Source organism: Rhopalosiphum padi, chromosome 1 (genome assembly GCF_020882245.1).
Source record: "Rhopalosiphum padi isolate XX-2018 chromosome 1, ASM2088224v1, whole genome shotgun sequence".
NCBI lineage: Eukaryota > Metazoa > Arthropoda > Insecta > Hemiptera > Aphididae > Rhopalosiphum > Rhopalosiphum padi.
Genome location: NC_083597.1, coordinates 36,037,353 through 36,109,441, shown reverse-complemented (window position 1 = coordinate 36,109,441; position 72,089 = coordinate 36,037,353). Strand labels below are relative to the sequence as shown.

Here is a 72,089-nt window from a genome sequence, read left to right as displayed (position 1 = left end):
GCCGATAGAAGAACTGTGGGAGGGCCACTGAGAGGGGATCTTGACAAAGAAGACGTGCACCCATCGAATTAGAACTATATTAAAAAATAAAAGAAAAACACGTGTCAAACAATAGCTGGTTAGTATTATAATACGCGCGTATTACGTTTTTATGAATATTATACGATAAATTAATGTATTACATTTACAATTTCGTACGACTCAGTTATCAGCAGGTCGAAGTTTTCATAAACATTACTCAGTACTCACAATAATTGTGATAATTATTATCAGTCAGTCCAGCAGCGTATTATAACAAATATTTATACGGGTAAAAAGATGTTAAAATAATAACTATATGACAGATAGAGAAAACAGTAAATTTTGAATCTATAAACAGATGTTTTAAAATCGATGATGGTGGAAAAATAAACTATAGAAACCGAAAAGAAACTTTAAGACTAATAAACAATTTATATAATATACATATAGCAGTCGTGTAGTCACAATTACATGGATATTTATTATGAACGAAATATATATCGTATATTTGTAACAGGTTATAATTTATTAATCGACACGTACTTATAGTATGCAAAAAACAGATTCAATATCAAGCGTTTTCTAGGCATTGCAAAATTCTTGGACGCTCTGCCATCACCATATAAAATATATATTATACTATATACCTATGTTATATCTAATTAACGATTATTTATATTTATTTCTGATTTTTATTTTTACGTGTTTTTGTAGTCCGAAAATTGTGTGCCCGAAGATGGTATCGGAGCAGTCGGTGGCGTATACAATTTGGTCGGTTGCCAAATCTACAACGGGTTTACTTTCTACGAGACTAACGATAGCGAGCCCGCTCGTTCGCGCCACCGTCGCTGCCACAACGTTTGTATATTATACGTATGGGTATAGCCCGAACGACCGATGGGTCGGACATGTGGCGTGCGCGCGTGTGTGTGAGAGAGAAAGATTATAATATAATACATATTATAATAATATACATATACGTGCGTTTTGCTATCGATTTCGGGCGACAAATCCAGTTTTTGGAACCAGATCCGTTTCCGAAAATATCGCGAGTTTGTGTGTGTGTGTATTTAGAAGAGGAAAATTATTCATGGACCGCGCGGTTCTCTGACGGCTTATAAATGAGTTTCGTCTGCACACATACACACACAACTGGCGCGTAATATCACATCTCGGAATATTCTCTTGTACATACCTATTATATGTGTATGTGTGTGTGTCCTATATATTATATCGTATATGTAAAGTCGCCCGCAGAGAGAAGAAGATCCAGTATACGCGTACACGCACACACACACACACACACACACACACACACACGCACACACAAACGTGCGATTCGGTTTGGGTGTTGTCCACATTTATCAAGGCGCTCCCTTTCCCGAAAACCTAATGCGTTGTTTATAACGCCGCCGCGTGACCCATCGAGGTGGCGAATAATATAATAATAATCTGTGTGCTGCGTGTTAAACAATTTTTTTTCTCCCCCGAAATATAGAAGACGTTCGTCTTCTTATATATATTATTCTCACCGTCGTCCGTTTTTTCCCACTGTACATATTCTTATATTATTGTTATTATATATTATCATACACCTGCGTAAAGACGTGTATAATATATATTATATATATTATATGGTTAAGCGTGTGTGCGGAGTTTTTTTTTTTACAACACTGTGTTTTATTGTGCCGGGAGCCGGGCGCTAAATGACATACGACCGCAATAAAATATCATATTAGAACGGATTTATGTTTTACGACTCGTTGTGCGATTGTTCTACAAAGGCCACCCAGCGGCCTCGCGCGCGCGCGCTCGCTCGCGCCCATATCATAATAATAATATACGCGTATATCAAACCGCCGCATAATATTATATATTACTAATAACTATATAGATATATGTTATACACTGCTGTTATACGCAACACGCTGCTGCCGTTGTATAAGCCTGCACGACAGACGAGCAAGACACCTCTAATTATGCATATATTATATATTATTATACAACGACGTGTATAATATAGCCGATACGATAATAATTAATCGTCGTGTATATATACGCGGGATGTATACCATCTATATATATATCTTCGGAAACGAATAGAAGAATAAAATAAATAACATAATATGCGTGCAACATTTATATATATATATATATGTATATATAGGCACACTTTCTCCAATCATCGTCGGAACACCCACACACTCACTCGTCTGATCGCGATGACGGCGACAAACGACGACGCGTACTTACAATAATAATATCAGTTATACTATGCGTGCCTGTCTGCAAACGAAAGATTCCGACAAAAACTTGTATTTATATACAATACGTAATTATTATAATGACGTGGCATGAAGAACAATTTTTTCCAGAAATCTGAAAGAGAAGACTTTTTAAGTCCAGATATCGTCTATAGTATGGACACTATAAGATCAAATAAGCTGCAGTACTATTATTTTAGTTTCAATTATTTACTATTTTACTGAAATTATCATTAAATTAAGTTGATATACGAGTAACTAAACATTTTTGTATACTTTGAATAGGTCCACTTCATTAGAACTAGTCGAATAATAGTACAGCAATTATAGACTTATTTTAATACTCCATTTCACTCAACCACTCTCATTTGGAATAAAGAAATTGTATAATTAGCTAAAACCTAAACATACTAAAAACGTCAAAAATATCATGCTTCAAATATTATTAAGTCATAGAATTAAGTCTAATTAAATAGTTTATGTGTTATAGTTATATTATCATTGTTTATTAGTTATATTTTGTGCAGTCATGATTAGAAGGCCTAGCTGTAGACCGTAACCTATACTTTCATAAATAGTACGGAATGTTAGATTAAATACATTTTAATTCATGTTCATCGATCTTCAGTTTTACGCACCTGGACCCGCCCACCAATTTTGATTCAGGCATAGCTAGGTTTAAAAAATAGCCTTCACAAATTCATAGAATTATAATGTATCATAGATATAGAGCATATGTAATTTATGTATAATGTATATGCATGGCCGGGCCGGGAAGGTGATGTTGAAAACAACGATCGCTACGAAATAATATAATCTGCATCGGTGCTGTCACTGTCCTATAGTAGATATATATTATAATACCTATATAGATTATACTAAACATTCTGTACATTGAAACGATCGAGCGAATAATTATGATGGTATTATACTGAATATACTGTAATACAAAAAGATAACATACATCTGAAATCCGAGTGTTGTTCGACGGAATCGGTGGCGGCGACGACGACGAACAGGTTGACTATTATTTATCGATCTCGATCCCGAAAAGAAGCTTTAGAGAAATCAGCTCTTACGAAATCCGGTTGTTAGGTGACAAATTTTCGGGTCACTCTTGTTTCACGGCCCACTCGCGGCGGCGGCGACCGGTTTTTCAATTAGGATCATCTTCAGGGTTTATCGCGATCTCGATTCGCCCCAAAATCCTGTTTTGTACTTTTGAAATTATTTCCAGTTCTAGTTTTTTTTCTTATTCTCTCGTCTTCACCAAACAACCTGTCTTAATGCGACGAAAATTTCATATGAATAAAAAATATAAAATAAAATACATATACACAGACATATACATACACACGCACAAACACACGAACACATATTACAATGTGGAACTATTAAAAATCAGTCCGAAGACGCGTACAATTTAAAGTTCAATGACATCGATCGGCCGGCTGGCTGGCTGGCCGGCAAAATGCGTCGGCGCGACATGAATATGATATTTCACATTTTAATTATGTTTTATCAATACAGCAGTACTGTAGTACTGTGTGTCGTAATATGATTTGGGGAGTACCTATGTCATAGTATAATATTATAAAATACGATTGTGTTATGTATATACACTATAGTGACATGAAACGAATTACTGAATATTCGAAAAAAAAAATTACAATAACATATTTTTATTATTATGAACTGATCTAAATGATTTGATTTTTTATTACATAATTCATATCATGATTATCATCGCACTCGCCGTAGGTATACGTATTTCAACTATACACATATTAATAATCAATTTCTATTTGGAATCTAGAAATTATATTATACCTTTATTGTATATTTCAGGAACTCGACGCCACGAATAATCATTTATAAACAACTAATATAACTTACAAGTCAATAAAATTGTAATGGATACGTGTATACAATGCAAATACGCTTGAATCATATCATCAAATTCTAATTGGACTCACAAAAATTAGATGGCGCCAATACGTAGCCTGATAAGTATTTTGTTAAATTTTATTGAAGTTAAACACGAACAAATGAACATGTTTATTTTCGAGAATATATTCCGTCTAAAACGTTTTATGTAACAAATTAACATTTTAATATTTGTCGCACTCGGAATTATTTTTATGTTTTTTATAGTGCATATTGATTATAAGACGGCAGTTAAACGGCGAATCTACCTATAAAGTAATTTAGTGACAAAAAATGGTAATATTTTCAATTATTTTATTGGAAAAATACATGTAAATTACAAATCAGAGAAATTGAAAATTCTGTTTAATTCGTCAGACAGTCGTAAAAATGAGAAAAAAAATTCTTAAATATTCAAGTTTCTTCGTTAAATTTAAAATATATAATATATATATATATATAGTTCCTATTATTTGATATTATTTTACCTACTGCAGTGACCATTAATAAACATTGTGCATCTCATTCAAACCAAGTCATAAAATTAATTTAATCGTAACATCTTATCATCTATAACGATTAATGAGTGTTATAATAAGTATGTATATTTTATTAATTCCGTCAGTTCTTTTTAAATATTATAATGATTAATCAACCAAAAAGTATCAAAGTTCACGAACGCCATCGCTGTATACTAGTAACATATTACAACATTTACAACATTTTTGTTGCAGCACTTTAAGACGAATAATGCCGAAATCATGTATTTCCATAATAATATTATAATTATATATTTACAGCGTTTAATTATAACGATCAGCATTAATCGAGCCGGTAAATAAGTTAATGGAAGTTTACTATGCGATATATTATTTAAAATATAGATAATACGAGTAACTGTCGTGTTTTTGCGAATAATACGAGTACAATAACGCAAAACGTTCAGTTTAAACAAATGAACGGTACACGTGAACCTGTAATATATATATATATATTTAATGATGTGAATATAATATATTATATTCGAAAAAGAAAAAACAAAAAAAGGATTTATGCGGAATTAGACGTGACTGTGGTATTATAATATATATGTATACGAATAACGAGTCGCGATAATGATATATATATTCCGTCTCTTCGTCATCTGTTTTCTCACCAAATATCCCGCATGCAGAAGATCGGCTGCGATACGTCTTCAATATATTCTTGCGTGTTTAAGTGTTTTTTCTTTTTAGATTAATATTTTATACGAGTATACAGAGTGATTTACTAAGTATAAAGATGCTCTTTTTTCTTTTTCAATAATACAATTATTCAAAATCAGAATTTTAGAAATTTTAAATATACTTAAAGATCGTATTTTTAAATTATTGAGATATTTTGTACTACTAATAGAGAATTCTATACTCTTGTGGACATAAAAGCTTTTGTTTTTAAAATTACAACCCTTATTTTCTAATACACTATACCATTTATTGGACAATTTGATTATCAAAATCAAAACTGGAAAAAGTAGTTTTTTTATTTATATATCACCAAATAATAAGAAATAAGAATTATATGTCTACGATAAAGGATCAGAAAATATGGGAGACATAATTTATAAAAATAGTGGAAGTATTATTAATACTATATAGACCCGCGATATTATACTTCATTTTATATTTTTGTTGAACCATTTTTAAGGACTAGGTAATACTACATAACATAACAGAATAGGTACAATAAATCTCAAAAATTTTAAAATATTGTAAAATTTAAAAAAAATCAGAATTTGAATAAATTCATTATTAAACAAAAAAAAAAATGGGGATGAGTATGCTTGGTGAATCACACTGTATATATTGTTCACATTATCGTCTTAGATTTCAGGACGACCGTGATGCTGCACCTGCAGCTACAACGCCCGTACAGACGTGCATTTGGAGATTTTATCGACTAAATACCGTCGAATTCCATTTTGCGTTTAAATATTAAATCGGGCGATTTATAAATACGTAATACGTTTGACGTCTGTACGAAACTTGTATTTTTCCATTATATATATTAGGTATAAAAATTGTTAAAAATATTATTGCTGTTCATATATACATATATAAAGAAAAAACCAAGTGATTGTATGACACGACAGACGTATGACATTTCGTAGGTTTATATACCGCGGGCGTGCCGCTCATCATAATCATACCAATATACCTACTACCTATATTATTATATGTACAGCAGGCACATGCGCATGCGTATGAAAGAATATTATTGATACTTCGCGCGTATAGGTCGTAGGGGCGTATGTAAAAACACTAAAAACAAGCCTTATCAACAGAAAAGGGTTATCGACGTGCCACGGACGAATAAGAAAGTATACACTCGCGGACGGCGATTAAACAAAAATAACTGTAGAAAAAATACGCATACGCCATTTTTCGTATTTAGGAGAAAGCCTTCTCACTTGAGCTTATAAAAATCGATATAATATAAGGTCGCAGCCAATTTAGAAATCACACAGCATCCCGCAAAACACTAATAACGAACGTTTGTAAACAAATATAATGTGTGTTGTACTCGAGGGTAGACTTGGAAACCTACCTATAATACACACATAAACCTCCATATACATTTACGTATATTTGTTTGGTATTTAATATAATATGTATATTGTATATATTATAGATTCATATCCATACAGCTGTGGTGACTGAGATGCGACGATCAATATACATTATAAATAGTTGATAATATTATAAGCATATTCATCTCTTGACCGCTGCCGGCGATATTATATTATTATATTAATCCCGAGGGGGCATTGGTGGATGGTGTGGGTGAGTGGGTGGGTGAGGAAGGTGAATCCGAAGTAATGGAACGAACGCGGGGAAATCGTGAGCGGGACGTTAAAACTGGACCCTGTGCGGAGCGGATAGGTGAAAAAGGTTAAGCGCCGCCGCCGTCGCCGCCGTTGTCGTCACCGGTCTTCGTCTTATTTTTATTTTTTTTTTTATTTTAATTATCGTCCGCGAACATCGTTTGCGTTTATTTTATTTCCCCGCCGGGTCATAATGCGAACGCGCGGGGCATGGCTATAACTGTTGGTAAGTCTATTGTACACGTGTGTGTATGTATATATACATATATGTGCTTATACACATGTCTATATGTGTGTTTATATTAATATCTCGAAAAGTGTCATATATATATATGTCTATGTGTATATATGTCTAGCTGGCAGAGTATATATAATATTAATAATATTCTATAATATACATATATATAAATATATACTTTCTTTCATGTGGTTAAGAATGTCACGACGTTTGGCCCGAGTTCGATTTTTATAGCCCCGTATTATTATTACATTATATAGTCGCTTCTTCGCGATAGCGCACCAACGGCGATGTACGCCGCCGGCAAAGGTCACGTGAGCCAAGAAATCCGGCCGCTGTTTTAGCGATGCGCTTTTTTTCCACATATTATGTATATAAGTGTATTGTAACTATCATCCCGGGGGGCGTCACACGTATACCTATGTATATATAGTATATACATATTATAATAATATGTCGGAATATACAGAGAAATCACCGTCAACCGAATAAATCTATACTCATCTGGTACAGTGGTACGTCACCGCCGTGCATCTTATTACGTTCCGTCCCACGATATAATATATACCCTTGGGTGAGAAATAAAGACCGATCTGAATTTTGCAATATTATATCATATATTTTATCGGAGACTTGAACGCCCGCTCGCTTATTCCGTTTTATTCTTATAATAAATGCATCACGTAGGTACGTTCGATTTTTTCCATACTGTCGAAAAGAATCGATAGAGTATAATTATTAAGTAAAAATTATTAATTAAGTATAATATACTCGTGACCCATATATATATATATATATACATATATCATAAGTATAATTATCTGCCTAAAAATCTCTAATGATAATTGGAAGAGCAAAGAATATTTGTATTCACTGTAATAAAGTGTAATAGTAAAATCGTAATTATTACGAAATACTCTTAAATCGTAATCGAAATCTTTTTTTTTTTTTGGTAAAATTTACGAGTTAAATGCTTTAAAAAAACCTTAAATCATTGAATTACTAAAATCTTTTGTTAAACATGTGCAAACACAATCGCTGTGTATAACATGTGCCAAATACGTTAATCTAAATATTCCTGTACGTGTCAACACAAACAGACATACCTACACGGATTACTTCGTTATTATTATTATAACTGCAGTATATGCTGATAATAAAAAAAGCCATCGTTTAAATTTAGTTGTTTTCACCACACCTCTTTTTGTATTTTTGGCTACGCTACAATGATACAAATATATTGCACACCGGTTTTATTTTTATTATTTTTTTTATTAACCAGAGGTCGATAATTATTATTTTTTGTTGCCAAAAAAAAAAACGTGATAATATCAGATCAGCTATGGTAAGAAAAATACATTCATATCATTAATTGAATACCTATAGTGAATTAAAAATAGAGTTGCATAATTAATTAATGTGTTACAGGGTCAATGTTACATAATAATCACAATGTGGAAAAATATAACAATACAATAAACAAATAAGTAAAGTGCGCGTCACGCAAAGTAGAAAATAATACCATGTGTCTTATTTTTACTTCATATACGCATAAATATATAAGTACTATATATACTATACGTATTACGTACTATGTGTATTTATTTTTTGTATAAACGCGCATATAATACACGAAACGTAAATTGTTTCATAATTTTTATTTGACATTTTCTGAATATATTATCAAATATACCAGGACTTTTAAATTACTTTAATTTGCATAGTCAACGCGCGTTTGGCTATAAGTACGTAGTCATTAACATTCAAACTGTAATTGTCGCTTGTTTTAATACGAATCCAACATGTTTAATGGATAATACTATATATTTATGACAATATTATAATCTGTTTCAGTGTAAAATCCATTTCCATGATATCAGATCCAAATAAACATATCAAGAACGACAACATTTTGGCAGACACCGTATAATAGATATATAGTTATAAATTACAAATCGTCTAAACACGAATGTGTTAAAAATAATCTACGATGATATTCGATTAAATCAAAGTAATATTAGGTTTATTTAGTCTTCAAGAATATGCAATATTTAAAAAAAACTATACTATTTTTTATGGACACTACAACCATAAAAAAAGCCAAAATTTATTTCATATCTAGAAAATATTAGTACAGATATTTAGTGAAAAATCCAAGCCTTTACAATTATTTATTTTTGAACTACCTATATATTACCTACAAAAAAAATGTTGAAAATAAAACGTTTTTGTATATAGATTGTTATTATATTCTAGGTAATTTTAATTCGATCAGTAAGTTCTGGCAGTTAAAAGTTCAATTTATTTACGATATCTGACAACTTAATATGGGCAAAACGAATTATAAAAAAAAAAATTATCGTAACCAACACTTATTTATTTACTTAGTAGACGCATAGGTGCAGTGTAGCATTAATTAGAAAGATTACAAAATATGAAAATAAATAATACACACGCACACACATATATATTTATGTTATATATAAGTGAATAGTGCATACAGAAAATCACGTACTTACTATAACATACGACGTACAAGAAATACAAATAATATTATTGAAAAATAAAAAGAAGAGGGGTTTTCAATACACACGCAGCTTATATATATATATATTATATTATATTTATATATACATATGACAAACTAACGGTTTATTGCATTCGTATGATAACTTGTAGAGCATATACGTATTATAGGTACAGAATACCATTTATATCGGACTCAAAGTAAATTTGGCACATATATGACGAAACTTAAAGGGGAATCTAAGCGGGAAAATAGTTCAAAATTTGATAATATATGTATATATATATAATACATACGCAGTTCTTATTTAAGTATTGAAAATCAATAATTATTATTTTAGTGGAATTACCTGTATATATATATATATATGTGTGTGTTCATTATACTCTATATAGGTACTCACTGATGCGCTGAATACTTTGCAAGTATTATAACTAAAATATGTAAACTTTCGCCTAAGCAATATTGTTATGTTTTTGAAAGAGTTCCAAGAAAACATATTATATAATGAGATGTACGTATGATTTGTTGAACAAATAATTATTACACCTTGTATAAAAGCCCATTTTACGATGTATTTACGTATCAAGTGCAATTATTAATTATAGTCAAAGTATTATATAACTGTATTAGTTTTTTTAAACATGAATTTAGAACCCCTTATACCAGTTATACCCCCGTTGTTTCAGTTCATCTGTGTTAGTTATAGTACCTAGACATACATAGAGAATGTATCACAATAATCAAAATATTCAAAATATGACATTTTAATGTAAAATTTTCATATCTCCAAGATGCACCTTGTATAGTTACAATTGTTCATATTAATTTTCCATTTAAATATTATTATTATACATTCATAATATTTAAAATTCAAAACAAGATACTAGAAATACATTTGTATAGAGTCTTATTAATATAAATATTTTAATACTACGCAGTTGAATAAATAATTAAACATTTATAGCGGTTCTATTCGACACTAGACAGTATTAAAAATAGATACCAAAATATAAATGTTACGAAATTATTTTTAAATTGTATACGGAGTTATATAGCTTACCCAAATAAAATTATTATAAATATTGCTTATATATTATATACAATATACATAATATTATATTATAATTATTTTATAGACTTGCGTATTTTTGAAAATAATAAACATCTAAATAGAGGATTGAATGAGCTATCTCATGATGACTATATATGCACCTAAAGAAAGATTGGTGACGAATTCGAATATGTTCCACTGTGCTAGTGAAAAAATATAACAAAAGAAAATGTATTAGTCATACTGCATAAATATTATATTATTATGATGTACATTATGATATTATATGGTCCGCCGAGTGCGGGTCCATACCAGCTCGCTAAACAGGTACCCCTCGACTCTCATACCTATTTTGCATATATAATAATATAATATATACATAATATATAGGTGCTATATATAAACACGAATCCGTCATTTAACATATTTAAAATCGCGCCGTTATAATCTATATATACAAATACGTATTTCAACCATAGTTTGTGTGTGTGTGTGTGTGTGTGTGTGTGTGTGTGTGTGTGTGTGTGTGTGTGTGTGTGTGTGTGTGTGAAATATATATTATATACATATATTGTGTTGTATATGAGATAACCAGTTGGCGTATGGCGTTAGTCAAAGCAAAACGACGTGTCGCCGAGCAAATTGATATCGTTCGTTATTTATCGGCGATGCGCGTTATTCCGAACGGGCAAAAAAAAATATGTGTATAAAAAGAAAAAAAATCAATAAATAATATATATAAAGAAGAGTGACCCGCATCGACGGCGGCGCGAAGGAATTCGTATCGCGACGTTTACGCCAGGCAGATGGTTCTTTAATATCTCTTCGTCTCTCATAGGTTATTGCAATCACGTCATAAACGCGCGCGAGCGCGCGCGCATACACACACACACATTTATATTATTTCTTCTTCTTTTTCATCTTCTATTTCGCGTTATTATATTACACACACACACACATATATTATTATAGATACTGTACTCGTATACAATATATACACGCTACTCATATAGTCATATATGTATATATCGATCAAATCGATCCAGTTTTGGTATATATATGCGCACGTAAAGAGATATTACCGTTGAGAGACGCGACCGTTCTGTGTCCGAGATTGATTTATGCCGTGTTTTATTTATTTTTTTATTTCATTTATTTATTATTATTATTATTATTATCATCATCGTTATATATATATATATATATATATATATATTATTATTTTTACCCCGCACGCCGCTGTCGGGTATCCGCTCACGTCGCCGTCGCCGTCGTTTTGCACGCGGACTATTTGTCTCCATCAACAAATTGCGAGCATGTCCACTATATATACTGCTGCTACTGCTGTTGCTACACAGCAGTGCCGACTTTGAGGGAATGATCTAGTTTTGCACGGCTGCCGTCGCCGTCTTTCTCAAACCAGTTCATAAATTATTATCGTTCGTACATAAAAAATGAAGAGAACATATAACGATACACGAAGGGGAAAAAATACGGTTTTCTTATAGTGACTGTTCTCACGAAGGTTTATTTTTACGCCCTACATATAGATACAATATTATGCATTCGTATCCATACCCATCTATACTGTCCATACTGCGCAGTGTGTTTGAGCTAAGAGGTACAACTAGACATTTCAGCAGGATGAAATTGGGTTTCACGAGATGTCAAAGGATGAATAGGTTCAAAAATGCAAATGTTGAAGATAATTTAAAATTTCTAACTCGTTCGGTACATGTATATGCACTATATAATTATTTTTTTTTAAAAAACACTTTTTTTTTTACAAATTTACGAATTAATCAAACCAATGTATTATCTGTTTTCGAAACTTCTATATGCTTTCATAATTTATTCTAATTGTACCTGTAAAATAAAATAAAAAATAATTTAAAGTACCTCTTATATGTATTGAAAACTAATAGATTACAAAATTATTAGTTTAGATTCTTCAGCTCTATGTACCAATAGTCATTTAACAATATCGGAAATAACTCGAATATAATAAGCATGTTGGTTACTATTTTGTTAAAAACAGGAATTATTATTCGTAAACTTTAACTTATCTATTTGTTTAATACAAATAGTCGTTTAAAATAGTAATTTGTACAACGTACGAACGTACCAAAAGGGTTAGACATTTTTAATTGTTCCAAAAAGTGTATTTCGTTACTCCCTTCCACCTCCCAAAAACTAACTCCAAGGTTATCCTCCAATAAAATATTTAGTGATATCTATTAACGTAAACACACTCTAGGTATATATTAATATTTTAGATGTGGATATTCGAAATTGATAGTGTATGTATGTCGAAAATTTGAGTAAATCATGGGAACGACTGCGTGAAATACTGAAATATAGTACTATATTATTTATAATGAGAACCATGATGACCTGTTTATTATATATTTAATCGTCGGTACACTATACTATATTATGATCCAAGAGAGCATTGAGAGCAATATAGTAATAATAGGTGCATATTATATAGCTTATGATACCTTGCAAAAGATGTATAAGACGGTATAATTTAGCGTCACTGCGGATAACGTAGTCGAACACACCCGATTCGCTCGGTTGTCTGCTCGAGTTATTGAAAATCGGTTAAGAAAAGAATATAGTCAAGCGATCAAACGAGTATTTTCCGTACGGCTATAGGAGTACGGAAATCGTACACTACATATGGTCGAAAAGCTTATATTCTAGACTATAACACTTGGCAATTATCTTGATATGCCCGAATGAAATTTTTTTTTTATTATTATTACATTTTTGATCATATGTTTTGTAAGGCAAAAAAAAATTATTATTTTTATAAGAAATAATTGTGTCCCAAAATCTGTGTTCAGTACAGGTACGGCTTAACCCCTTAACATTATATTTTGATTGATCACGTAACAAATCATTGACATATTACACTCGTATTAGTTGTATTATATTCATCCATTTATATTATAATATTTATTTTACCTTAAACTTTATATGTATATAGTGTTATTATATATATACACATAATAAAGGTTGGTAATTTTATGTTATTGGTAAAGATAAACGGTTCATTGTATGGTACGGTTTATCTAACGAAATTGAATCTTATTGGTTTTCGACCTAAAAAATTAAACGGTTTGAATTCAGTTTTTTTTTTTGTCATAGGTGCCCTAATAGATATTAGATGTATATAAGTATCTACGGAATTTTTTGGTTAATACTAGGCAATAGTCTCTCATTTAGTTTTATTGCAGAAAACATGTAAGTAATATACAATCTAATTTTATAACAATTGTATGAAATTTAAATGTTCAAAATATTATCTCAAATTGTCACAATATGGATATTTGATACATGTACACCTTTAGATTTTAAGATAATTACAGCAAACGTTGGTTTTTTTTTTTTTAATTTTAAGCCTGTCGTAGCTGGTTAAGCTAAATCGAAATCTTTTAAAACCCTGCACTTAATTTAATGTCGTATACGTATATATACCGGTATATGTTACCTGTATACGTTAAAAACCCATTGGGTGTATTTTTTTTTTAATTAGGTCATATTTGTTATTCTATTATATACGTCTGAGTTGCAATTGAATGGCACTTAAGAGAGTTGAACATTTTTACGCGATGCCACGGAGGACAGTTTATAGTAAACACTTTAACCTACACGCACTCGCATCTTCAAGTTGTCAACATCGTACATTGTGATTAATTAATGTATTGATTTTTCTTTTTAGTATTTATTCAAACGGCTTTGGTTCAATATCGGCTTGTGTAATTTTTACAATTGCGAAAATCCGTCAATGTGTCTATTCAGAAGTAATAAGTTATCGCATCAATAATTTCTTACTAAATGTTATTTTAAATCAAGTATGAAGGATATACAGAAATATTGTGTAACGCTTAATGAATAAACATTGAAACTATACACCGTAACATAATTAATTCAGACCATACACAAATTAGTTTAATATTTCTACACACACACTGACACTCATAGACCCATAATATGGGTATATGTATACGTTCTGATTTAATTCAATTATATAGGCATAATATTTAATAAAAACAAAATGGAAATATAATTTATCGTAGCTGAAAACGTTACGGTAAATTTCGAAATATTCACGCGGATTTTATAAATAATAATCAGCCTGCAGGTAGCCTTTCTGGGTTGATACACGAATGTATAATAATCATACTGTTTTCATCGCCGTCGAGTGCAGCAGTGTAATAATGTATACAACAATTATAATATTATAAACTACACGGATATATGGAAATAATGATATTATTATTAATAGCATAATAACTCGTGTAAGGATTTTACAGATTTTAAACGGAAACGAATAGCGTGATGTGGTATATTAAATCACACACTAATGTTATAGACCGTCGTAAAAAACCGTAAAATATTGAACATTTTAGCAAAAACGATTTATGAAAAATACAAGGAACGCGCGTGTGCAGTATATTATAATATAGCCGTGTGAATCAAATATAAAAACTGATTAGATATGGTAAATAAAGTTTTGGCTTACAAATTGTTTTGCTTCTATAAATAATATATTATAACGAAAAAAACGACAATAATAATTTATTTGAAATACAAATAAAAAAAATTATAAATAATAAATAAACAATGTTTCATAGCTAATGAACTGCGTTAATAGGATAATGTAATATTGTTACAAAATAAAAATTTTCGAGCATGTGATAAGCGTAAGTAACAATATTATCTATTTCCTCGAAGTAATTATATTTAGACCACCATGATGTCTATATTATATAACGATTATCCATTGTTTTGTATGATATATTTTCATGTATACGTTTTTTAAAAATTAAAATAGTAATGGAACATTTTTATTTTCGCTGAATACGGAAATCGTTCTTCGAACTTATGTAATAATCTATGAGAATTCATATCAAGTACATTTTAACGTCAAATGCATTGAATTTGAACAATTGTTAACCTTGCTAGACTATTAAGAATTTAAATAAGAATAAAATCCACAATCTATAATGTCACAATTGTCACAATTCACATAATGTCTTTGTCGCGTCAAAAACTTTTTCTCAGCTCATTCTTTTCAAGTATAGGTTTTAAAAATTATTTTTATTTTAATTATTATTATTGGGTGGACACATTTTTTATGAATTTTCGTGTACGTGCTAAAACGTTAAAATATATAATAAGTCCAAAAAAATGTTTATTATTTATTATTTATATTTACATCTATAAGTACCTATACATGCATATTGCATTTTATACAAAAATGTAAAATTTAATATTTTTATGTATTTTTTATATTTTTATATTATTATGTTCAATGAAGAGTTTTAATGAATAGATAAATGATACAATTGTAACTTTAAATTTTTAAGTTTTACCATAAAATTGCCAATATAAATTTAAAATAACGTAAAATCCATCATTAAAAAAAAATAACCTTTAGTAAATTTTAAATAATCTAACATTTTTAGTGAGGGGCATGGACCATGGGATATCCTAGTTATTATTCGTAAATACAATTAACGTGATTTAATAACATACTCATATCTTACGCAATTGTGCGATATATATGGTACGATAATGGTATAAAATGATTACTTCGGTCACCAATATTTAGCGTTTTACACGGATAATTACAAATATGCGCGCCGCTGAGAACGGTCATAACTCATAATATAATATAATAATTAATAGTGTAAATGAATAAATTATATTATAATTTATAATAATCGAATCTATCAATTCGGTTTGTCGTATAAGCCGATTATATAGGTAATAAGCCAAACGCTGCTGCAATTACTCCGCACGGAACGAGTACGTAAATGTAATAATATGTAAATCAGTATAATTGTAGGTTTGTTGCGGTGATTACACATAATATATAGGTTTATTTTAGAAAATTAATTCAAGCTGTACTACGATCGAAGGTGGAAAATGAACATCGAATTCGGCGGGTAGATATCGCCGGACTGCTGTATGGAGGCGTTCAGGCGTATGTATGTTATATTATATATATAAAACCATTATATATATATATATCTAAAAATAATAATTAGGGAGATTTGACACCGAAACGCGTGCAAACGTAAATAGGAATATAAACATTATATATGTACACAGATTTCATGTTTAACGCGTATTCGTATGATGTAATTTATATGTTCAAACACGGTTGCGGCAGCGTGGGTGATATTGAAAAAAAATATTGTGGGAAATGTCTACGGAAATAATAATATCCAAAATCACAAAAATAAAATAAAATTAAAAACCTGTTGATCTTTACGCACCGCAGAGACCCGTCATCGTCTGCGTGCCCGTTTCCATATATAATAATGTGGCATAAATAATATCTGATCGATCGTGTACAGCAACACACATAATGTAATATGCGAATGTATTAACTTGAGAAAAAAATCGTTGTTGAATATAAAGTAAGTATTATAAGTATTATAGTGTTTTTATACGATATATTATAAGCGGACGTCATAGTTACTACACCCTATTGTATAAAAAGTCTTAAGTATAGACAGTACCTATAGCACTATAGCCGTATAGGCAACTAATGAGAACTTTTTGCTAAATAATACTGTATTTGAAATTTATATGATGTGTTAAATGTAAGTTTGCTAATATTGTGTCTTTATCATCATCAGTGCATCAGTCGTTTATCGGTTATAACGCAACTTTATTATTATATATTATATATTACGACCGCTCTGCTACTTACGCCACTGCCGAGCCCAAATTTCCTTTTGCTAGTAGACATTTTCCGTAGACAACAACGAACATTTACAGCTAATATTCCTAATTAGTAATATTATTATATTTAATTTGGGGACCGCTCAATAGTACCTACGGGTCGTTGGTAGGAGATGCATGTAAATAAACAATAATCGGTCGACTGACTGATTATTCTCTTTTGAGGCAAGGTATAGATCATCTACGTTACTAGTGAATTTATGCGTGCTTAAATTCCGTTAAATGTAAACCACATAGATTCTTAACAGTTTTTACTAGGGTTGTTTTAATCAAATATTATAAAATATAGATCTAAATTATTGATATCCAACCATAATTATTCGTAGTAACTATTTTATTTATTGTGACTAATATACTCGTAAATAATATATAGGTAAATATAAAATTATATTTTTTTGTGAACTGACAAATCTTTGAGTCTCTTTAATTAGATGAATTTGCAGTGTACATCTTCGTGTATAGAATTTTATCTATATATATATCAAATTTCTGTACCATAAGTGCGATAGACTTGACTATAACATTTGGCTGTGTATCGCTTATACACACTACACATACAAACATGCACATATTTTACATAGACGTTTCTTTTATTAAATTTAAATGAATTCAATTAAATGCATTTATAATATACAGGATGATTCACATTGTATAAACCTAACCCAATCTTAAGTAGTAGAAAAATTTCAAGAATATGAAAATACAGTTTTCAAGTAGATAATATGTATAGAGTAATATCATTGATTATAAATATAGTAGTATTTATAATCAATAGTAATATATCAGTGGATATTTTCTCTCATTGTGTGAACTCATGCTAAAAATTCTTGTTATCTAATTTACTCATTGTAATATTAAATATAGATTATAAATAAAAATAAAAATATAATAATTAAAAAAAAATTAGGTATATAAAATATCCAAAAATAATAATAGATTAATATTAAATGAACCATAGGGGTCAAGGGATGAGTACCTATACTGGATGAATCACTCTATATGTAAATAATAAAAAAATAAAATCTTGACTATTATATAATTGATAAATGCAGTTATTATTAAATTATATTAAAAAAAATATATATAAATATAAATATTTGTTTTTGGAGTCATCTACATTTGCAGTATATTTTTGACGCACAGAACTTATAAAACACAGAAAAAAAAATATATGATAATGTAAAATGTTTCTTTTGGGGGCTGTACAATACGTCATGACAGATAATAATTTAAGTCGTTAAAAATGCAATGTTCCTTTCGGTAGTTACTTCAGTCCAGAATCTATAGATACCCCACCAATATAATATATATATGCAGTTTGGACGCTCCGCGCTCCCGATGAATCAGCCACCGCAGCAGCCCATCATAAAGGTATAGGAGAAAGGAAACGGTCACGTATACTCATGGCATTTAAGTGTGTACATAAATACATGGGACGGAGATATGTATCGTCGTCATCGACGTTAGCCTTTGGCGTTTTGATCTCGTGCCTGCGTGTGACGTGCGCTTACCCTACGATAGTGCGCGTTTACATTATTATATTATATAGTATTGTCTGAGTCTATTTTCTCTCCACAGTCCACACCGTATACATCATATGTACTTATATATGTGTGCGATGTGTGTATAGTTTACACACACATACATACTCAGTTGTATTTATACACACGCTCGTGTGTATGTATAAACATAAGTTCAGAGACACGCGTTTAACGACGTGCATGTCCACGACGACAGATGATCGTCTTCACGCATTTATTCTCATATTTTCGCGGTTTGTTAGTCCACGCGTGTGAAAGTACGTACGACGGTATTCGTGTGTGCTATAGAACGACGACCCATACGCTCCACTTACGACACCTTACAAGTTACAAACCCCCGACCAAATGCGACATTATAATAATTCATAAATGTGGACATTGAATATTCGTGAATACCGTCGATACAATAAAATATTGTAAATATATTATGCATATGTGTAGCCGAACCTAAGTTAATAATCGTTAGCGATATCATATAGTTATTATTTTCAGTGGAACTCGAAACTAAGACCTAAAATATTTATACAAATTCGAAATTTATGTTACAAATTTTTTTTATATAAATATTCAAAATAAAGAAAAGTGTTTGATACAAGTTTTTTTTTATTTAGATATCTAAAATTATTTTTAAATTTTACGTTTTCTTAAATTATTTTAGGGATTATTATAACATCCGCTACTTGGTGATGTGCAATTAAAATTAAAAATTAAATTCATAAAAACTTCAAATTTATCTCGAGCATAAAAATTTGCATTAGTTAAATGTATCATATATTTTTTTTCTTATAAATTTAAAAAATTGCAATTGTAATGTAAAAAAATAAATAAAAAATAATACATTTACATTATAAATAATTAATATTTTAAGTAAAATATAATACACACAACTGTAATGCCTCATCAAAGAAAATATTTTTAATTCATTCATCTTCACGTTGGTGCTCAATAAAAACCACGCATTCTTCAGCTTATATATGAAGCCCCTTCTATACGAAAAAACTAATACTAATTGCAATATAGTAATTAATTGATGAAACTATTTTTAAAACTGTTGTTTATTTGAAAGATACATGACATAATGTGTCATACATATTAATGCCTGGAAGTTTCTATTTTGACTAGGATAAGTATAAGACCAATACCAAGACGGCACTAACACTTGCAAGTCCAAGACCAAGACCAAGACCGAGTCTGCAAATGTAAAATAAGACCAAAAAAAAGAAACACTAAAACTGTAACATCCAAATGGCCTTTATATGTTTCTTTTTACTTCACAAAAACACATTAATAATATATTTAGATTTAATTTTTCTTATTTATAAGAAATGTATATTCCATTGATATTTTGATCGGAGTTCAATGAAATAACGAATTATTGGAAATACAAATAAAAATAATTGGAAACAGTGTTACCAAATATAGTTATTTTATAAGTATTTGCAGATATTAGTAACTTCGAATTTATTTATTTTCCCGAAATCGACACACGTTGAAAATTACTAATACGATTAATTATGTCCTTAAATACATTTTTAAACCTTTGAGGCTTTAAATAGTATATATTAATAACAAAAAGTCATTATGATGTATATCATTTGACTATTATGTTTTTATTTCTTGCAATAATTGTTCGGCGTTATTACTGTTGTAGTCTATTCTAATACACCTCAAAAGCTTAAGAGATTAACGATGTTATCTGCTTATATTAAAATTTTATATTTAACTTTAAAATTAATGAAAAAAATAAAACCGATTTGCCGGGTTTATATCAATGTGTTAGGTTTATAGAGATTAAACTATTAAAGATATATATAAATTAAAATGGTCTAATGATAATTACCAATATTTATTATTAACATAATAATCAATAGAAATTTACAAATTTTATTATTTGGCACGTAATTCTCGAAAAATAGGTACCTAACTTATTTCATCAGAATATTGTGGCTCTAATCACTCTTCTGCACAATATTAACTATATGTCTATGTTACATAACACACACTCGTAGACATCGACGAAAAACCGTTTTTTTTTTTTTTTGAAATTCATTAATAATTTAACACTGAGGGAGCCAATAATAGCTAAAATAAAATATTGCTGTTATACGTGGTATGGTCTCTAGAGGTTACCGCGCAGTCACAACGGTAATACACATCTTAATTCCCGTTGCCACTAAACCGGGACGTGTTAAATATAGGTATATTCTATATGTAGGTAATAAAATGTCGGAAATATGTAACCACTAACCTTTAAGTTGTATATAATATTCAATTCTTCAGCACGACACTGTAAAACGAAAACCTAATGCTGGTGGATAATGCATTTCGTCATCGACAAGTTCTAGATTTAACGACAGCCGCTAGCCGATGGGAATGGTTTACGAAAACATTTTGTCAGATCCGAGATCGGTCGAAACCGAAATGTCGTCGTCACACAGACACAGTACAATATACTATTATAAATCATAAGAATACACACTCAGAACAACAAAGTGAAAACGATCGATCGCGATTGAGACGCGACGGCAGGCCGTGTTCGTATTATAACTTTATAAGACTGTCCAATAGAAAATATCGGGATTACTCGATACCGAGTTTCACGGAATATATAGCATTAACGCTATTACCACGGTATGTGTTGTTGAGTTTACTATAGATTTATAACTTCATCGGAATTTACGATAATGGAATCGTTGATAATAGTATAAGTGAATTAAAAATTAAAATTGCTTATTTTATTTATTTTAAGATTATAAAATGTTTCAACATTCAGCGCACCATGGTGCTGTTAAAAGTATTTATGTTTTACAGTTATTAAATAATTGTAAATATTAAAACATGGATTGGTAATGATAATAATGAACATTTGTTAATCATAGCAATATTTTTAGTATGAAAAAATTTAGTTAATTAATAATTTATAATGATCTTCTGATGGTGAATCTTTGGTATCCGTTATAAGAATTTCCTGAGGAAGTCGAAGCTACAAACATCTATAGAGTATTTTTTCATATAATATAGCCATATAGGTTGTAACGATGGGCTTCATCCGAGTCTTCTAGCTTAACGTGAGAGTTTTTGAATTGGGTGTTGATCCATTATAATAAATTGAAATATTAAATAGTAATAAACTAATAATATTCCCAAAAGCATAAATGATTGAAAAAATGAAATAAACCTAATAATAATGTAAATTAAATGACAACATTTCCATATAAGTCTTAGTAACAAATAGGTAAGTTATCGGAAAATCGTGATATTATTATTATTCGGTGATGTAAATCGCAATACTATTAAACTAATAATTATATTTTTTAATTGAGTTATTTTATGAAAATAAAACTTATAAATTATTATTATTATAAATTTATACTCTAGTTTGATCATCAAATATACACTTGAAAACCGACATATTGATGACAGCTCCTTAATCTTATACATATAACTGGTCGGTAATTTGTTTTTGTTTTTAATATTTAGCATGTATTTTCATGCCAACTTTTATATAACTTGCATAACTTAGGTTTTTCCATTACCTATATCAAAAATAAAGTGGCGGTACTGTAGACTGTAGAATGTAAACACAAGTCTTCATAATATGACAATAATTTCATCATTGCAACACAATAATGTAAGTAAAATGAATACAACAATTATGCTGACCACACATCAAAAATACTTCTATCCAAAATTTTTCTTAAGCCAATATTTATCATGTAATTAACTATTGGCATTTGCACGATTAGTTCTAAAATTATATCATTATCCATTAGTTTTAAAATTACATGCTAAATATTGACCATGTAAAGCCAACCCCTAATTTTTGATTTTCATCACGCTTAAACCAAAAGTACACATACACACTATGCACAATCATCAGCACTCAAATACGTACTGAATATTTGCCGAACAATATTCACGTACATTGTTGTAAGGTCAAGTAGGATTTAATTCACTGTGTTATCATAATACATTTTACTTTCTCAGCGTACATATTATTATACAGTGGTATATGAGTTATGAGTAAATAATATATACATACCTTAAGGTTTATATTTTAATATATAGTATATACATAAAGGTGATGCTTTATAATATTTTACACAAATCACTCGTATTTATGCGTAAGTCTGTGCATTCGATATATACACCTATATATAATACTTAATGATTCCGTAATTATAGACGAGCAAAAGGAATCGTTTTTTAACTACTTGCGAATCAAGAACGTACACTTGTCAAAATATTATATTATATATTTAAATTATTAGCATATAGCTATAAAAGGAATTTATTATCTTCAGCGTACCTATAACCAGAAAATTATACATATATATATTCATATTATGCTCGCATCTCTTAATGTCAAGTCAAAAAAGACATATTAAATATTATATGTATCAGGCATATTGCGTGTACCTGTAACTTATATATAAGCCACTGTGGTGGTGGATCTACGATTTTTTTATGCCCCCCCCCCGGGTTGCTAAGTTTATAGTCTCGTATTCTGTACACTCCATCCTGAAGGCATGACATTTTTTAGTCTTTATAATTAATGTGCTTTAGTGCTTAATATTTAAAAGGATAAACATAAACAGTAACTTTAAAAACACATCTAAAATAAATTCCTTTATTTAAAAAAATTAAATTCTAACACATACTATATTCATTATAATTTAAGTAAATAATAAAGACATATCAAATCTGGTTATCAATTATCAGTATTACTTATGAATTTTATTTATTTTTTTGTTCTAATTTTGTGTAAAAATGTAACCAGCCTACTAAAAAATACATGTTGTGTAAAGTATTTGTTTTCTAGGAAGCAATATGTCAAGGAGGTACTATAGCACCCTATTACCTCCCTTTGGATCCGCGTCTGCAAACCAGTAAGTATATTAATGTGGTTTCTGCAAATAATACTACCGATATAATATGAGTAATGTGACGTGTTTACATGTTGTGGGGTATATAATATATACCTATATGAAACTACCGAGGCACCCACACTGCATCCATTCCCGGCCACCGTTTGGTTATACACTTATACATAATATTATAATGTGTGTAATTAATATTTTAATGTTTAATAATAATAATATGTACCAAAACGCACACGGCCAATCGCGCATATAATAATTACCGTCATTTAACCGTATTATAATATAATGTGTAATAATATTACATATTATATTGTTGCGTTAGGATGCGATTACAACGACCCGCATGGCCGCATCGGAAACAAAAATCGAAAAAAAAATCACGGCATTATTATAAAATCCACCCACAAATATCACGAATTTTGAACGTTGCGCAAAATTAATTAACGTCGTAGCCGACGGTTTTACTGCCAAATTTAAATGCACACGCGCGTAGATACATATATATATATATAATAGGTACCTAGCGTTTATGCGGAGGAATAAATTATGGTTTCGCCGTTCGCGGTGGTTATTATGGTTATATAAAACAAAAAGGTATAATATAATATACAAGTACTCGAGTATATGTAAGCGTATAAATATAATAATAATAAAACAATATAACACTCGTTCGAATTTTGCCACCGCAATCTGCGTCCCGTAATATTTACTCATGCACACACAATAATTATATATACATATACTTACACCTATGATATCGCGTATGGTTTCACAAGATTGTGCGAAAGATTTTATCACTGCGCGTATTTATATAGGTCTAATATGCGCTGCAGTTTTATGGATATAGGTACCTTGCTTTATTGTATTTATAAATAACATAATATATAGGTAGGTACCTATGAATATATTGTGCGTCCTACGTCATCGTCGTCATCGCGTCTATGGTCTATACCATAATTCTATATTCACGTGATAATATAAATTTATATGAAAACAATTTTATCTACTGTAAATATTCAAATAGTAATGACATTGAACGTGTTGTAATGATCGTTAAAACTGTCGATTGAAAGTTATGCTAGGCCGCGTCCGTCGTCGCCGTCGTGCGTGTAGGATAAACTTAATCCTACGGAAAGTATATTATCGTACCTATAGATATTGTAATAATACATAATATAATGTAAACTCTAATAGCGACTGATAATATATATATTTGAGTAATAGCGTTATACGCGTCGTGCGATAATATTATACATTTGTATATATACTCACCCGCCAGCCAATCCATGTATTATTATTATTATTCAGTTGTAATGGATAACACGTAAACGAGGTAAATAAAAAAAGACTTAAAGCGCTATTTATTAATCACGAGATTTAATAAAATTGATTTTCAGTTAACTGCAAAGTCCTTGTGTTATACTACTGAAATTTATTATACTGACAACGCAATAGAAAAATAAACCGTTTGCGATTAAATATAATTTAATTAAAATAAATTTCGAATAAAAACTATTATAATATTATATATAGGTAGTCACGATAGAAAGAAATTCATTAACGACTTAAATACATTTGTAAATTTACAACCAAACGATTTATAGAAGTGAATTAAAACTACAAAAAGGTATAATTTTTACCTTCGATGGATAGTCGGATTTGTGTAATACTATAGGCATAATATACTTATGGTTATAATACTATAACTTATAAGTAATAACCTAACTAGGTATTTACTATTATCTATTAATTATAGTTAAGGACGTGACGTTCACATATGTGTTGTCACCGACTTATAACTGGACAACATAAGAGACCTTTAAAATTAGAGAATTTAATTTGATATTATTAGATTTAAAAATAAGAACTTTTTCTGTGCTCTTTTATTGAATTTTCACAATATTTTAGTTTTTAAACGAGTGATACTGATTTTTAAATGTGGATGTTTTAGATATTCATAAAGTCATAACTCATAAGCATAACAAGCAACAAGAGAACACATAGATAATGTTCTTACTTACCTTTAAGTTTGATAGCATTCAGACTATAATCACCAACATTTGAGTTATTATAATAAAAGTCAAAATAACTACACGAAGTAGAATTCATATTTACATCCACTTACAATTACTGTATGTATAATATTATACTGTTGCACCCACGTCATGACATAGCTTAAGTAATAACTAATAATATTTAATTAGGTTCATAATAAGTTACCCATATTTTATTATTATATCAAATCTCATGTTTTAAATAAGAACACAATTTAAATACCATTGCAAATTTAAAAACCTTTACTAAATCCAATTGTTTTTTTTTTTAAACTGTGATAACGGTATAATATATGATTTTTATGAAAAATTGCATATTGAACATATAACATGATTTTAACAAATATCATTGGGCGCTTTATTTATTAAGTCAATGTGTGTACTGTGTACTCGATCAAGACACGGAAAACCTAATAATATATAAAACAAAAGTAACTCGTTAAGCTGTAATACAAGTTAAAAATAACTCAACTTTAACTTATTAACTCGTCAATGCCCTTGGGCATATTACACACGTATTATACATATTATTATAACATTAGTACCTATACAAATGAGACTTCTCGTGCGGCGTGTATTATATATTGGCAAACCGAATGCGCCGCCCGCCAATCGCGTTCTTAGTCTTTAAAGAGTTTACGGTTTTCAGTATATTGTAGGTTTACTATACGTGTATTAAATATATACGCAAGAGCACAAAACGTTTCAAATAACACGCCTGTTAAGGGGCTCATCAATATTCTTTTTCAATATTTGTTTATAAATGGAAGGCCGCCGCCGCTGACTGCACCCATTAATATTAGGTATATATAAATGCGTTTAGGTAGTATACCTACTTGTACTCACACACAATATTATGCATACGTACGTATATTTATGTGTATAATATGTAAGTATGGTGTGCGTATGTGTCTGTGTGTGTGTGTGCTTGTATTTGCTCTTTGCTGCTCGTGCAACGTTTAGTATATACCGGCGCGCGTTTACGTGTTTTCCGCCGACCCATTACGCGCGTATTACTTATATATAATATGTATTATACACACGTAGGTAAATTTAAATACATATATGTATATAGTATCATATGACTATATTGTTTTCGACCGCCCACAACGGACGACTTACCGCACACACGATATAATATACTTTATTATATAGGTACGTCATACAATATTATAATAGTATTGCGTTGTACCACCATTCATTTCCTTGGATTTTTTTTTCAAATAATATATTTTATTCTTTTCCTATTTATTATAATTTATAATAATATACGCACAAAATAGTGTGTATTTTCCGTCATTTATTATTTTTAACATACGAGTACGCCGCATCGCTCGCGATGCCGTTGTTAAATCGAAAATCCGTCGACCGATTAAAATGACTCTATGCTAACGATCGGACGATATTATATTAAAATATATCTAAACCTATAATATATATAATAATAGTTATAAGGTATACATAAATATTCCATTAATACGATGTTATATGCTCTCAAACAAAATAATATAAACGTGGAAATTTCTCTTAATTCTCCACACCCCATAGACAATTCGGATAGAGTATTAGACTATTTTCGATTTACCTGTATTTACTATATAATACCTATATATTAACTATTGACTTGTTTAGACTACCGCGTATAGAATACATTAGAACCGTTATCAATATTTTTAGTGAAATAGCAATAATTGTGTTATGATAAATAATGAATTATTACATTAATATACTAATTTTACTTCTGGATACAGGAAAACTGTCATTTAAACTTGAAATAAAATCAAAGTATTGTTTATTATAAAAGACTATCTCATTTTTATCATTTAAAGATATATTATTTCTGATTGTCTTTTTGAGTTGTTAAAGATTTTCTTTAGTATAATTTAAAAATGAAACATTAAACATAAATTTAAAGTTGTTAAGTACCTCATTCAATTTTTATAAGTTTAGGACTTCTAATTAGTTATAGAAATGAAAAATAGAAATACATTTATATAGGTAATTTATATACATTTTTATATTAAGTTAATAAACAATTATATACCTAATACGTTTGTTTTATTATTATTAATAAATATGAAATAATTTTTTTATTGTACAAACATTTTTTTAAATAATTAAATATTTAAATTAAAAATTGTATCTATTAAATAAAATTGTTTTTTTATTTAATATTCAAAAAATAAATTAAATAATTAAATAACTTATGAATCATGACCAACGATTGGTTTTTTTTCTGATGATCGACATTTTACGAAATTGAACGATTTTTATTGCTGTTGAGATTATTGAAATAATTTAAAAACAAAATGAAAGAAGGTTCATATAAACAACTGCGCACATTCATACAAAATCAGTTATTCAAGTATCACAAATTATATACAATTTGTTGTATTTATTATACAATTTATTACAGCTCATAAGTACATATGGCTATAATATTATACTGTCAAACACACGGTTTTTCAAATTATCTGACACTTGTAAGTAAAAATAATAAATTATCACAAATTGTCATTTTATAAAGTAATAAAATTTAATTTATCAAATTCAAAATAGAAAATGATGAAGTAGACAACAGTATATAAATCATAATAGCAATTCGTTTATCGCAGATTATTTTTCACTTAATCATACTCATCCTTAATTCAAAACTTGGCTTATAAATACCTAGTTTAATAGCATATCATCTTTAATGAAAATTCTTACAATTTAATGTGCCAACACAGTTTTTAGATGAGTACAATTGAATGTATAATAGTGATATTAAACAACATATTTTTAGAACTATTTATTTAATACATCTAATTTATAAATTTCATCAAGTGTTTACATATAACTTATTTTATGTTATATTTGGATAATGTTCGATATTCAAATTTTATAGAACAAAACGAGTTTGAAAATCTATAGGTACAGCTAAAATATAATATTTTTGTCGTTAACATAAATAAAACGACTTCTTATTTTGGTGTTTAGTACACGAAATAATAATGTGTATAGTGCACAACAAGCTAAACGTAAATGTATATACAAGTTTATGTATATGAGTATAAATCGACTGTAATAATATACATATTATTATGTACGTCTGTACCGTTTTATGTTAAAATGTGTTCTGTTTGCTTCATTATTAAGGGTAAATACCATTAGAGGAATATATATATATATAAATTATATTATTATTGTATATACTTAATCTCAAAACAGAAGAGTTTTGGGAAAAAAATAACGAAAACCGGAATTAAGTAGGTAGGTATACATTGCTTTATAACATGTTCACACTTACATTGTATTGCATCAGTTAAATTTACCAAAAATTGATTAAAATCCATTGACCGCATTATAATATTATATACTTTATATTATTATTATATATGCAGGTACCATAGGTATACATTGCTGTTTCTACTGTAGTATTTACACTAACACGACATGTATAATAATAAGAGTGTTGCAGTGTCTTAAACACGTTCGACCTAATTAAATGTTGAACATCACGAAATAAATCAGACAGATTTTATCGTATATTTATATGTATATATAGCTATATAGGACATAGGTACCCATCTATACGGTTAATCCAGTAAACCTATATACAGGATGATTTTATACGGTATACCACTTAGTTGACTTTATGGTACGAGTATAAGATTATTGATTTTTTTTTTTTAAACTGTTACTTTATTCCATAAAAAATATTTTTTTTATAATAAATTGTTAAATAAGATATTCATTTTTTTTTTTATTAATTTATTAACATTTCAACTTTACATATTATATGTAAATTGTAAAGTGACAAATAAAATCTTGTAAAATGTGTAGTCTATCACTCCAATTATCTAAAAACTAATAAATAATTATTAATAAAAACAAGTATTTGGATAATTTTTTTTTTTAGTATTCTGCTCCAGATGAATAAATACGGTTATTGATATTATATAAACTTAAAAAATCATTGTTATTAAAAAATGAAAATATTTATTCAAGGCGTAGAGCTCAAATAACTTTAAATTATATATGTCAAGACATTTTTTTTTCCGAGATAATGAGTATTTCGTGTTAAAACACTGTATATTATTGTATATACTGATATAAACCTACTGCCACCATACAATTCTCGATATATTTTTTATTAGTTAATTACAAATACAACATATCCCTGAAAACGAAATAATGGTTTGTTATGTATATATATATATATATATTATAAGTAGGTTTATCTTAATGACAGGACATTTTCATACTGGTAAGTAATAATAATGTTTCACAGATATGGAAAGACATTTTTTTAACTCACTGTGATAAATTTTGTTATATATTTATACCTACATTTTACTATTGCTAAGATATAGGTGATATAGTAACCACATAGGTATTACAATATTCATGTTGGTAAATAATATAATATATAAGACCTATAAATTTCACGACGAGAGACCGATATTAGGACCTGACTTAACAACGTATAAACGTCATGTGCATATTATAAAAAAAAAAAGGTTCGTGAGATGGGTGGGCCACGATAGCCGGTATCTTTTATAAATTTGAAAGCAGTGATAAATCGTCGTCGACGTAAAAAAATAGTTCAAACTGAGTTCAGTTTATATCCAAAAATGGTAAAGATTTTGATAAAAACAGGTTTACAGAAAACTATTATAATATACAAAGTACAATTCTGTTAACAGACATGTTTTTATTCGATTTCCATTATTTAGAAAAATGTTGTACCATAAAAAAATCTTTTCGAAAACAATTATTTTTAATAATAAACAGTAATTAGATAATGTATATACGCATATATCCTTTTATAATATAAGTTAAAACAAGATACAAGGTTAAGTTTGATAAAATTACATGTGTACCTATATTTTTATATAGGAAGTTGTTGTGTGTGATTACATTATTATACGATCTGTATAATTGATCATATTATTATAACATCGATTTCGATTAAATAATATTTAATACGAACGCTGCAACGATTATTGGACGTGTTTTTCAACGGACAAGGTCCGTGTTATGATCTAAATATAATTATGTTATTAAGTAGTTATAATAAAGACGCGCGAATTAAGATATAATTACTATTACTTTCATATAGTTAATAATATAAATCAATAAAATATAATATCGATTGTGTCCAAGGTTCTAATAAGTGTAAATCGGATCAACGGTAGATGAATGATAGTAAAACTATATTAAATTTATCACAACGCACGCTTTCGACGTCATTATAACGTTAAATGTTAAACAGTTATTGACTGCAAAAGCATTTTTCTAATCGACCATTTAAATTTATTGTCATTGATGGTTTTTTTTTTATTTAAGCCGCTATATATCACATAAAGTATTTAAATAAGTCAACACCGGTGTACAAACCAGCATCGTAACCAGGTGTCGAGTGTACATATATTATATTATAATACTGCATTTCTGTGTGACATATATATAATCATATTTTAATTTATTCCAAACAAAACTTTTTGCTTTGAGTTAACCAACTACCTGTGAGTCGGCTATGGCAAAGATAATTCTTCATTTGATATTTTAGCACAAAATGTTACTTCGGGTCAGATATTCTTGTAAATGTATAATATTATAATTTACTTACTTATATATTTTAATTTTTTAATTTTTTTAAATACAATTTATCTATCTTCACGTATACTAAATAACGAAATAATAGCCGTTGCAGTTTATACATTATATAAATTAGGTGACATTTGACTCTCAGTTGCAACTTTCTGCAGATTTGAATATTTATAAATGTATCGTATATTAGTAAGTATTATAATATATACATGTATTTAAACTTCAAACGAGGATGAGAAAACGAATGACTACAATTATTATAGCGCATAATAATATATAGTGGTTTGAATAATATTTCATCGCGATGTTACCCACGATATTCTTGAACGACCGCGACTAACGGGCAGGCGCGTATATTTTATAATGCAAATATACAACGATGTTTTGTCACTAAAAATATGAGATCCAAAAACAGAAGAGACATTATAATTATGGGTCACATGTAAATATGTAATATAATATACCTTGGCATTTGCTCGATGCAGCCATCACATGTCGTCGTAAACTACATATTGTGTTGTAATGTCACGTCAGGTTGCTGAAACTGCGTCAACTATATAACAACTTTGAATTCATAGGTATACCTACTTACAACAAGCCTACGAATATTAAATGCGTATTAAAACAAAAATGATGACGAACAACGGTGATAAAATATAATATCAAATTAAAGTTGTCATTTAGCTATTTTTTAACCAGAATAAATTTATAGAAATTATTAAAAGATAATATTAGTCGGTGGCATTGGATGAACTAATTTTACAGGTTCAACTGAAGTCACAATTCACCAGCTGTTCAGATATTAGTGAATGTTTGAATAGAAGGTATATCTAAGTAGCAACAAGAAAACTAAAAAGTGGGAAAGTATAGCTAACCACCGCTCAGCTGTACAGTAAGACTCGAGTACTTGAGTGTAAGTACCTCGTAATTGATAGACACTAGTTGTGATGGGCGTGTTAAACTTTAATTCAATAATAAATCGTAGTATATTATGAAAAAGGTTTCTGAGCAAAGACAATACTTATAACAATTAATTTAAAATTATAGCAAATGTTTTTAATTGTTTATTTTTTATCGGGAATTTTTAATTTTTATTTTTTACCCCTCAAAAGTATCAACTAGAACCAATTTCCCCATCGAAATTGATGATCAAAGCATTTTATCTACCTAAAATTAATTATTCAAATACACGCACAAAAAAAAAATCTAATCAATTAAAAAAATAATCATCATTATAAAATCATACATTCATTGTTACGCTCATAATTTAAAAAATAGACAATAGTTAATGTATCGATTTTTTAATAAACAATTACTAATAAAATTTACCTAATTCGGAAATCATGCAGATAATTTAGATATTTACATTTTTTTTAATAACTATAATGCATAATATAATAGCATACATTTACACAAGATATATTTTAATGAAATCTATTACATATTATAGAAATATAGACATATAGTTTCTATGGTACATTGGAGTAAATGCGCGTTTTCTTCGTTCATCACGAATTTATAATAAATATATGTATGACGCTGTACCTATATATAGATATTTATCTTCAAAGCGCGTCGTCGACAATATTATACAAATTAAACGCGTAATTATAATAATTTATAACATTTATAACAAAAGTGCGGTTTTAATAATTACTATATTAGATAAGATTTATGTACATTTTAACGCGATTCATAATATATATTAAAACATATATTATAAGAACACTCCTTCGCTCAAGCAGTCTCGCTATAACAGTATAACATTAATACAGAAACAATACGCCACACTCTAATGCATAAAACATAAACCTATAACGTCTCGCTTATGTGTATAAACTACTTCAACCGTTGCAGACCGAATACGGTTTGTACCACATACATCACGAAAAAAAGGTAGGAAATGTATTATTCCAAAACGTTCACTTTTCTGATGTGAATGAAATCATCTGATGTGCGTGCAGATGCCATTTTACACGGTCCGAATTCTTATTGTTTTACCCTTCATCCGACAAATCGAAAGCGGAAATGCCGGAAATAACACCTTTATTCCACGGGTATGGGTAAAATACACTCATTTACTGGGGCAGGGTTAATTACCAATAACCCGGTATTTTTAGTATTCGAGAACACTATAGATATTCCGTGATTCATTATAAGTACCGTGATTTAATGTAGTTACCGAAAAAAAACTATTATTATCGTATTATCGAATACACTGTATATAGATAAATGGTATAAATTATAAATTCCGGATTCCGGTATATCATTATAATTGATACGGTCAGTCGCCAGCATTAACATAATATATTAAGATCAATCCACTTTAAACTCAACTGGATCAAATATAATGCTCACTTTATATATAGTGACTTTTTATGCTCAGAAATTGATATTAGCGTCCATTTCATGTTTAAGTAAAATATTGTCTTATTATTATTATTTGATGCGAACACTATAATGTATAAAATATTTTACAAGACCTATGGCCCACAGTAGGAATATATTTACGAATTAATAATACCGTGCATGCATGTAAGTGATTAAAAACTACAAAAAAATATTTGTGATGATAAAAAATGAACTGCGGGCGCGCGCACATTTGTCACGTCGTTGACGTGCCTATATCATAATATAAGAAAAACTAGTAGCCGCCGTGCGTATAAATACGTTGTAATCGGCGTATTAACGTCGTCGACTGTAAAAAAAGGGTTTTGCATGCGCGCAAGAGAGATGGTGAAAACTGCGCAATTATAAATTAAAATACGACGATGATACATTTGAGCGATACAAGTGTCTAAAAAAAACAAAAACAACAAACCTGTTTATCAGGACCGTTTATCACACGATGATGGTATCGCAAAAACCGGTGGCAATCCCCGTGCCCGCGCGGCTTACGAATAATATGTAATAACAATAAAATAGGTAATAATATTATTATATATGTACATATCATGTGTTCGTATGTAATATGATTATAGGTAAGTTACCAAGACGCGTTGTAAACTTTTGCTTGTATACATACCTTATACCTATAAATGTGTTTTAATGTACATATTATCTAGAAAACAAATTTTAAGACAGGATGGAATCTTGAATCCCTAGTCAAAATATGACGTATAATGCATTTATCTAAAAATAATTAGTATCACTACCAATTAAATGTAGAATGGGGAAACGTGGCAAAGGAAAAAAAGTTGATTATATTATATACCCACCTACATGTCGTATGCTTTGGTATAGTGTTACACACAGAATAAAATATAGATTATATTACTATATAGATTACTATGTAAGGTTAACTGTATTAACAGTCCGATACCTACATTTATACAGATACCAAATTGTAATTCCAATATTACTCTTAGCATTTAGTATTAAATGCAATATGGATAAGATATAGCGGCTATCGTACAAAAAAATCTTTTAATAAATAACGTTATCGTCATAGAATGTAGATGTTGAATGTATTAGTTTTCACTTTTCTAAGTCATCCAACAAATTTCTCTTCTCAAAATCGAGAAAAAATTTTAAAATGTTCGATAACTCAGTTATACGTGTCTAATGTTAAACGCATCACTCAATATGTGTCACGTAGCGATACTATGTCATACACATATACTATTTTTAATATAGATTTAATTATAATAAACCATCAAACTCGTAATCTTGATTCCCTGGAACCAGTGGAAACTGAGAGATCAAAGAACTCGATGGGACAGTCCGACAGTCGTGCTCACCGTTGTTTTTAATTTGGTAATCGTATACAATACAACATACGTATTTTATAACCCCGTTTGCTCCGTCACGTATGTCTAGTTTGTGTTCTTCTACACAACTATATAGGTGTAAGCGTAGCGATTTTCACCTACATGCGCGTGCAAGTAATAATATTCACTCCACCCCGCCGCCGTCAAATTATTGTGGTGTACGGTTTTAAAAAATCGTTTTCCAAATCGATTACCGTCGCCGGGGAGCGCGCGCGACCGACCGGTTGACCATCATCCATCAAAGGCGGCGGTTCAGGTGAGATATGTTGTTGTTGTTGCTATTATTATAAATAGATTAGATTATAATATGCGCGCGAGGTAAGAATATAATAATAATAATAATATAAAACGCATCCCGCACACTATTAAACACACACACTACACACACACACACACACACACACACATCTCGAACCCGTGTTTCGAATTATGATTAATTATTGTCTTGGGAAAAAAAAGGGTTTTTTTTGTATATAGACGCGCGCACAGAGAAAGACGCGACGCGAACGTTTCATTAATAATGATGATCGGGAAACGGATGTATATTAATATAATTATATTATATAGGTACATGTACAGTACGCGCGGGACGTCTTGGCGGCGGTTTTATTAATGCTTATCGCTAAAACTGTATATAATTATAATTATTATAATCGGACCGCGGTGCGAAGAGAGGCGTTCGAAAATAAAACCACACCAGACGCGTAAAAAAAAACTGGTCTTTTGCCGCGTACCACGCGCGACGGACCGAATTTCCACCGTCGTTGCCGTCGTCTGATAGCCAGCGGTAAATCGAAATCCAAGACCACCGAAATAGTATCTCACTTGCGGGTTGCAAAATATTGATTGAATACCAGACCACTACCAATATTCACTGCGGTCTGCGATACGTTATTATTGTGTACTTATGTGAATTCGGAATTCTCGCATTCCCGTATTTTTCATAGTGTTTGCCACCCTAATCTGTATCAATAATCAGAGTTAGTAGTATGAAATGGCCGGTTCTGGCCCCTCTCCGCTTCACCATCCCGCCCTCCTCTGTGAACCCTAAACCCCGCTCTGTGAACCCTAAACGTTCCCCCTCCCCCAAGTTCCCGGCCTATGCGCGTCACAGAACCCCAGTCCCCTCCCCCAAGTCCCCGGCCTGTTTACGTCACCGAACCCACCCCCTCCCCCAAGTCCCAGCCTGTGTACGTCACTGAACCCCCAAGTTCCCGGCCTGTGCGCGTCACAGAACCCCAGTCCCCTCCCCCAAGTCCCCGGCCTGTGTACGTCACTGAACCCCCAAGTTCCCGGCCTGTGCGCGTCACCGAACCCACCCCCTCCCCCAAGTCCCAGCCTGTGTACGTCACTGAACCCCCAAGTTCCCGGCCTGTGCGCGTCACAGAACCCCAGTCCCCTCCCCCAAGTCCCCGGCCTGTGTACGTCACTGAACCCCCAAGTTCCCGGCCTATGCGCGTCACAGAACCCCAGAACACCAAGTTCCCGGCCAGTGTGCGTCACAGAACCCCAGAACGTACGTCACGCGGATGTCCCCGGCCTCGGACCGCCTGCGGCCGGCCGCCGCCGCCGGACCGCCCACCCATTATATATATATACTCTTTATAGTATAGTATATACTATTCATATACTATGTATATATATATATATATATATACCTATATAGTATAGTATAGTATATACTTTGCATATACTATGTATATACCCTATATAGTATAGTATATACTTTTCATATACTATGTATATACCCTATATAGTATAGTATATACTTTTCATATACTATGTATATACCCTATATAGTATAGTATATACTTTTCATATACTATGTATATATACCCTATATAGTATAGTATATACTTTTCATATACTATGTATATACCCTATATAGTATAGTATATACTTTTCATATACTATGTATATACCCTATATAGTATAGTATATACTTTTCATATACTATGTATATACACTTATTATATATACGCGTCATCATCATGGCGGGCCAGTTGTATATGGTATAGTATATACTATGTATATACTCTATATAGTATAGTATATATACTATGTATATACCCTATATATATAGTATAGTATAGTATATACTTTTCGTATACGCGGCATACGCCTACTCATAATATATATCTTTATTAATTTTGTCATTCGTCATTGAAATGGAATGTGTTTATCAGGGTGAACAGATTTTATTGATAACACATGGTATATACTTCCTATATACTATATATATATATATTGCATCCCTCACTCACATATATTATCGATAATATTGATTATGCTTCAATATACAGAAATCGGTTAACAGCTACATAACGTGTACATTTTTTCGAATCAGACGATTTTCAGAGCTCTATAGTGTTTGACGTCCATGTCGTATTTTCTTAAATTTATTTTTTAAACTCTACGTTCGTTAAATTTTAAAAATGTTCAGCTGCGTTACGTGCGGTAAAGTGTACGCCCGTAAGAACGTGCTGATCAGACACGCTAAAACCCATGGCGGTCCGGTGAATTCGTGCGGGATATGTCGCAAGGTATTAAGTCGGATGGATAAACTCATCGCCCATATACAAAATTGCCACAGTAAGTACATTGAATATTATTTGCTATAACGTTATTAATAATTTTATTTTTAAAATAGAGATTGCTAAAAATAGTCCTGAATTTCATAATGCCGTGCGGATAGGAGGCACAATGGGTAAATAATAAATTATTTTCTATTATAAAATATAATAATAATAATAATAATAACGACAATATTAATTAATAAATCGTAATCTTATAATAATTCGTGATAGGTCGCGCTTCAGTTATAAGATGGGCACCCCCTACTACAACGTCGCACGTTCGGTCAGCTGTTCCGACGGCCATCTCAGTCACATCTACCCCGCCTCAGGTCTCGCCATCCGCCCGCCCGCCGGTCATCTCTAGCCGACCCGTCGCCGCCGAAACACCACCCACTGCCACTGCGGCTCCATCGAGACCGACTTCGCCGCCGCCGCCGGTGCAGCACTGTGCTCCTTATACGGAAAATACTCGAAAAAATATCAAAAGAAAAAAGGCGCGTATGCAATCGGTGAATACGCCCGGCTTTGTTGAAATCGAGTCGTCACTTAAACGTACGACCGTGTGGTACTTCAGAAAAAACGTTGATAACATCGTCAGTTATCGCGCTTTTCTCCACTCTCTGGAGCCGGAATTGATCGACAAATTACGCGAATGCGTGCGTATTCAGCCGATTAAATACAACCTCAAATTGGAGGCCACTTATGTCGTACCTAACCAAGACGAATCTGCCCAGAATCGCGCGTTTAAAACGTGCGCGAGGGAATTGTTTGCGTATAGCGACGTTGCGGGTTTGATCGATCGCGATTTAACCGCTCTTCTCGCCGAAGAAGACGCTTACGCGGGCAAGGGTAGTGGGTTCACCTTATCGTGTATCGACGGGCTGCTCTTGGGCGTGTACGAGTTCACACCGATGGGTGGTTCGTCGTACTTGCCGTTACCGGAAAGTATTTTACATCGCAAGGCCGTCGTAAACCCACAAAACGTTGATAGTCAGTGTTTCAAGTGGGCGATTCTGGTGAAACACGTAGCAGTCGAACATCGTGAACGAGTAGGCGCGAATTATTTGAACGAGGAGTGCCGTTACGACTTTTCCGCGCTATCAGTCCCAACGCCCGTGTCGGAGATAAAATTATTCGAGCGAGCTAATCCCGGTACGTCGGTTAACGTATACGGTGTGAAAAATTGTAAAAAAAATAAAAAAAATAAATCTTCGACGCAATCGGCGGCGTACCCGCTGCGGGTGGTCGACGACGAGCAGCCGAATCATTTCGACTTGTTGTTGATCGCCGGTTCGGAGAAAAATAACCATTACACGTATATTTCGAATTTTTCGCGCCTAGTTAGTTTGCAAAAAAATAATCGCGAGCACCGTTTATTTTTTTGTAAAAAGTGTTTCACCAGTTTTGACGACCGACCTTTGAGGTATAAATTACACGGTGAGGAGGCGCTCGCGCAGCATCGTCTGGTATGCGGTACGCACAAACCAATCTTACCCGTAATGCCGGCAGAAGGGACAACACTCGAGTTCGACGCGCTACGCAAAACGCAACGCCTACCGTTCGTTTTGTATGCCGATTTCGAGGCCCTCCTGCCGAAAACGACGCAGCACTACGGGGTGAATACCTCCGCGCTGCACTCGCATCACCCGATGAGTTACGGATTTTTGGTAGTAGCTGCGGACGGTGTGCCGGCGGAGCTGCTCGAGCAGTTTGGTATCGCGCGGACTCCGACCGTTTATCGCGGTTCCGAGTCCGCCGACGATGTGGCCAAACGATTTGTGCTTGCCGTCACCGACGTGGCCGACAGAATATGTAAATTGCTCAAGACGACCAACGTTCCGATAGTAATGTCTGTTGAGGATGTGCGCGCGCATGGAGTCAAGACCGCGTGCGACTTGTGTGCGAAAACGTTTACCACGAGTAACCGCAAGGTCGCACATCACGACCACCTGTCAGGTCGTTTTCTTAAAACTCTGTGTAACGCGTGCAACCTCGCATTACGAACGCCGAAATTCGTTCCGTGCTTTTTACACAATCTGTCGAATTACGACGCGCATTTCATTGTGACCGAGTTGGGGTATGATACCAACACGATATCGGTGATACCTAACAGCGAGGAAAAGTATATTTCGTTTTCGAAATATATCAACAACGAGTTCGCTGTTAGGTTTATCGATACGTGTCGGTTCATGGCGTCGAGTTTGGCCGTCTTGGCGCGGAACCTTACGACCTCAGACTTTTGCAAGTTTCGCGAAGTCGCAAAAGTGTTCACCCCGACGGAGATGCCGCTGGTGACGCGCAAAGGTGTTTTTCCGTATGAGTACACGGATTCCTACGCAAAATTACGCGAGACGGCGCTACCCGCAAGGAAGGAGTTCTACAGTGCGTTGGCCGAAACGCACGTGAGCGATACCGATTACGAACATGCGGCCCTGGTATGGAATCACTTCGGTTGCCGGACTCTCGGCGATTACAGTGATTTGTACCTAGAAATCGACGTACTGCTCAGCGCCGACGTGTTTGAAAATTTCCGCGACATATGCATGTTGACGTACCAGCTGGACCCCGCGTATTATTACACGGCGCCCGGGTTCAGTTTTGACTGTATGTTAAAATTCACGTCGGTTAAATTAGAACTCCTCACCGATTACGAGCAGATATTATTTTTCGAGCTCGGAATCCGAGGCGGGTTGGTACAGGCGAGCGGGCGTCACGCCAAGGCCAACAACCCGAAGACGCCCGGATACAAAGCCGACGAACCGAACACGTGGCTCGTATATCAAGATTGTAATTATATATAATAATAATAATAATAATACTAATATATGATCGTGTATTAATTAATTAATTAATTAATTTTTTCTCTAAAGGCAATAACCTTTACGGATGGGCCATGAGCGGATATATGCCGTACGGCGGTTTTTCGTGGTACGCGGGGAATCCGGACGTCGCGTTAGCTCAGCTCGAGTGGATGACGGATACGGATGACGTGGGGAGAGTCTACGAAGTCGACATTTCGTACCCGCGTCATCTGCACGACGAACACAACGATATACCGTTCCTACCGCACGCTAGTATTCCGAGCGGCTCTACCGTCCGAAAGTTGATGGCCACGTTCGAGCGGAAGGTACACTACGTCGTGCATTATTCAAATCTAAAACAAGCCATCGCCAACGGGTTGATCGTCGATAAGGTAATATCTATTATAATATATATATATGTGTATATGTATATTGTATATATATAATATATATAAAGACTATACATTGCGGTTTTATGACAAAATAAAAAAAAAAAAAAAAAAAAATGTTTTTATGTGTTCCAGGTGCACAGAGTATTAGAATTTAGACAATCCCCGTGGTTGGCACCATACATCGCGTTGAATACGGAAATGCGTAAACGAGCGACAAATGAGTTTGAAGAAAAATTTTTTAAAGATCAAAATAATAGCGTTTTCGGTAACTATTATTATAATAATAATTATTATTATTATTATTTTCTGTTTTCATGTCATGGATTAACGCTTACATAGGTAAAACAATGGAGAATGTCCGCAATCGTTTCGAGATGGAGCTTGTTTCATGTCCCCAGAGGATGCGAAAACTCATAAACCGCCCGACGTTTAAGCAGTGTACCACTTATAGTGAAAATCTCGCAGCAGTGTCTATGCACAACAAAATGATTAATTTCTGTAAACCAATTTATATTGGGTTTGCAGTCCTTGAGCGGAGTAAGACACTGATGTATGATTATCACTATAACGTCATGAAACGTCATTATGGTGGCAAGATTGCTCTGCTGTACACCGACACCGGTACGTATATACCATACTGAATATGAAAAATAATTTTTTTTATTATTATTATTATTATACTTCGCAGATTCCCTCTTGTATTGTGTATCGACGGACGACTTTTACAGTGACTTAGCGGACAACCCGAACTTGAGAAGTCGTACGGATACCTCTAATCTGCCGCCGGATCACGCGTGTTACACGTCGACGCGTAAGAGAATTCCCGGGTTGTTCAAAGACGAAACCGGAGGACGCACAATGTACGAGTTTGTGGCGTTACGCGCTAAATCTTACGCGTATGACATCGAAAACGCTACCACCATACGAGCAAAGGGGATTAGAGGTCACGTGATACGCAATCACCTAACGTTCGAGGACCACAAGCGATGTTTGTTCGCCGTCGACGACGACGACGACGATGAATCCGATGAACGCGATGACGAGTTCAACGCACGCACGAGTAAGCTGATAGCGTCGTCTTGTGCGCAACAAGTCATCGCACGCATGCATACAGCAGCAACAACAGCAGCATCGGCGACAACGTCGTCGACATCTTCCCCGCCTCCACCACCACCACCACCAATGACACGGCGGTCTTATGAACCATATACCCCGTATAGAGAGAACGTGTCGATTCGATCATTTAAACATAAAATCAAAACAATTAAAACAATGAAATTGGCTTTAAACAGATCGGATGATAAACGACACGTTCTACCCGATCGTGTGCATACACTTGCACACGGTCATTATAAAATTGTATAAATTGTCATTGTTATCATTATTATTATCATTATTGTTTTTTGTATGTACATATGATTTATTAAAATATATTTAATGCTCGAATTATAATATCATTTTCTACTTTTTTTATATAATTGATAAGATTTATCATAGATTTCAAAAAAAAATACTATCATTATTTTATATTTTTTATAGTGGTGGAACGTTAACTGATAATATTTACTAAAATTTTCCCACTCTTCATAATGAGCTAGAAAAAAAATATTTATTAAAAATCGACTCGTAAGCTAGCGTATACAGTCGTCCCTTTCACAGTCTCTATAGTCACCCTTATCCAATAAGTACTAAGTACCTGGTACTTACATTCACGGACGTTCAACGCATATCTGAAAATAAATATGTCGGATTCATCAGCATATTCATTTTTCGACAGTCCTGCTAGATTACACTCGCCTTCAGTAAGTCTAAAATATTTTAAAATATTTTTTCTTTTTTATAAATTATGCTTAATTTTATATTAGATTTCACCGCCATTATTTCCCGAATCATACGACTACGAACACTATACACTAAATATTAATAATGTTACCGATGACGGAGACAGGACATTAGATTTTGACCCAAATAAGCCTTTTCCATGGCGCTCACCTCATTCGGATGAAACACATGTATCCGATTATGAGATACTAAGTCCTTATTCAAGTAAGCCACTTGATATATAAATTAAAAATTAAAATTAAAATTTTGAAAATTATTTTTTTTTTTTGTATTTCCTAGATGATGCGCAGTCTTTCCATTGGTCAAATGGTCCATGGCGTGATGACGAATTGCATTGGAAAAAAAAAATTTTACAGAGATTTCTGTAAAAATACTGCATACTTACTCTAAAAAATATACAATGTTATAATAATATAATATATCATACTCTGCATAAATATTAAATGAAATGTTTTTTTATTATTTCAAACAGTATTAAACCTATAAGCATATTGAGCATAAAACAAAAAAAAAAAAAAAAAGAACATGACAAAAATATTTAAAATAGCATTATTATGAATATAATATTTAAAAAACAAAAACTTTATACAAATTTGATAACGAATTTATTTTTGTTTTTTCCTTTAAAAATTAAATTGATGGGGGGCACTTCCCCCAAATTATAACTGACCGCCTCTTCAGAGGTGACGTTCACCGATTTTGGTAAAAAAACATTAATAGTGCCCCCCATTACCGGATCTTCCAGCGTGCAGGATACTGTCATTCCAAATGCGGTTTCCATCTTTTTCATTGATTGTATCTTATATTCGATATCGATGACTAAATCATCAATTGAAAGGTTACGAACTTCCGACTGTTCCTTGAGGGACTTAAGTAAATTCATTTTTTGAATAACTGTAAAATAAAAATTAATTAATCATCAAATCACTTATAGTCCATTATATAATAACCGTTTATTATTATTATTATTATTATTATTAAGAGGACAACACACACACACACACACTCACGTCTCGCACACAACACATACAATTTTTATGTATAAAATATAATGCTAAAACAAGATTTAAGAAAACTTACGTTTTGTATAAATTGAATATATTGTTCTCGTTCTCGTTGTTGTTGTTGTTGTTGTTGTTGTTGTTGTTGTTGTTGTTGTTGTTGTTGTTGTCGTTATTATTGTTGTCGCTGATGTGATAACAATTCGGATCTAGATAATAAATAAGTATTATAAACTTTAATATTAAAATTTAGTTTTTGAAATTTTATTTTAATTGATTATAATTTTATAATATTATTATTTCATTCGAAAATAATTGTATGTTGAAAACTAATAAGTTGGTTAAACCTTCGTTCGGTTATATTAATAATTATTATAGAATAGAACAGAACAGAAATAAAATAAAACTTACTTTTTATAAGTATAACTGGAGCGAATATAATTAAAATATTCAGATGTACTGCCTTAGACGATTGTTGGAGACAACTGAATACTGATCCGCTGGAGTGATATACAATTAACTCATTATTAACAAAATCAATACCTCCCACTATTTGGTATAGCACCACATAATACTAGTCACCCTCAACGATCCCTGGTGTGTAAATATTTCACCGAAAATATTATTATTATTATATATTATATATATAGTAAACATTATAAACATTCATATATTTTAAATAAAAACGTTGCAAGAAAATGCTGTTTATATTGAAAAAATCATTGTGTATTATTGATGATGACTGTGAGATTCGTTTATCGATTTTACATTCCTTATGTATATACGCAGTCTCTAATGCTAAATGCATTCATCTCTCATGGCGTGAGAATAATAATATGATATACCATCCGCTCATTATATATATATATATATTATATTATATAGTAAACATAAACATTCATAATATATTTTAAATAAAAACGTCGCAAGAAAATAATATAATATGTAAGTATTTTATTTTGAAAATATAATATTATTATATGAAAAAAATTAAGCATGATACATATATATTATATACATACAACATTATTATTATGTATAAAATTAAACACGATATATAATATTATTTTATACATTATTTATAAACCACCTCTGTAACGCGAAAATTCTGTTATACGTACATTGTGAGTGATCTAAATCCATATGGTATATACAGCACGGAAATGATAGTTTACAATTTTTCATACGATTAACATTATTATTATTATTATTATTATTAATATTAACATGAAGTTGGTTGAGTCGCGGACAGTCTAAATCAGCCCCCATATCGATTACATCAACTTGAGGAATGAAGTCTTGAATTATTTGCCTTTTTTCTTCGCCTTTCACGTAAATGCATTTAAAATGCAGTGATTTTAAAATCCTATCGATTTCAGAATACTGTACGTCTCCACAATCCATAGACAGTTGATGGTAGTTACGATACAGCCACATGTTCACGGCTCTGCTTTTAGCCGTATGCGGTGTTTGGGTGTGTTTGAAAATCCAATGTTGGCTAGCGCGACTGTGTACGTCCACTATAGACATTTCTTTTATCAAATATTTAAAATTCGCACCCATTATGCACTGAATGTCTAGAATAGCTGACGCCATCGTTCAAGTTACTTCGCTCGTGTTTATATAATATATATATTATTAACGTCTTACCGGGGAGGACGCTAAATTATAACTGATCAATTAACAATCAATACATCTGCGATTCTTTTTTCGAGAATAAGTATTCCGGCATTCGTCTGGGCTAAGGCGGCTTTTAATTCTACAATATTTTTGTTTATAATCTCTACGGCGTTTATAGAATCAGCGATTTTAATATTATTTTCTAAAAAATATTTATCGACTATCGGCACGAATGCCGATTCTAGGTGAACTATTTTCATTTCATTAACCCGAGCCTTTTCATTAAGCGTAGAGATTTTTTTATAATTTGTCTCTATTAAATTAGCATGTAAACTTAGTTCTTTCATACATTTCTCTTCGAGTGCGGCGATTTTTGTATTATTCATCTCGATTAAAATAACATGTGAATCGATTTCTTCAGTAAACTTTTCGCTAATGTCAGCGATTCTTTTATCCAACCGACTAGCCGGCGAACCACCGAACACATCCATGGTATCGCGTTAACTATATTTATATTTTAAGATCGTCCTTATTTATCCAACTATTATGTTCGTCTGTAAAACCAAGCCAACGAACGAATGCACGCCGTCCCCTGGTGCGGATTACTTTTTCCACCAGATAATCGTCGGGTAGTTTTGTTTTACGTATTTCTTCGGCATAAAACCCGCCGGCTATCGGACTACCAGCATAGTCTTGTAGGATAAATGTGCTCGGCGTTGTTCTATTCACTTTGATGATTGTAAATATTTCCGTAGACCAATTGGGTAAATATCCTTTGGTGAAAACTCCTTTGTACACGCTAATGCGGACTTTATCGCCCACGCCAAATTTTATTTTTTTATTATTTTCCATAACTCGAATCAATTTTACCCGAGTCGGGTCCGCGTCGGCCTGTACCGGCGTCATCCCGATCGTTCGATGAACCGACTTATTATAGTCGTCGATTAATGACGGTAAAATAGTCGTCCAAACGCGCGAACCTCTACCGGTAAATTGTTTAAACATTCGTTCTTTTAGCGTGCGATTGAACCGTTCTACAATAGACGCCTTGAGCACGCTGAACGTACTGTACATTTTTATATTGTATTTTTTCACTAAAGCTTCGAAATGTTTATTGTAAAACTCGCGTCCGCGATCGACGTGCAATAGATTAGGGCTATTTTGTGCGAAAATTTTATTTGCAGCCGCCGAGACTTCTTCGCCTTTCTTGGACTTTAACGCGACTGCCCACGCGTATTTAGTAAAACAATCGATAACACATAGTATATATTTATACCCTTTATTCACGTTAGAATATTGTTGCATGTCCACGAGATCTGCTTGAAATAAATCGTTTTTTCCGTAAACAATGACACGACGTCGTGGGTATGTTCTCCTGGCCGCTCCGTGAAGTTCAGCCGCGATCGCGTGCTTAGACATTAGGTATATTTTTCAATATTTTAGCCTCGACCAACTCTTCGCAAATCGAAATTATCTCGTTGCGTACCCCTGTATTACCCGCCGCGAGAGACGAATACAATAGACGCAATCTGTCGACCAGCTCGTTGGGATCGTTCCAATAAACAATATTATGTTTTTGCAATCGCATATTTATACCACTTCCAGACTTGTCACCACCGCCGATCTTAAACAGTCTTGAGATTATATTCATATATTTTGCTCCTATAGAGCTGCGAATACGTGTACCGTCTGTCGTTTTGTGTGCAGATGTTTGAATTAAAATCTGTTTATATGTTTTTAAATCTGTATTCGTGTATTTATCCGACGCCGGGGACTTGGAAAATAATAAGTCAATAAGTCCCGATGTTATTGAATATGTGTAGTCATCATCTTTGATATGAATTCTGTTATCGATAAATTTAATTTCCTTGTTACCCAGAACAAATGTGTCATCGGTTAATTTTCGAGGTCCGTATATTTTATCTAATTCACATTTAGTCCAATCGCGGAACAGTTCATTCAAATTATACGCCGTGGGCGGTGACGTCGGGGTGATAGAATGTCTTTTGTCAACATCCGATAGCGATGACGGCGAAGACGGCGACAGCGACGACGTGCAGGGTGACGATGTCGACCTTGGTGGTGTTTGTGTAGGAAGGGGTGGTGGTGGTGGTGGTGGTTTGAACTGGTGTGGTGATGAATGTGTGCGGGGGGTATCGATATTACTACGTATTTTATTAAGTGGATCGATAATAGAACTGAATGTATTATTTATTAGTGATTCCGTTTCAAATCGTCCAGTTTTCAACGCGTCATATTTTTTTTTAATATTTATTCTTGCTTGAATAATATCTGCCAATAATGTCGGTGATGGTGTCGCCGATGGCAAGTTGTTTACCTTTCCCATGATTTCCGGGTAATGCGATAAATTTCGACATACCAGCTTATTATATAATAACATATGTATCGAATCCGTGTCTATATCGACCGTTATCACGTTCGTGTTCACTGCTTATAACGACGAATTCAAATCTGCCTCCGCGCCAACACGTCATGCAAAAATCTTTAAACTCGCTGTATTTGATATCACCCGAGCAATGTTCGTCGTAAACGTGTTTTAAATTAATTTCGTCTTGTTTAAACAACACTATAAAATTGGCGTTGTCGCGAATCAATTGTTTCGGTACGCGCGAATACGATTGAGCCAAATAACACACATCTATTAGATTATGCCGGCATCTCATGAAATACGATCTAATAATTCCATGGTTCTCTGTCGCGATATCGTCAAATAGAAAGACCGAGCTTGGTAGAGCTTTTTCGGGCGGTATCACCGTGTCGTTGTCATTGAATTTAAATAAATTAATACCCGGCACATCGCATAAAATCTTGCCTAACATGATATATTTAGCCTGATGTAGTGTTTTCGAATAAATGTATACATTTTCAAATTTAATTCCATTTTCGTGAACCAATAACGTGAAAATAAGATTTGTTTTCCCGCATCCCGACGGACCTACAATCAACGCCCTGATAGAATTTGGAAACAACGGTCCGTGCTTAGGCGGTAGCTTCTCGACATCACTATTACATAACGATAACGGATCGATATTATCCACTTTGAGTTTTATGTCTTGTCTGATGAATCGCATTTTATGTATATAAATACGCGCGTCGACCGTACGAAGCGCTCATATAATGTTGTCACGTCCAAAGATCAAGTCCAATAGCGGTACAGGGCTGTTGAACGCTATAATAAATAGTTTACCAGTTGAATTACATCTGCCGGGTTATCAGTACTGCGGACCGGGAACTAACTTAGAGAGAAGACTTGCTCTCGGACAGACCGGAATAAACGGTCTAGATTCGGCGTGCAGAGATCACGATATCGCGTACGATAAAAGTAATTCTTTAACTGCACGCAGTGCGGCCGACAGTATATTGGAAGAACGTGCTTGGAACAGAGTGCGCGCGAAAGACGCTGATTACAAAGAAAAGGCCGCCGCGTGGCTTGTAACTACTGGTATGAAGGCTAAACGTAAAATCGGCAGCGGATGCGGGTTCGGCAATATTGTTGGCGTATGTAAGAAAGCGTTAAAAAAATCGATCGAAACGTGTCCGGTGACACAGAATATGGGAAAATTAATTAAATCGACGGTGTGCGTAGCGCGAAAACACGTGAAAGCAAGCAGGGGCCCTCAAACGAAAAAAAAAAAAAAAAAAAATAAACTGCCTCGTGTGATCAAAGTCCCTAAAACTGGTGGTTCGTTAGCGCTAATCCCTATATTAGCGGGACTTTCGGCTTTGGGCACGCTGGCCGGCGGGGTGTCTAACATAGTTAAGACGATACGTAGTATTAGGTCAAACGGCGGATCGCCTATACAATTAGGTAAAGGCGTGTATCTAAATCCGCATAAAAGCGGGAGCTCGTACACTATTATTCGGAAATCTGGTGCTAAACGCATGAAAAAGACTGTGACAAGAAAGAAGAAGAAAATATCATTGAAAAAAATAAAAAATAAAAAATCACCGTCAAGAACGCACAAATCGGGGAAATCGAAAACTAATAGAAAATCGTCGATATCAAAAAACTAATTTTACCCAACCGCGCTCTTTATGATTTTGAAATTGTAAAATACGCTAAATTTAAGAAAATACGTCATTTCAGAGGTGTATATTGCATAGACAGGTTGCCCGCTGCCGGACCTATACGCATGGAATGTGCGGTCGTTAACCTTGACTTTGAAAAAAATAAAGGCACGCATTGGGTATGTTATAAAAAAATCGGAAAAACAGTTTTTTATTACGATAGTTACGGTAATCTCCGTCCACCGCCGCAATTAGTGAAATATTTTAAAGGCTGTGTTATCGAATATAATTATGAACGACAACAAGCATACAATACTTTCAACTGTGGACATTTATGTTTGAAATTTTTAACCGAAAAACAATAATATTACATTATTGCATTATCATTATTATTTTATAATATTATTATTAAAATATAAAATAATATTATCGTCGTCGTCGTCGTCGTCATCATCGTCAACATCATGCCGTCTCAAACACTATCGCTGAGTGGAAACAGCTCCGAGTTAGAATGTCATTTTTTTCCGCCCATAGAAGTGGGAGATAAATCGGAAATCGGGCTTCTAAGTATGCAGACATACAATTCCATTCCTAACGTCGAAACTGGATGTGATACTCTACATGTTATCCACAGCAACCATCCGCTGCCCACTAAAATTAAAATACCTACTGGATGCTATGAAATAATTGTTTTGGAAACCAAAATACGCGAACTTCTGAAGGACATAGGGGTGAATTTTTTTAATTTGTCAACTAATAGCAGCACATTGAAATGTACCATGCATTGTAATAGTGATATCGATTTGAACGTCGAAGATAGCATTGCGCCGTTATTGGGTTTCGATAAACGTATTTTACCCCGAAATCATAGACATGAGTCCGATCACGTGGTGAAAATTATGAACGTCAACACGATAAAAGTCGAATGTAACTTGGCCGCAGGCTCATTCGACAACGGACGGCAATCGCATGCGATACACGAATTTTATCCGATCGTACCGCCGGGCTATAAAATAGTTGAAATACCAAAGTATAGCGTGTTATATAAACTGAAAACAAATACGATTGATTTCATTCGAGTTTCGCTGACCGATCAAAACGGGAAGTTAATTAATTTCCGTGGCGAAGCCGTGAATATCAGACTGCTTATAAAAAATGGGTTTGAAATTTAATTTCAATAAATATACTACGGACAATAGTAATGCACTCATTAAAGCCGCAACTGCCAACAGACACACACTACAACACATCAACACCGCCGCCGCTGCCGCCCATAAAAAAGTTAATAGTAATAATATTAAAAAAAAAAAAAATAATAATAATAATAATAATAAAAATAAATCGTTAACACTCGATAATCGAAAATTTTTACGCTTAATCGCAAAAAAGTAGTTATTTTTTTTATCCGTTAATTTTTATTTTACAATATAAACACTATGGATAAATCGTTCTTAGACGTGGGCGGTGCATATGTAAACGAATCGCCTATTCGAGAAATGTTTGTGCATTCTTTTTTACCGTTTTCCACGAGTGCGTTGAATAATGGCGATGAAATCCGTATAGCAATTCAAAACCGTGATGCACATACGTTACCGAGCGATAGTTTTATCTATATTGAGGGTAAAATAACGAAGCCCGATGAACTTAAAACAGAAATAAGTTTAGCGCACAACGGCCTAACGAATTTGTTTAACGAAATGAAATACGAGATCAACTCTACCGAAGTACAACGGGTTAAAAAACCTGGGATAACTAGCGCGATGAAAGGATATTGTTCGTATTCGCCTGCCGACGCGAATATCTTACAAAACGCTGCTTGGGATATCACTGACCACAATGCTAATTTCGTTAAAGACGGCTCGTTCAGTGGATGTATACCGTTAAAGCATGTTTTCGGCTTCTGCGAGGACTACAAGCGAATACTTGTGAATTGTAGCCAACAGTTGATATTGAATAGATCGATGTCGGATTTGAGTTCGTTACATTTTACTAGCGTGATTGGAGGAGACGTGAACACCGAGACGGTTAAGGCCTTGGTGAAAAAAGTCAAAGTACAACTAACGCGAGTGCTATGGAAAATACCTGTTATTAAAGTCGACGATCGGGAGAGATTAAAATTATTGAAAATCGTCGATAGCAAAAAAAATATAAATTGCGCTTTTAGAAATTGGGAGCTTTGCGAGTATCCAAATCTGCCGCAGACGAACAAACACTCTTGGATGGTGAAAACATGTTCACAAGTAGAAAGACCTAGGTGTATAATAATCGCTTTTCTCACGAACTCGCCGGGCACCGTATCAGACGGTTATAACGTTGATTACGATACGTGCTCGTTGACGAACGTTAAAGCATATATTAATTCGGTCGAATACCCGTACGAAGATTTCAACGAAAGTTTCGATAAAAATCTGTTCACGATGTTCTATCAAAATTATGCCGATTTCCAAAAACATTATTACGAACGATTTAACGCTCAACCGTGTCTGACGAGAGAAAAATACAAAGAGTTGGGTCCATTTATCTGCATAGATTGTTCACGCCAAAATGATGACGCCAAAACTTCAAGCATCGATTTACGCGTTGAAATAGAAGCAGCTAATAATTTCCCAGCCAATACAGCAGCCTACTGCTTAATCATACACGATCGCATCGTTCAATACAATCCGTTTACGGGGGAAGTGAGAAAACTATAATACTAATACATATTGTATATTATAATATACCTATATGTATCCATTCATGTTTGTTTTTTGTTTTTTTTTTTTTGTTTTTCTTTAAAATGTACACTATTATTTTATAATAATAATAATAATAATATGTAATATGCGATATACGATATCCAATATTTATAATTAGGTATACTTTATGGATGAATAAACTAATAATATTAATAAATATAATGCGTTTTGTTTTGTTATTTTTTTTCTATAATATAATATAATATTATAATAAAATATAGTAATATTAATAATGTATGATGTATATAAATCGTATTTTATGATAATATGAATAATATATATATACATCACGAACGTTATGTTATGTCACAATATAATCAATGTTTACAATACATATATATATATTATAATGCGTTTAATCAGCTATTTTTCCTATCCTTGACCGACGGGTGAGTGGGAAGCAGCTATACACATCAATAGTTTGTATAAGAGAACACCGTCGATCCATCGATCGTCTTGAGTGAAATGGGCTGTAAAAATAATGCGCGTTGTATTATAATGTATGATATAATAATATATAATAAAGTAATATATAATATTACCCAATCATCGATATCGTCACCGCCGCCGCCGCCGCCGCCGCCGCCGTCACCGTCAGCATCGTTTATACAGTCTTTACCGTTTTCATGCATTTTCTTAAACCAACGCTGAGCGAGTTGTTTGTATGCAAACAATTTTATCTGGTTTGTAAAATTGTTTTCATTTTTTGCGACAATGTTCATTGTAGCCAAATCGTTATGGATATTGTGTACGATTGCGATAATTTCTTCAACGGTCGATGTTTTTTCCACGTGCACATTAGCGTTTAAATATGTTGCGACAAGATCGGTTTGTCCGATCACCGCGTCACGTATAATGTTAGATTTCAATGCAACCGTTTCGTTGATAATCCATTGCATGTCTTGAAGCTTTAGTAGATTTCGTCTACTCAATAATACGCGACATCCTTGTTGGTGATGAGATTCGACTGCCAGCATATTATCGCCGCGATAACTCGTCTTGGACAGTGTAATAGTTTCATCTTTGAGGAAAAGCCTTTCGCGACTTTTAACCGGCGGGTCAGATATTATCGATAGAATATTCCCCATCAACGAGTAAATACGACGTAAAAAATCAGTTGACAAGCATACGAACCGTGATGGTGTTATTATTTGTATTGAAACATTGAAATCATTAGACGGATCGAGTCCGATGTTGATAGACTTGCGGCCGGTAAAGTCTATGGTAAAATTAGATGTATCGATTAAATCGGTTGGTGACTGTGCATTGTGTGGACGCGACATATTTGCATCGGCTAGTTCGACGCCGAGTTGAGTCATTTGTATTAAATTAATAATAAAAAAACGAGATTTAACTTAAAGAACGAAACAAAACACACACTTGTTGAACGTTAAGCAGCTACACTTGCAATGATCTGTGGTTACATATTTTATTCTAACAAGCGTGTCACGATGCGGTTAAATAATTATCTTAGTTAATAGATCGTCCACACCCCCGCGGAACGCGCCAATATCTTTCGAAGTATAAACTAAAATATAAGTATATTATCAATAAAATCTGTATATTAAGCATATTCTATAGTATATATACGTATAGGCGTCCTGATAAACACATTCCATTCCAATGATAAAATAAATATATTTAATTATATATATATATAAAGTATAAACTATACTATTCTAATATATATATATATATTAGATGGGTGGGGAAGCCACGTGCGAGGAATGGCGGTACCCCGTGATATGCATGGGCCGGGAAGTCAGGGCGGGGTAAAAAGTATATACTATACTATATAGGGTATATACATAGTATATGAATAGTATATACTATACTATAAAGAGTATATATATATATAATGGGTGGGCGGTCCGGCGGCGGCGGTCCGGCGGCGGCGGCCGGCCGCAGGCGGTCCGAGGCCGGGGACATCCGCGTGACGTACGTTCTGGGGTTCTGTGACGCACACTGGCCGGGAACTTGGTGTTCTGGGGTTCTGTGACGCGCATAGGCCGGGAACTTGGGGGTTCAGTGACGTACACAGGCCGGGGACTTGGGGGAGGGGACTGGGGTTCTGTGACGCGCACAGGCCGGGAACTTGGGGGTTCAGTGACGTACACAGGCTGGGACTTGGGGGAGGGGGTGGGTTCGGTGACGCGCACAGGCCGGGAACTTGGGGGTTCAGTGACGTACACAGGCCGGGGACTTGGGGGAGGGGACTGGGGTTCTGTGACGCGCACAGGCCGGGAACTTGGGGGTTCAGTGACGTACACAGGCTGGGACTTGGGGGAGGGGGTGGGTTCGGTGACGTAAACAGGCCGGGGACTTGGGGGAGGGGACTGGGGTTCTGTGACGCGCATAGGCCGGGAACTTGGGGGAGGGGGAACGTTTAGGGTTCACAGAGCGGGGTTTAGGGTTCACAGAGGAGGGCGGGATGGTGAAGCGGAGAGGGGCCAGAACCGGCCATTTCATACTACTAGAGTTAATTAATTATTTTATAGATATTGTATTTATTATACGTATTATAATAACTACCTATAAACGTTGCAAATGTTGAGCATCGCCCTTTTCTCGACAAACTTCGAACGGGAAATTTTTTAATTTATAGTTTACCTATCATCTCCACATTATTATGCACATTCGTATAATATTCGGTAAAGAAAAGCTTGTACTTACATGAAAAAAAGGAAAAAAAAATGTTTTAACTGTTTTAGATTGAGTAATTATTGAAACAAAAATTATTATAATACTTATAAAGACAGTTTTTGCGTAATAAGCGTCGAGTGATGACGAACAGTAAGTTGTCAATATTGAACACGAAACATGTTCTATGTATAGGTGTATTATACAGTGCGTATTAATGACCCCCACTGAAATATAATAGGCAGTCATTATTTCCAAAATATCATTAAATATAAAAATAAAATATTATATAATTTTTGGAGATTTTTTGTCTAGAGTTGAGCCAAAATCGTTTGTCCCGTTTTGTTTTATTTATGATATTTGTTACCCTAACCTAAGGCTTTAATACACCACTGGATACAGAAATTATAGGTCGCAAATACACTATTGAATCGATGACGTTCTCTTTGATGACTTAAGATTTTGAACTCCGGATGAAGTCCTCGAATACCCCCGAGGGCTCTTGTACTTACATAATACACGATGTTCATAATAATTGACACACAGCACACAATATTATTATGATACTAATACAATATAAGTACATCGCTCTAACCGCACGTCCGCCGACTGCGTTCACGCTACAACTATCTCTCTTATACTACAACGTATCTCCACGGTTCACCGCACGCACAATATTATAATACATATATGACATAATGTATGTATTATTAGACCTTCTATGTTATAATCTATCTCGTTGCACTTTACCGTTTTAATTTTCAATCGTTCCGATCGTGTATAGGCGTATTACATTAACACGATAGTATATCTACCAACCTCCAAACAACTGAACCCGAGGAATTAAAGTAATAATTATGGACATATATATTATAATAACGCCTATATATATATATAGTTATATTATACAATAATAATATTAAACGGTATACCGACGTATGAGGTGGTGGTAACCGCGGTTTGTCCCGATGTCGATGACGAAAACGAGTATATTCTTGCGCGGATAGCATAGAGTGTAAGCTCGACGAATCTCCTACCGGCACTGTGAAGTCGTACATATTAATATCAGTCCCGCTGCAGCGTGTATAATAATAAAACTGTCTATACGCGGCGGCACGGTGGCGCATACGGATACCTGTTGTACTCTCGCGTATAATAACCATCGAAATATTTCGAAATTCCGTCGTGCCAGTCATGCGTATACGCACTATCGTGTTAAACTGATCGTACCGAAATGTCGCGGTCGTTCAAAACGGCGACGTCGCGCGTCGTCGCATGACATAATAATTAAAATCTAAATAAATAGAAAAAGAAGAAGAAAACGAAGAAATTTAGTGGAAAAAAAAATTAACAACGTATATAATATAATATTATATAAATATATAATAAACCCGACGGCGCATAAATTACAAGCCGTGTGGAGGGGAGGGGAGGGGAACCGGTTTTAATTTCACCTATCTCTGTGACGGCGGCGGCGGCGGATGATACAGATTGTTTTCGATATATATTTTTCCTGCACACACTCCCCTGTACACCACCGCGTGCGCAGTGTGTCAAAACGATTCTCACCACCGCTGCATATTTTAATAATATGCTCTTTTTCCGTATACACCTATCCGTATAGGAATGCTGCCGGCCCGCGCTCGTGTATATACGTGTATACGTGTGTGTGTATAGATCGTGATCTAATTTACGACCCGGTCGAATCGACCGAAATGCCATATCCAATTATCTGGCGCGGTTTTGCGGTGTGCGCATGTGTGTGTACGTATAAGAAATTCGCAAACCGACACACACACACAGAGACGCGCGCGCACGCGTTGTATATAATATTATAACAAGACCTCCTCCTCCACTCGAACGTGAACTCGTTACTATCGGAGCATTATAATATGTGCCCCGAGTGCGAGAGGTACCACCTATATACACACGCATATATATATATATTATGTGTGTGTGTATGTACACGCTCGTGGCGTTTATTATAAATATATGCACAAATCGTTGCCGCCGGCGTAACACAATAATTGAAGAACGGAGCTTGTACGCCGTGCAAGGGATTGCGGCCGGGCGCGCGCTCGCCGATGGAAATCTGTAGAGAGATTCGGAATCGTAACGAATTTCGCACGACATTTACCCGCCCGCGCCGCCGCCCGAGAGACGCGATCCGTTTTATTTATTTATTTTATTTTTCGTAACGTTATCCCAGTCGTACGCCAAACACGTCGATCGAACGACCGATACCGATTTTACAAAGCGCGCGTATTATTATTATTATTAGGTATATTATATGCCTATACGCGGCGCGCGCACCTCCCGTCCGTCTGTATAGTGCCTATATATTATTATAATAATATTCCACTACACGTGTTACCTGTGAATTATATCGCGGTCGTTATTCGCACACACGATTCGTCTCGTGTGGACACTGCGCGTTTTCTTTTCGATCAATTATAAGCCGTAACCGGTGACAATATATAGCAGTTGTATTAGTCGCACAGCGACGATTGCGCCCGCGTAGTACTATACGAATTTCGTACTTACATAACGGTGTATATAGGCACAATGCGTACCAGACAATATGTCTGCATAATAATTATTAAATTATGATTCGTCGTCCGTCGTCGCCGTCGCTTTTCAAGCGGTTTTGATTAACACTATAGTATAATTAGTCAGATGTGAAGAACAAAATGTATATACCGTGCAGGATCTGTTAGAAATAAGGGCGCCAATCAGTTTCAAAAAGTCTACCGACAATGTCCATAACACGTCTATTTAAATCCTGTTGCAGGATATGTTTTAAAAAGTTGTGTTAACGATGTCATGCCAACTCTACGTCTTTCGTTATACACAGACCTTGCATCAATATTATTGCCGAATTAGGAAGCAGAATGTTCGATTTGTAAATCGTCAGCGACACCATAAAACGTATAGATATATATTATTCCGCTTAAAGGGCTTTTAGAACGCTATAATATAGGTAGCATATTATGCTTTTTGAGTTCGCGAACTCGAAATTTTACGTTACCTAGATATATACACTGCTTAATATATACTGTATATATTATACTGCAGAACAACGGAGTATTTAGGAACGATGAAAAATTGGTTTGGTAAATTGCAGTCGCGGTAATAATCTCCTAACCGGTAATTTGTTACCACGATGTTTATGACTACGAATATTTTTTAAGATATTATCATAGAAACTGTATTATCCTAAGTGAGATACAATGTTGTACAAGACGGCATACTAAATTGTACTTTGCATATTTTTACATAATATTCTAGACATTTCGGATAGATTTATTCACCTATTTGCGTATACCTATTCTTATTTTTAATAACCACTTGTACACGCGTTTTCCGTGACATCGGTCATTACAACTGTCATTGACAAAACGTCCATTGTATTTATAGACATGAATAGTTTGGAAATAGTATAATACGAAAAAAAAGTAGATCGATAGTTGTTTTCCAATTACTAATCAATAGCGTTTTCTTGTCTGGAATCCCATCCGGTTAAATTTAAATGCTTATAGGTACACAGAAAATATTCAGAGAATCTAAAGAAGGATTTTTAACAAGAAAATGTCTAGTAGATATATATAATATAGAATTTGCGTTTAATAGGTCATTATAATTTTACAAACACGTTAGATATAATAAGTGCGTATGCAAATTTGTATATTTTATCATAAATGGTTTTCGTAACGTTTAGTGTTTATACCTATATACATATATATGCAGTTTACGTTCAACATTGTATAATATTGAAAAAATATAAAATTAAATAATGCATTAGTTATATGCACTGCTTCTATACGTTATTAGTGTAACATCATATTGAATTTATAAAAAATGAGTAGGTATTACATACAATATCATTTTAAAAACGAGTATAAACGCGTTCATAATATGTGCTATATATGTTTAATTATAAGTAAGACAATTAAATGAACCGATATTGTGTACGATTAACTATTGCAGCATTGCATTTTTATATTATAATATATTATGCCGCATACCTATAAAACTATATTGTATAGTCCGTAAAATACGCGATTCTATAAATTATTATATAATATAGCTGATATATCTAGGAAAAATAAATATACACACATCTACCTATAATATTTTGATGATTAATAACGTAAATATACGAGAGAAGTTCTTAAATAATCATAATTTACTAACTTATTTTACTTATTTATTAAAATATTATACGAGAAACGTCGAGTATTATTTATTTTTTTACTTAAATTGAATATATAAACTGGACGAAAACCTTATTATAAAAATATACGAAGCGGCAATCCTTTCACCATGAGGTAATTTCATTTAAAAATCCTGATGAATTTATGTCTAGACACCGAGACGTCAACATTTTAACAAGTGGATCCTAATTATGTCTATTCACCTAAATAATACTAACGGTGATGTTTTACCAAAAACAAAAAACCACATACACATCATACATACATATATATATATACATATTATATAAGAACCACACGTCGTTCAGCACACACACGGTGTAACAACAATATTATAATAAAATAATAATAATAATGTAAGCCACGCTTGGAGACTTTAATATTCACAACTCTGTTTACCTATATATATAATATGTCGACAATCGCGCATAAAGTCTTGTCAGTACGGAATCGCTTCAAAATTGCGGATTCATAGATAAATTATAAAAAAAATAGATTTCTGTTGCAATCGAACCTCTACAAACGTACACAATAACCAATATATATATCGATGTGAAATATTTATAAGAACTAGAACACATCTAAATAATATCTGATAATGAGAAAGATACAGTTTTCATTTCATCGTTTGATGAATGCGTATCGTTAATAGTGCAAAACGAGCATGATTAAATTATATATAAATTACATTACCTATACTTACACAGACATATCGTTTGTTGATAGAGCGGATGTGCAGCGTGCACGGATAAAAAGAAAAACAAAAGGTCGTTTATATATTATTATATTATTGCGCCCGTATTTAGGCACCAGGTATACGTTGTACCGCGACAGGGATGAATGATGATGTCGAAAAGGTACCTAATTAAGAAAGGATTAAATCAGTTTAAATATATAGATAGTGTGTATATATATATAAGTAAGATGAGGGTTTTTAATCTACGTGCTTCTAGTGCTATTGAACGGACCTTCGATTAAAAAAAAATTAAATTAAAAAACGTCCGTAATGAGTTTCTGTGGGCTAATTAATAAATACGAAAAATTAAAAAAAAATTTGACGGTTTTTTTTCGAACGATTGGGTAACAATCACACATCTGATACCTAAAACGCGCATCATTATCCTCGTGTAATTAAGACGTTTTACATACGAGGCAGACAAGCGTATATTACTTATCAATGCACTGAGCGAACTGTTACGACTGCACCTGCAGGTATAAAATAATATAGTGTTTCTCGGTGTAATTTCTGGACCTATACCTATGTTAATGTTATAATAATATGTTTTATAAACACGGGCATCGATTAAATCTAATCTCGTTTTAATTATAATCGCGATTGAATAATTTGTAAAATGTAATAACGTTTTATTCTTATGTTTTTCTCCTTAGATATATATAGTACTGAACGTTACGTTTTTCAAGGTTAACCGGAGCAGCAAATGGGTAACAGCTATATATATATATATATATATATATATATATATATAGTACAAGTATGGAGGTATATACGTTTACATAATTCCGTCAATTCATCTCATTTTTTTACTCATATTATTTACGTTGTTACTGACACGCGCGCGCGGAAAGCTGTCTGCTAGAGACTATATTACATAGATGTAGTTATAATTGCGGTCGCTTATGAATAATTTCGATCAAATGTCGAGATTACAGGTAGAGGACGAGTGGTCGACGGATAAAGTTTCCGTATATATATATTTTTTTTTTAAATAGCGTATTATATAAATAAATATATATGTATATATATACGTACACTGTAACAATATAACATGTATACAACATGTTATACGCACAGTGGAGCATTATACCAATTAAGTATATTTAAGTACAGGCCCCGGTCAAGAGCAACACATTTTAGAGGCGTCGACAGTTAAGTGGTTTAAAATTAATATTTGACGTGATTTTTCGTATCTATATATATGTTCCAGCTGTAAGTTTATATTAAATTTGAATTAATTGTAAATGTTTTCCAAGAAGGAAAAAATTAAACATTATACCTACATTTTCATCCCGTATCAAAAATGTGTGTTAAATGATGAATGCGCATCTCGCAAGTATATGCACCAATGCTGTTGCTACAGTGTGTCTCAGCTTATCCACCCCCCGTGATGATAATAGGATAATTTTAACTTAATATTTAAATTTTTGACGGTTGGCAATGAAGTTGATACCTCTGAATAACTAGTAGTAATTAATTTTAAGGTCCCAAATTTTAGCTTCTTGGACCGTTTACATTTCACTATTCTTTATAGCAATTGTAATTATTTAACCAATCACCCTAATTGTGAAACTGGTCAACGAGGAGGATCTTTATCTTTTTTAGTTTTTTTGGGTAGTTAATACAATAAATATTATATATTTTTTATAAATATTTAATGTATGCTATTCTATGCATGTTATATTAATATAATGTCCGAACTTTATATACATCATGTAAATGGATGGGATCCTTGCGTATTTAAAAATAAATAAATAAATAGAATTAATTAATAGGATTTTTATCGGTTGTGGATGAATAGTGTTGGTTTTAATTTAGTGAATAGTGGATGTTGTTGGCCTATATCATGTAGTCCAAGTATATGACGCATAATACAATTATGCGATTTTTTCTTTGTATAGAGCTTATATATATATATATAAACATATAGTCATTACTCATTAATCAGCCTATTAGTCATTAAATAAGTTGAACGTAATAACATATATATAGGTGAACGTCTAATATTATTATATAAGTATTTTATAAGGTTGTAGTTTATATTATTCTATTTTATTTATTAGTAAAATAATCTTTATCATTTTAACTGTATAACCTTTTGTATTGTTTAACTTCAAATCAGTTGGCTTGAAACATTTATATTTTGTTGCCGACAGCAATTGCATGGCTCAGTAGCAGCTAAAACGAAAAAAACACTACTGTTTTACTGTTAGTGAAATAAAAATATATGATTTAAAATTTGTTGAAAACTGAAAGACATAGGTTAATTTGCATAAAAATAAAATAAAATAATAAAGTACCTATGCATTAATATAATATGTTAGACTACAATATGTATACTATAATCACCCCGTCTCTACACGTTTTCAACCATTTATATCTACCGTGTGTTTCGAATAGCCGCGGCGAGACATGCAGAGTGAGTGAGTGAATCGAAACAAAAGAAGTTATATATTATATTGAACGATTTGTGTCGCATCCAAATAATAAGAACCATCTATAGATCAGTGCGGATGATATGATATACACATCTATAATATATATATATTTATTTATTATCAGCGTGTGTGTGTGCGGACGACAAGATTTGGGCGAAAGGTCTTTAAACTTATCATAATATTTAATAGTGTCTATATTATATCCGTGCGGGAAAAGAAGAAACAAATGAAAAGTCGAAATACGGAGAGCAAAGTATATTGTAACAATATAATAATAATATGCATAGGTGTATATAGACGGATTTAGATTTTAGACAATCGATTACACACACACGCAGATCAGGGAGCAGATGTTGCGCTTTTGTGCGTTATTGTTCGTCTACCGGCGGTACAAAGAGAGCAACAGTTTGTGCGAGGGGGGGAGGAATGCGTATAGATAGCAGTAGGTACTGTATTACTGTATATACTACAGGCATCTATACAAGTCTGACTGACTGACTGCGCGGCGCGCGCGTACGAAACGAGATCAAAAGATTGTGCAATGATAATAATTATAATAATAATAATAAAAATAAAAATAAAAACCAGACGTGAATGAGAATCGACCGGCTGACTACCTGTGTGTGTGTGCATGTGTGTGTGCGAGTGTATTGTCGTCGTGTTAACACGATTATTGGATGTAAATTAGTTATCTGCGAGCGCGCGCGAGGATATTCCGACAAAACTATACCACCCGAGGCACCGATCTACATTTTATATAATATATTATAATGTATAAAAGCCGGTCGAGTCTCGCGCGCACCAGCTCTCTTCTTTATTATTTTTTTGTGTTATTATTATTATTTCTTTTATCGCGCCACGGGGGACGCGCGCTTCCACCCACACACGAGAGAGCCGGTGAGACAGTACCGCACGCCGAAATCGTGTAGTGAATATATATCATATATATATATATACTACACGAGATGCATATATATATATATATATGCATATAAAAACGTAATATCATACTAGCTATACCATTATTGTGTTATACCTGGTTACTCGGGCCGGGTCCAACGACCGCCCGTGGAAAAGCGAAGAAACTGACACTGTACAAAAGTTTTTGGAGTTTCATATAGGTACTTGCAGTACCTATACTTGTTATTAGCCGTTATAGCTTTTAGCCATTACCACTGCCATTTGAGAAACTATTGCGAGATGTTTGAAAGAAGTGCTAAGTATCTTTAGATTTAATTCAAGTGCCCACAAATGGCAGTTTTAACATGTTAAAAACTAAGACATTTTCTCCTTTTATATCTATATAATAATTCGCATTATTTTATCCGTTGTGATATTAAAATAGTATACCTACATAGTGTCTGCTTTATGCAAATCTACAATATTTATTAGTAATTATATGAATATAAACTGTTAAGAGTTTTTTGAATCAATATAATAATAAGCAGCAAACATTATTGTATTTCATAAAAAGGAATATGATATTTTAATAAGCTATGTATAATGTAGGTATATTATCTACATTTTCGGAACGAGTAAATCATTGATATATAATATGGTTGTCCACTGCGATCATTAAACGTAAATTCAAGATGACAAAGTGATCGACTAACATTATAATATGTGTATTATAAGAGTACCGAAAAACACGGCTCATTCGAGGGATTGCTTAAAATATATTTAATAAATATATAATAATAATAATTTAAAACGTTACCAAAAATGATTTCATTGGAATTCGAAAAACCGAGACAAAACCTCTGAAAAGGGCTAAAGTATATTTTATATACTTAACAACCAGATGGTTTATAAACAACTGTGTGGTATGCGCTGCAGCGATTGGTGTCGAATGCTTATTTATATAATTCTATACACAATATATATTTGAATAACTATTTAATTTATGTATTAAATTAAATTAATACTTATTTTGATATTATATAATATTTTTTTTAATGATTAAAATAATTTTTAAGGATTTATTGTCAAATGGGTAAACGGACCAACTTTTCAAAAAATAGCTCGTAATTTAATAACGTATAAGTAAACACAAAATCAACTGTGAAATTTCGTAATGTTAATAATTTAAAATATCAATTATTAAAAATTTTGAATAATTGCTTATTCCTTATATTCCATCACTTAAGGTCACCGAGTCTAATCTAACTACCGCCACTTCAATATCGATCGGGATATTTGAATTCGACAAAACCATCGGGACGACAGCAGTTCAATCTTAATTTCAGATGGAATCACTAAAATAGTAAAATATTTTGTGATTAACTATAAAGTACCGCCTGTAGATCAACGAAGATTTTCTCGTCGATTTCGGTCAAGCAAATCTCGAACGAAACCATCAAAGCGGTATGGTAATTCAATTTCGTCTTCAGATAGAATCACAGCATTCACAGCAATATTTATAGTTATTTAGCATGGATGTATAATGCTTCGTCAACGGACCATATTTTTACATGATTATTCATAAATATTTTTTATGTATTAATATTTAAATATTAATTTAACTACAAATTATGATTGCACATATGATAATTAGGTACTATAAAACTAACCATTGTCGAAGTTTGAATCGAACGCACACCAATTTCTTCTCTGCCAGGTGAACTTATAATATATAGTTCTACACATCCTCACCACTGTTCACTCGACTACGTTTCCAAGTAAAGTTATATGTACATTTTATTTAATTCATTCTGCTTTTTGAATTTATACTTTTGATTTCATTAGTTTGGCTTGTTCTAATAAATCGAGGCCTGTTTAGCTGATATGTTGCAGGTGCAATCTGAACTGAATTATATTATTATATGATACATAATGATTGCAATCATATGTCAATTCATTGTTAGGTAATGATGGAGTCTCATTAATAAATAAGTAATGATAACTGTTCGTTTTATAGTTTTTCATAATATTACATATTTGTAAGATATCTATGTTTTAGTTGCTGTAATAGTGATTAAAGTATTTTACTTCACTATTTTGAACATTTTGTGTGTTTTTTATGTAATCTACATATTTACATATTTCGGGGTCAAATCAATATTTTGAGTATGGAGAATTTTATTAAGATTTACTATATAACTGGAAATTGAAGAATTCCACATGAGTGAGACAAATGGTAATGAGAGAGGTCACAATAGTAGAATGTTTTAAAAAAGGTATAATTTAATGGTCCATTGATGTATTTTAGTATTTTATATATTTGAATTAAAAAATTGATATCCAATGTATTTACAAATAAAATTATATATTACTGCTTGAATAAATGGGTCTCTAATACAGCGTTTCCTAAAGTGTGGTCCGTGGAACTTTAAGGTTCCGCCAAATGTATGTGATTATTGAGAAAATGATTTTATATTATATTTGGATTATTTATATTATTAAAAACTATCATTTTGTATTATTTAAAAAAAAGTAGTTCCACGAGGCACAAACTATTTCTCAAGGGTGCCGTGGTCATAAAAGTTTTGGAACCGCTGCTTTAATAATTACAAATAATTTTAGCGCTCCTCTACATTATATTATTATTTCATCAGTAATTGCACCAATGCTACAGTGTGTATTCGTCACTGGGCCAATATTATTCTTCGATGGCGTTTGTTGTTTATACACAGTAAACAATAATTTTGAGTGGAAAAGATAATGATATAAAAAAAAATAATAATAATTTTTCAACAGTCTTTAGACGTTTCGTACGTCTGTATACTGTATGTATATTGTATACATAGACAAATCGATTGATTTATGGGCTTCCATCGTATAATAAACGTTTGGAAATGTCAAGGTTGCCATTGAGATGCTGATGCATATTACCTGTTAAAATTTAAATATTAGTGTATATACTACTGCGGTACACTTATACACCAAATATCGTATGACGACTTAACCATGGTATTACGTATTATACCTATCTATACATTATTACAGTGTATAGCGTTGAGGTCGCAGTATTATGTGGAGCACTTAAACAAATCGTGGGATCAGGACTCGGGGTATACCCCCCGGTGATTAAGACGAAAGCTATATGGTTGCGCGCTATACAACAGACCCGGTCTGGTCGTAAAATCATTAAATCGATGCATACCTACTTATAATCTATAATACTCATCATTGGTACTATATATAATATATATTATATCTGTCTCAGCAGCGGAAAGGACACGAGAAATATGATGTAGACGAACACTGAACCAGGCACAAGAGGTTTTTTTTCATTAAAAATGATTAAACAACTCGGACGTTTTTCGTAAGTCGTAAACCAAATGTTTGCCGAATACAATAATATCACACTCAAGCGTTCAAGAATATATTATATACCTATATATACGTACAAGACTATATGTCTCGAATAAAAAAAAAATAATAATATAATATCATATTATTATTATTATAAATATGATTATATATTGGTCGATTGAATTTATCGTTTTAATTCGATTTAATATTCAATTTCATACGTCATACACATACGCGATGGCGGCGGATGGGTTATAATGTATAAATATATGACAGCGACCTTCGGGTGAACATCGTATATTTGAATAAATATTTACACGGCGTCTCTCGCACGTGTACGCAATATTGGGGGAAAAAAATTAATTTATATTTCGAATCGATTTTGCCGGGCTTCGAAATTAATTCATAATTTATTTCCGCCGCGGCGGCGGCGGTGATAATAATATTAATAATAATATATTATATACACATTATAATATTATGGGCGTACAACACCCCCGTGGTGTTCGGTCATTGCACGAATGCACAGCTTTCGAAGCTAAATAATAATAACGTATTAATTTAAAAACGGAATATAATTTGTACGAAATTCGGACAGAAAGCGGAAGTCCAAACTGGCGTGTACACGGGCAGAGATTATGCGTATTAAAAAACGTAAAAAAAAACCCAACCACCCGTCGTCGTCTCATCGTGTCATCGCAAAATAATATATAATATATAGGTACACGTTATTATTATTATTATTATTATTAATAATGCCACGTAGGTATTTAATATATCGTATATTGCGTATATTGTATAGATGCGATGCCGTTTCCGCGGAGCGTCGTTTAATAAATACCCTCGTCACGGTGGCGGAGGCGGCAGACTAGAGATGATGTGCACACGGACGCATACCTATGCCGTTGCAGTACATACAAATAATAAATATAGGTAATAATGTAGGTAATGTACCTGCAAGTTACGCGTGTGTCGTTAACTATATCGCTCGATGGTCATCGTCTGCGCATATAGTGTGTGCATTTGTGTGATGATATATATATATATATATATATATATATACACAATTTATTATACTTGTGTTAACTAGTTTACTCTCGTATACTCGTTTTATGTGTTATTCTTATACGTCTCAAACCCCTTTGCGGGCGTGTGCACGTTCCGCGAGCGGCTAATTATTGCGATTTGTAGAATTAATAACCGTCGCGTACGTCCGCCGCGCGACATGTCGTACACAATAACGCAAGGTATATATTATATATATATATATATATATATAGCCGTATTTATAGGTAAAGTATACGTATATACTATCTGTATATATACATATACACATACAGGGCGATATATATCAGTTAACAGTGAACGTGGCTAATCATTTATCCGGTTTTTACGCACAGAGCGCATGTGACACGTCATGCTATACGTTTATGAAAAATATTTAAGTCCGTGTAGAGGTATACACGAAAACTGTACAGTGAGCTATTATATTATTATATACGTATACTATTAGTAATTAGTGTGCACGAATTTCGATAAAAAAAAATTAATATAAACGGGCAAAGTTAGTATAGCACTAGTGTACAGTAAGGCGTACAATGTACTTATACCCTGTCGAGTGTGTCATTGAGTAGTCGGGCATTGCAATGAATGTATTAATTTTGAATTTATTAAAATAATAATAAATCTTCGCAGACGAGCGAACTGTAACTGAGCGACGCATCGGTTGGCCAGCTATAAGTACCTATATTTTATGCACTATGCCCATATATTTCTATTGGTATATTTAAGTAATTTATTTTACAATTAGTATAGTACCGTAAGCTGAATCTTATTTCATTTTTGCATTTGAAAAATTCATTGAGTAAATAAAATATAATAATATACGTTAAGAATTTCAAGTACTCGTGAATCATAATTTTGAATTATATCATAATAACTAAAATGTATCGTTTAAATATTTAATTTCGACCATATTCTAAAATAAAATGTCTAATGTTTATAATAGAAATTGTGTTGATGGATTTTAAATATTTTTGATAACAGTATAAAAATATACTTATGATAAGCCTTGTATTCAATTTCCAATCTTTAACTATAGTCTATAGAAATTGAACATTTTACAAATTTTCGTCTACAAAATGATTTACTAATTTTTGTGATGTTGACGGATTTTGTTATAATTTGAATTTCAAATGCGTATTATATTGTATCGTGCCTATATACATATTATATTTATATTTTTAAATAGCTATATAATATATTATAATATATATATAAAATTTATGAGAAACCTTGAATACAATTTTCAAGCTTTTTGACCAGATAAAAAATTTATTAAGAAAATAAATTAAAATTCTTTTTTTTTTCTTTTCCTATAGTTATTTAGAAAAGGAATATAGATGTTTTAATTTTTACCACCTAAGTACTGTGTCTTGACGTTTGACACAAAAGTACATACTCACACATCAATATAAAATACTAAAATCAATTCCGTTCAGAATCTAAAATGCACTAAAACAAAATTTAATAAGTCCTATTAATATTTATTCTAGATTATAATAATATATTCGTATTTAGATTTATGTCGACGTATAACGCGCACTTCGAATTTATTTTGTGTTATTTTTCATTTAATAAGTAAGTAATATTTCGTTAAGAAAGTTTTCGTTCCAACATCACATAAAAAGATTTTTTATCCAAGAGAAAATTTAGGTATAAAAAATAATTACTGTGTGTCTGCATTTTAAAATAAATTTATGTTAGACAGTAAACTTGGCTATATCGCACTATCGTCACACTACTCCGTAGTCCATACCCTATATACTAGTATTATATTAATCCATTATACATACAGTATAGAATATTATATATATATATATATACCGCAGTGGAAGAATCATCAGAATTCTTATATATAGGCAGACAACATGACATGTACCGCGTTTGTGTCTTTACTTCAATATATTTTTTAAAAACAATAAAAAACAATAATAATAATATTATAACCTATGACGTATAATATGTGATCCACGGCTGCACAATATAATAATTATATTCGGGCGGTGGTGACACGGTGGGCACCTACGAGAGAATTTATGACAAATTAACGTCACGTGTCTATGAGGTGTCCCTGCAGGGTCCTCTCGCGGGTGCTTATAAAAATATTATTATTATATTATCAACCACTGTAATGCGACGATTTTTTACAGAATAGCAGAATAACGCCACAAATCAACAGTGTTACTAAAATATTGCATCTTGCATCGGAACATGGGATAAAAAAAAATCGTGTCATCGTTTTCTCTGCATCGGTTGGCAAACGCATCGTAATATTATATTCATGTTTAATAAAATTATAATTAACATACGAATAATAATGCTCTAATAGTACTTTTTTTTACATAATATCGTACACTAAATATGATGTTGAAATTTATTGAGATTTTGCAAACCCCGCGAAACAGGGTGGTGCAGTGTGGGTGGTAATTGTTTATCTTCGTTATTTTAATCATATATATGTTTATATATACGCGATCGAATATATTTGCCGATTTGTCGACTTCAGCGGTTCTATACGTGGCGAGTTGTTTGTATCTATAACATATAAACATAAAACATACCGCCTTACTATAATAATATAATGTATATCAATACGGATTTTATGAAATCGCGGGATGCACCGCGGTATATTATCTGTAGTCTGTACTATGCGGCCGCCGGCGATATCTCCACATGTTTTTCAGGCCAGTGAATTTCAAAACGTATTCGCCATTTCATTAAGATAAATGTTTGATCGTCGAAAGAACTGATGATGATAATAATAACATATACGAGCACATGGTGTGAATATTATAATAGTAACACGCAGTATTTCGGTATCCGGGAAGTGTATATAATAATATTATATTATATTATATACGCGCGTGAATGGAAAGTTGTCCGTGCGTTAATATAAAAGTCGTTCCTGACGTTATATTATACGCCTGACTGATATGACCTGATATTGATGGCCGATACTTAGTGTGTTACGCAATTTAGGCTTTTCCGAAAATCTATTTTCGTGTTTATAATATAATTAATCATCGAAAAAACGGCGCACATACAATTTTTTTACCTTTTGAAAACGAAAAGTGGATTATCTGCAGTAATAACGAGTATATTTCAACATAATGACATATTATTAAATAATACGCATGTACGATAATAGAACACAGTCGTGGCCCGTGGGTCATAAAATAATATGGTGGAATATAGACGATTTTGCTCGATCTATAATATATGTACTTAAAACGGCAGTCAGTATATTATAATGGTATAGCTGCGTCGCATGTGTGTGTGCATATTGTACGCATTTTCTTGGGAAATTCGACGGTATATGTGTGCGCCCGAGCTCGAAGTCATCATCGCCGTGGTGTATTCACACAAAACTATGTAATAATATTATATATAAAACGACTTGCACGCACGACGTATATATTTAAGAAACGATCTCTCGCGCGCGCGCGCTCGCGCCCGCAAAAGCACTGCAGCAGTATATTATATATATATATAGGTATATGGATAGACGTGTACCCTGTAATTTGGTTTTGTCCGGCGAAAGAGTATAAAAAATAGAAACTATTATATTATATATACACACATATATATATAATATAAACGTCGCAGCAGGTCGTGTGTGTGTAGTGCAGTCGTCGCGTCCAGTTCACACGGTTCTACCGCCGCCGCCGCCGCACAGACTATATATTGGTATTACCGCCGGTGGACGTGTTAATTTTACGATTGCCCGGTAGTTCGTCTGTCGTATAGTATACATATATAGTTCACCGTATATTATATTATATAGCCGTAATAAGCCTCCTTCGTATGCGTGGAGGCGGCGACGACGGCGGCGCTACCGTTCGCGCCCGAAGTACCGAAAATGTTTTAAACGACTATCGTCTTGCCGCCGAATCGCGTTTTTCTTTCTGTATGACTATTATTATTATTATTATACGACGTGATATGTAGTGAATGTGCATGTGAGTAATTCAGTATAAGAGCGGTGTATATCTATACTGTATATGCTTCATAGCTCGATCGCCCACAAACACTTATACGTGTCCTTATTATTACGTGTAATGTAGAGGACAGCGTATATTAAATATTATAATTAAAGAGCGGATTTTTAGGTTTTAAAAGAGTTAAAAATTCTAGGATTCTAATACGCTCTAAAAAAAACCTAAAAATATTCTCTTAATAATTCTTAAACCGGTAAAATATGCTAAAAATATGTATTTTTTATTTAAAATAATTTAAAAAACTTTA

General features: G+C 32.7%; 5 protein-coding genes and 1 long non-coding RNA gene across 6 annotated transcripts; 3 read left to right on the top strand and 3 right to left on the bottom strand.

Annotated features, from left to right (window-relative positions):
* Positions 1-37,604: 37,604 nt before the first annotated feature.
* On the top strand, positions 37,605-43,010 carry LOC132918221 (uncharacterized). The gene is made up of 7 exons (XM_060979356.1): positions 37,605-38,093; positions 38,152-38,208; positions 38,309-40,864; positions 40,948-41,270; positions 41,403-41,535; positions 41,610-41,891; positions 41,959-43,010. Exons 1-7 carry the CDS (start codon positions 37,937-37,939, stop codon positions 42,633-42,635), a joined length of 4,185 nt encoding a protein of 1,394 aa, XP_060835339.1. The 5' UTR covers positions 37,605-37,936; the 3' UTR covers positions 42,636-43,010.
* A 593-nt stretch (positions 43,011-43,603) lies between these two features.
* Positions 43,604-44,652, bottom strand: LOC132918248 (uncharacterized). The gene is made up of 3 exons (XR_009660430.1): positions 44,525-44,652; positions 44,193-44,322; positions 43,604-44,006 (listed from the first exon to the last, which is right to left on the bottom strand). It is a non-coding gene; the product is annotated as an uncharacterized LOC132918248 (long non-coding RNA).
* Positions 44,653-48,871: 4,219 nt separating this feature from the next.
* Positions 48,872-50,625, top strand: LOC132918407 (uncharacterized). Its single transcript, XM_060979619.1, has one exon. It carries the CDS (start codon positions 48,872-48,874, stop codon positions 49,766-49,768), a length of 897 nt encoding a protein of 298 aa, XP_060835602.1. The 3' UTR covers positions 49,769-50,625.
* A 573-nt stretch (positions 50,626-51,198) lies between these two features.
* On the top strand, positions 51,199-52,455 carry LOC132925585 (uncharacterized). Its single transcript, XM_060989974.1, has 2 exons — positions 51,199-51,824; positions 51,927-52,455. The coding sequence occupies exons 1-2, from the start codon at positions 51,199-51,201 to the stop codon at positions 52,453-52,455; spliced, it is 1,155 nt and encodes a 384-aa protein (XP_060845957.1).
* Positions 52,456-52,672: 217 nt separating this feature from the next.
* LOC132932470 (uncharacterized) lies at positions 52,673-54,051 on the bottom strand. Its single transcript, XM_060998858.1, has 2 exons — positions 53,043-54,051; positions 52,673-52,970 (listed from the first exon to the last, which is right to left on the bottom strand). Exons 1-2 carry the CDS (start codon positions 53,817-53,819, stop codon positions 52,914-52,916), a joined length of 834 nt encoding a protein of 277 aa, XP_060854841.1. The 5' UTR covers positions 53,820-54,051; the 3' UTR covers positions 52,673-52,913.
* Positions 53,958-54,857, bottom strand: LOC132925573 (apidaecins type 73-like). The gene is made up of 2 exons (XM_060989965.1): positions 54,443-54,857; positions 53,958-54,028 (listed from the first exon to the last, which is right to left on the bottom strand). The coding sequence occupies exons 1-2, from the start codon at positions 54,855-54,857 to the stop codon at positions 53,958-53,960; spliced, it is 486 nt and encodes a 161-aa protein (XP_060845948.1).
* Positions 54,858-72,089: the final 17,232 nt, after the last annotated feature.

What these genes read in the sequence shown, in the direction of transcription:
- LOC132918221 (XM_060979356.1), top strand. Translation starts at nt 37,937, where the DNA reads ATGTTCAGCTGCGTTACGTGCGGTAAAGTGTACGCCCGTAAGAACGTG. An exon ending in GTGGCTCGTATATCAAGATT is followed by an intron (nt 40,865 to 40,947) that starts GTAATTATATAT and finishes TTTTCTCTAAAG; the next exon opens with GCAATAACCTTTACGGATGG. An exon ending in TCAAAATAATAGCGTTTTCG is followed by an intron (nt 41,536 to 41,609) that starts GTAACTATTATT and finishes ACGCTTACATAG; the next exon opens with GTAAAACAATGGAGAATGTC.
- LOC132918407 (XM_060979619.1), top strand. Translation starts at nt 48,872, where the DNA reads ATGTTGTCACGTCCAAAGATCAAGTCCAATAGCGGTACAGGGCTGTTG.
- LOC132925585 (XM_060989974.1), top strand. Translation starts at nt 51,199, where the DNA reads ATGGATAAATCGTTCTTAGACGTGGGCGGTGCATATGTAAACGAATCG. An exon ending in AAAGTCAAAGTACAACTAAC is followed by an intron (nt 51,825 to 51,926) that starts GCGAGTGCTATG and finishes TTGCGCTTTTAG; the next exon opens with AAATTGGGAGCTTTGCGAGT.
- LOC132932470 (XM_060998858.1), bottom strand. Translation starts at nt 53,819, where the DNA reads ATGACTCAACTCGGCGTCGAACTAGCCGATGCAAATATGTCGCGTCCA. An exon ending in GTGACGATATCGATGATTGG is followed by an intron (nt 52,971 to 53,042) that starts GTAATATTATAT and finishes TTATTTTTACAG; the next exon opens with CCCATTTCACTCAAGACGAT.
- LOC132925573 (XM_060989965.1), bottom strand. Translation starts at nt 54,857, where the DNA reads ATGCGCGTCACAGAACCCCAGTCCCCTCCCCCAAGTCCCCGGCCTGTT. An exon ending in GCGTCACAGAACCCCAGAAC is followed by an intron (nt 54,029 to 54,442) that starts GTACGTCACGCG and finishes CTTATATTTTAG; the next exon opens with TTTATACTTCGAAAGATATT.